At 40.4% G+C, this 72,089-nt stretch overlaps 2 protein-coding genes across 4 annotated transcripts in view; one reads left to right on the plus strand and one right to left on the minus strand.

Moving 5' to 3' along the window:
• Window positions 1-21,906: 21,906 nt before the first annotated feature.
• Window positions 21,907-46,429, plus strand: PLAC8 (placenta associated 8). Its single transcript, XM_032239738.1, has 5 exons — window positions 21,907-22,066; window positions 29,384-29,524; window positions 31,931-32,055; window positions 42,337-42,458; window positions 46,149-46,429. Exons 2-4 carry the CDS (start codon window positions 29,413-29,415, stop codon window positions 42,439-42,441), a joined length of 342 nt encoding a protein of 113 aa, XP_032095629.1. The 5' UTR covers window positions 21,907-22,066; window positions 29,384-29,412; the 3' UTR covers window positions 42,442-42,458; window positions 46,149-46,429.
• Window positions 46,430-60,198: 13,769 nt separating this feature from the next.
• The window catches only part of COPS4 (COP9 signalosome subunit 4), a 43,101-nt gene continuing 31,210 nt past the window's right edge, over window positions 60,199-72,089 (minus strand). For 2 of the 3 annotated variants that reach the window (XM_032239739.1, XM_032239740.1), the window contains exons 8-10: window positions 68,304-68,419; window positions 66,332-66,416; window positions 60,199-60,725 (exon numbers count right to left, since the gene is read on the minus strand). In XM_032239739.1, coding sequence (XP_032095630.1) covers window positions 60,592-60,725; window positions 66,332-66,416; window positions 68,304-68,419 — 335 coding nt within the window. In that variant the 3' untranslated portion in view covers window positions 60,199-60,591. The remainder of the gene's footprint in view (window positions 60,726-66,331; window positions 66,417-68,303; window positions 68,420-72,089) is intronic. The other variant, XM_032239741.1, reaches the window with a different exon arrangement.

The raw sequence follows: 72,089 nt of genomic DNA on the forward strand, positions 1-72,089 counted from the left end.
GTTCCTACACCAGTATAGTGTCTCTTTTAACTTTAAAATCTAAGAAATAGTAGGAAGGTCTTATTTCCACTTCTTTTTTTTTTTTTTTTTTTTTTTTTTTTTTTTTTTTTTTGGGGGGGGGGGGGGGGGGGGGGGGGGGTTTTTTTTTTTTTTTTTTTTTTAAGAGACAGAGTCTTGCTCGTCACCCAGGCTGGGGGTGCATAGTTTACTGCAGCCTCAGACTCCTGGGCTCAAGCGATTCTCCTGCCTCAGCCTCCCAAGTAGCTGGGACTAAAGGTGCATGTCACTATGCCTGGCTAATTAAATAAAAATTATTTTTTGTGCAGGGGGAGTCTTGCCATGTTGCCTAGGCTGGTCTCAAATTCCTGGTCTTCAATAATCCTTGGCCTCCAAAAGTGTTGAGATTACAGCTGTGAGCCATTGCACCAGCCTTTATCTCCACTTTAGTGGTGAGGAATCTGCAGCTGAGAAAGGCCAAGCAATCTGCTTGCCTTCACACACTGGCAAGGGGATTGGTGAGGCGTGAATTCCTCTGCAGGCTCTTCTGCCTCTGCCAGTCCCTGCCTATGGTGCCACCCTGGGCTCTGACCATGGCCCACACTCTCACAAGTGCTCTGACTTAAGCAATTTCAGCCTCTTACAGTTTTAACTGTCAGCTGGATGCTGACGATTTCTAAATGTATATCTCCATTCCAGACCATTCTGAGCTCAGGTGTTCAAATTTCAGCTACATGTCTCTACTTGGGTATCTCATGGGCATCTCAAACTCAACATATCCCCAACCAAACTCTGAGCTGTGTATTGTACCCAAGCCTTCTCCTCTGCCTATAGCATTTCCTGTCCTCCTTCCTCTCTCTCACTCTCTCACTTCCTTTTTCTTTATGATAATTCTTTTTTTTTTTCTGCGTGATTCCTCTTCTTAGCTTCAATTTCAGGACTTTAATAGATGAGAACATATGCAATTTTCATTTAAGAATGGTAGAAAGTAAAAACATCCATTCGGGAAAAAAACAAAGCAATCAGAACTTCAGAGACTATAGCTACTGCAGCTCTGAAACACTTAACAAAAAGTAAACTGACCATGAAAGTACTAATTTGGCATTTGAATACAAAATGTTTATCACTATAAACTAAGGGGAAATGACTAAGTTTATATGTCTGTGTGTCCCCTGTAGGCATGTCCTGTTCTCTGACATCTGTGGGAAGAAATTGTCCTTTATTTAGCAGGAATTCTGATTTGCCTCATTTTTTCATTTCTCTTTTACCAAAAAAAAACTTTTTTACTCTTGCTGTTTTCTCCTGATGTTTACTATTTAGGGTCTACCTTTATCCAGATCTCAAAATCCAGACAATCCAGCATCTTCTGTCTGTATCAGGACACAGAGGCCTGGGTCTAGAGACAGGGTCTTGGCGGGGGAAGGACTCAACACCATGGGCCACAGCATGGCTGGGCAGCACCATAGCCATGGAAGGTGAGGATGTTCAGCAGCAGATGAGTCAAGGCATATGGGTCCCCATAAAGAAGAAAGTATCCTGCCCTTGGGTAGGAGAGCTGGGTTGGGCATCAGTGGGTAGCTTTGTCTTTATTAATCTCATCTTTTTAAAACCATTTCATGATGGTTATAGATTCTGGGAACCCAGAGTGTGGAGGGCCTGGAGAAGTGGTGATATGGTTTGGCTGTGTCCCAACCCAAATCTCATCTTGAATTGTAACTCCCACAATTCCCATAGGAGGAACCCAGTGGGAGGTGATTGAATTTTGGGAGCACGTCTTTCCTGCACCGTTCTTGTGATAGTGAATGGGTCCCCTAAGAGCTGATGGTTCTAAAAATGGGAGTTTCTCCTGCACAAGCCCTCTATTTGCCTGCCGCCATCCACATAAGATGTGACTTGCTTCTCCTTGCCTTCTACCATGATTGTGAGGCTTCCCCAGTCACGTGGAACTGATGTTCTCCCTTAAACCTCTTTCCTTTGTAAATTGACCAGTCTCGGGTATGTCTTTATCAGCAGCGTGAAAACAAACTAATACAGTAAATTGGTACCAGTAGAGTGGGGCGTTGCTGAAAATATACCTGAAAATGTGGATGTGACTTTGGAACTGGGTAACAGGCAGAGGTTGGAACAGCTTGGAGGGCTCAGAAGAAGACAAGAAAATGTGGGGGGCTGGGTGCGGTGGCTCATGCCTATAATCCCAGCACTTTGGGAGGCTGAGGTGGGTGGATCACCTGAGGTCAGGAGTTCAAGACCAGCCTAGTCAACATGGTGAAACTCCGCCTCTACTAAAAATAGAAAAAATTAGCCAGATGTGGTGGCGGGTACCTGTAATCCCAGCTACTCAGGAGGCTGAGGCAGGAGAATTACTTGAACCCTATAGGCAGAGGTTGCAGTGAGCTGAGATCATGCCACTACACTCCAGCCTGGGCAACAAGAGCAAAACTTCATCTCAAAAAAATAAAAATAAAGTAAAAAAAGAAAATGTGGGAAAGTTTGGAACTCCCAGAGACTTGTTGAATGGCTTTGACAAAAATGCCAATAGTGACATAAACAATAAGGTCCAGGCTGAGGTGGTTTCAGATGGAGATGAGGAACTTGTTGGGAACTAGAGTAAAGGTGACTCTTGTTATGTTTTAGCAAAGACACTGGCGGCATTTTGCCCCTGCCCTAGAGATTTATGGAACTTTGAACTTGAGAGAGATGATTTAGGGTATCTGGCAGAAGAAATTTCTAAGCAGCAAAGCATTCAAGAGGTGCCTTGGGTGCTGTTAAAGGCATTCAGTTCTATAAGGGAAGCAGAGCACAAAAGTTTAGAAAATGTGCAGCCTGACAATGCAATAGAAAAGAAAAATCCTTTTTCTGAGGAGAAATCCAGCTGCAGAAATTTGCATAAGTAATGAGGAGCCAAATGTTAATACTCAAGAAAATGGGGACAATGTCTTCAGGGCATGTCAGAGGTCTTCATGGCAGGCCCTCCTGTCATAGACCCAGAGGCCTAGGAGGAAAAAGTGGTTTCATGGGCTGGGTCCAGTGTCCCCATGCTGTGTCCAGCCTAGGGACTTGGTATCCTGAGGTTCAGCTGCTCTGGCTGTATCTGAAAGTGGCCAACATAGAGCTTGGACCACGGCTTCAGAGGGTGCAAGCCTCAAGCTTTGGCAGCTTTCATGTGGTGTTGAGTCTGTGAGTGCACAGATGTCAGAAATTGAGGTTTGGGAACCACTGCCTGGATTTCAGAGAATGTATGGAAATACCTGGATGCCCAGGCAGAGGTCTGCTGCATGAGCAGGGCTCTCGTGGAGAACCTCTGCTAGGGCAATCTGGAAGGGAAATGTGGGATTGGAGCCCCCACACAGAGTCCCTACTGGGACACTGCCTAGTGAAACCGTGAGAAGAGGGCCACCATCCTCCAGAGCCCAGAATCGTAGATCCACTGACAGCTTGCACCACGCACTTGGAAAAGCCACAGACACTCAACACCAGCCTGTGAAAACATCTAGGAGGGAGTCTGTACCCAGCAAAGGCACAGGGGCTGAGCTGCCAGAGACCATGGAAACCCACCTCTTGCATCAGCGTGACCTGGATGTGAGACATGGAGTCAAAGAAGATCATTTTGGAGCTTTAAGAATTGACCGCCCTGCTGGATTTTGGACTTGCATGGAGCCTATAGCCCCTTGGTTTTGGCCAGGTTCTCCCATTTGCAATGGCTATATTTACCAAATGCCTGTTACCCCCATTGTGTCTAGGAACTAACTGACTTGCTTTTGATTTTACAGGCTCATATGAAGAAGGGATTTGTCTTGTTTCAGATGAGACATTAGACTGTGGACTTTTGAGTTGATGGTGAAATGAGTTAAGACTTTGGGGGACTGTTCGGAAGGCATGATTGGTTTCAAAATGTGAGGACATGAGATTTGGGGGGGCCCAGGGGTGGAATGATATGGTTTGGCTGTGTCCCTACCCAAATTTCATCTTGAATTGTATCTCCCAGAATTCCCACATGTTGTGGGAGGAACCCAGTGGGAGGTGATTGAATTATGGGGACAGGTCTTTCCTGTGCTGTTCTCATGATAGTGAGTCTCACAAGATCCGATGATTTCAAAAACCGGAGTTTCCTTGAACAAGCTCTCTTCTCTTGTCTGCCTCCATGTGAGACATGCCTTTCACCTTCTGCCATGATTGTGAGGCCTCCCCAGTCATGTGGAACTGTAAGTCCAATAACCTTTTTTTTTTTTTTTTTTTTGTAAATTGCCCAGGCTAGGGTATGTCTTTATCAGCAGCATGAAAATGGACTAATACAAGTGGGTAGAATTTAATAAACAGGGAAAGAGGAGTGGGGTTTCTCTACCACACAGGGACTGTATCATCTTCTGAGTCAAGGTGAAGGTAAACTGCAACAGGTCATGGTCCTTAGACCCCAGGACTAAGAAGGAAATAAAAAAGGCTATGTTTACAACACTCTAGTTCTAGGTACCAGGGTTTTTGGTGCTGGGAAATGCCAGTGAAAAGATATGAAAACTTTCAAAACTAAGCCCAATCAGTGGTTCAGGAGCAAGATGGTTGATATAAGAACATTTTGTCATCTGTTTTCCAGGAGTTAGAACAACCAACAAAGTGGGAAAAAAAAAAACCCTGGTTGTGTCATATTAAGAATATCTTGGCCAGGCAGCTCACGCCTGTAATCCCAGCACTTTGGGAGGCTGAGGTGGTGGATCACCTGAGGTCAGGAGTTCGAGGCCAGCCTGGCCAACATGGTGAAACCCTGCCTCTACTAAAAATACAAAAAATTAGCCAGGCATGGAGGTGGGTGCCTGTAACGCAGCTGCTTGGGAGTTTAGGCAGGAGAACTGCGAGAACCTGGGAGGTTGCTGTGAGCTGAGATCGTGCCACTGCACTTCAGCCTGGTGACAGAGCAAGACTCTGTCTCAAAAAAAAAAAAAAAAATCTGCTGCACTCCACCACTTTTCCCTTTTCGGATGCCTCTCTCTCACAAGACAGAGAGCTGCTCTCCTCTCTCCTTTCTCCTGCCTATGAAACTTTCCGTTCCTTAGCCCACTCCATGCGTGTGTCTGTGTCGTTAATCTTCTCTGTGCCAGATGACGAACCCAGGTTATTTACCCCAGACAATGGTGCTGCTTCATGATGACAGGAAATGTCCTCTCTATAGGGTGTAGACCAAATAAATGACTTTGTAACTTTACTTCATCTTCTTCATTTACATAGGGCGTATACCAAGTAACCAATGGAATCCTCTGGAGGATATTTAAACTCCCAAAAATTCTATAATGGGGACCTTGAGCCTCTATGCTCCAGCCCACTCCCAAACTGTGGAGTGTACTTCCATTTTCAATAAATTTCTTCATTCTTTCCTTGCTTCATTTGTGCATTTTGTCTAATTCTTTGTTCAGGGCACAAAGAACCTCGACACCCTCCACCAGTAACACCGGTACCGATGACACCCTGGAGCGCCCTGCCCTGATCTCATCCCCTTTCAGAGACAATCTGAATTTTGCACTACAATTTCCTTGATTTTCCTTACAGTTTCACCACATATGCATGTCTTGCTGATCAACATACTTTTGATTAAAAAATAAATGTTATCATATAACATGTACTCATTATACGGAATTTCTATAAACATCATCAAATACTATATGTATTCCTCTGACTTGCGTTTTTCCACTCATTGTTACATTTTTGAGCTCATCCATATCGGTGCAGACTGCTGAGGTTCACTCACTTTCACTACAATATAATATTATTTGTCTGATAATATAGCCACAGCAGCTTACTTTCAGCTAGTTGCCTGGTACACCATTATCCATCTTTTGACCTACTAAGGTTCTACGTAGTATGCTGGGGCAAATCTTGACAAGAACATATAGCTAGATGTATTTGTTCACTTTTAAAATCTGATCTGGCAATTTTTGTGTTTTGATGGAGGTATTTAATGTGATTGCTGATGCATTTGGGGAGAAAAGTCTGCCATCTTACTTTGTGCTTTCTATTTATTTCTTTTTCTATTTCTCTGTCTTTCTCCTCTTCTTTCTTGACTTCTTTAGACTTGATTAAGTCCCCGCTTCTAGTTCACCCCCCCGATAGGAAATTTTTAAAACATGGAATTTTAAATGTAATTAAACTATAAAATGAAAGGGAAGAACAGAAATATGTTCAGACACAGAAGGACTCAGAAAATGTACGTCTCACTCCCGTCCCGTCTTAGGAAGTCACATTCATATGTCACCCAGCCAAATGAGAGAATAAACCAATGAAAAAGGATGTCTAGGAATCTATAAAACCCCGGGAAACAATAGAAAAGTTTCAGATGGAGAGAAGCACAGCAAGTCTAGAGAAGAATCCATTCAAATTGGAGCAAGACGGTAGAGGTTTCAGGAAGAAGCTATGCAGGGAAAACAGAATTCCAAAGATTTGCAACCAGCATTGAGGAAATGATTAAGATAGGTAGAAGACCAAAAAAAAAAAAAAAAAAATGATTTGAAACTTCAGAAGAAAAAAAATATCCCGACCTTATTAGCTAACTTTATTGTTATTTATTATTAATCTTATGATCTGTGAAGCAACTTGCCCAAGGTTAATGCTTCCTCATAAGGCCATTATGAAGATTGAGTAAGTTGATAGAATAATTAGAGTGTCCAGCAATTAATAAGGGTTACATAAGTATTGATCACATAGAGGATGGAAAATGAAACTTGGCTCTGCCCTTAGCAATAGTCACATAGTCACGATAATGTTACCACTGCTTTTTAAACTAGATTCAGCCATGGGGCAAAGTACAAATGACTTAATTACGATTACAGAATGAGATGTAAAGTTTTATCAACTTTGAAAACATATAAAAGCTTTGAATGTAGGAGAATGTTTAGTGGGAAAATAAAAACTTTGAATATATAATATAAAATATCAAAAACACGGAAGACAGAAGTTGGGCAGTAGAAATGAGGGCAAGAGAAGAAAGGAAAGGTAAGGACACTGCTCACCTCCTAAAATGGGAAGTCAAGGGATACTAAAGTTGAGGAAACCAGAAATAAAGGTCCAGTCAAGTATCTAAAGTTATAAGGGAATTGGGTGGGGCACAGTGGCTCACATCTGTAATCCCAGCATTTTTGGAGGCCGAGGTAGGAAGATCACTTGAGGTCAGGAGTTCAAGACCAGCCTGGCCTAGATGGTGAAACCCTGTCTCTACTAAAAATACAAAAACTAGCCGGATATGGTGGCGCATGCCTGTAATCCCAGCTACTTAGGAGGCTGAGGCAGGAGAATTGCTTGAATCCAGGAGGCAGAGGTTGCAGTGAGCAGAGATTGCACCACTGCACTCCAGCCTGGGTGACAGAGCGAGACTCCATCTCAAAAAAAAAATAATAGTAATCATAAATAAATAAATAATAAAATAAAATAAAGCTATAAGGGAATTGAAGTAGGAATTAAAAATAGTGTTGTGGCTTTATTGAGGTGGGGGAAAGCGTGACTCTGTAAATGAGCTAAATCTTCCCCTATCATGCAGAAAGTCAGTTAATATCTAAAATTATTACCCAAGAGATAAGAGTATAATATGTTATTTGGAGACATGAAGATAAATCCCAAAAAAGTAAAAAAAAAAAAAAAACCAGAAACAATTAAAAAATTAAAATTAGTTCCTCTATTTAGCAGGATTGAGACCATGGAAAAGTAGGGCAGGAGACTGCCACTTTTCATTATAAATCCTTCTTTATTCTACTTTTTCTCCCACCCCGCCCCAATCCTTCTTTATTATTTGAAAATGTTTAATGATTTATATGTACCACTTTAAAGAAAAATACAAACATTTTTTTTTTTTGAGATAGGGTCTTGCTCTGTCTCCCAGACTGGAGTGCAGTAGTATGACGTTGGCTCACTGCAACCTCCGCCTCTTGGCTCAGGTGATCCTCCCACCTCAGCCTTCCAAGCAGTCAGGACCACAGGCGTGCACCACTATGCCTGGATCATTTGTTATTATTATTATGTGTAGATATGAACTCTCCCTATGTTGCCCAGGCTGGTCTTAAACTCCTGAGCTCAAGCAATCCTCCTACCTAGGCCTCCCAAAATGTTGGGATTACAGGCTTTAGCCACCACACCTGGCCTAAATCTTGCAATTTTGAAGTTCTTAAGTACTTACTATTATTTATTATCATTCATATCCTAAATTGTTCTCAACTTTAAATGAAGATTAAATTTCTTCATGATGTAGGAAGAGGTTGGAATGTTGAACAAATATATATATATATATATGTATATATATAATATGTGTGTGTATATATATATATATATTTTTTTTTTTTTTTTTTTATTAATAAAATATTTTTTTTTTTTTTTTTTGCCAATTAAACATCTCAGGATGGACAAATGTTTTTAGTTTTAAGGTGTACCAAATTACCAGCTTTCCTAGGGAGGCTTTAAGCTTTCGTCTCTCATGGTTTTAATTATACTGTTCTTTTCTTTCCCTTGGTCAAGTATTAGCAAATTTGCACAGTAATTAAAGTTTTTGAAAGCCTCTGGAAGCTTCCATCATAGCTACAGTTTCTCATACACCTTGGTCTTCTTTCCTGGTTAGGGTGAGCAGGAAGATAAGAAGAATCAGGAGGCTTCCTTGACATTGAGGAGGAGGTTCAAGATCTCTGGGGGGTCCAGGGTCCAATAACAGGACCAAATCCAACAGCATCAGCAGTATGATGTCAGTCAAGTCATCAACACTAGCTAAGATCCCAGATTCCTAATACATCAATGGACAAGGACCAAGGGACACCCTGGGGCCACTGCAGCTGCATCACACTTCTCCCAAGTACCAGGCAAGCCCATGCTATCACAGGCTGAATCCTGGCAGTTTCTGCTCCAGTTTATAGATAGGAATCCCCTCATTTGAGGTGACTGGTGATTACTCAGAGCCTTAACACTACTGCCTATTTCAGAAAAGCCAGTCAGCAAATAAAAAGAACAAACACAGATAGTCCCAACCCTGTTCCAGTTCCCAGTTAACGCCAATCTCAAAGGGCTATTTATATCTCTGCCCTTAGACTTTTGTTTCTTTTCATCTAGTTTTGCTTCCGTTGGGAGGCGGGGCAGGGAGTATCTAAGTGTGTTTCTATTTCATAGCCTCTCCCTAGCAAGAGTTCCCAGATTTCATGAAGACAGCACAGCCTTGCTACAACTCCACAGCTATTGAGTACGGAGACAGTGTCCCCCACTACCAAAATGAAGTCTTCCATCTGGCTACAGAAGGTGGTCAGGAATGTAATCTGGAGTTAAGGGCTCCACAATGAAGATATACCTGTAATTTATCCAAGGAAACAAATGTCATAACTTCTTCCATAACACATACTCATGATTAAAAACCATATTCTCAGCTGTAACCTTCTGGGAATGTATTTCCATCAGACATAAAGTGACTAACCACAGAAATAGGTTTCCACAGATGTTAATATCGCAATCCATATCTTCTCCTTTACCAAGTGAGTTGTAAATGATAGAGTCTTAGACCAGGCACAGTGACTCATGCCTGTAATCCTGGCACTTTGTGAGGCCGAGGTGGAAGGACTGCTTGAGACCTAGAGGTCAGGGCTGCAGTGAGCCATGATGGCACCACTGCACTCCAGCCTGGGTAACAGAGTGAGACCTTGTCTCAAAAAAGCAAAGGGAAAGGGAAAAAGGAAGAGGAGTGGAAAGGAAAGAAGAGGGAAAAGGGGAAGGGGACGGGAAAGGGAAAAGGGGAAGGAAGACAAAAAGGGAAAGGGGAAGGGGAAAGGAAGGGAAAGAAGAGGGAAAGGGGGAAGGGAAAGGAAAGGGGAAGGGGAAAAAGGAAGGGAAGGGAAAGGAAAGGGGAAGGGAAGGGAAAGGAGAAAAAGAAGAGGACAGGGAAAGGGGAAGGGGAAGGGAAAGGGAAGGGAAGGCGAAGGGAAGGGGAAGGGGGAAAAGAAGAGGAAGGGGAAGGAAAGGGGAAGGGGTAGAGAAGGGAAAGGGAAAGGGAAGGGAGGAAGTACAAAAGAGCATATAAACATAGCAGCCACTTGCCATATTTGGCATCAACCCTAGAGTAAGAAAAGGCAGATTTTGTGACAGTATAAAAGTGCTTTATGTATAGACCACAGATTAGCAAAGACAAAAAGAGAGTCTATCACAGTTTCTTTAGATTTAGACTTCTTTAGATTTAGATTTGGAATTTGGATTTAGAATGGATAATAGTATGGAGGGAATTTATTCCCTTTTCAATTTTAACGTCATTTTGTATTTGTTTTGAGACGGAGTCACACCGTCACCCAGGCTGAAGTGCAGCGGCACAATATCGGCTCACTGCAGCCTCCACCTCCCGGGTTCAAGCGATTCTCCTGCCTCAGTCTCCCAAGTAGCTGGGATTACAGGTGCTCACCAATTATGCCTGGCTAATTTTTGTATTTTTAGTAAAGACAGGGTTTCACCGTATTGGCCAGGCTGGTCTCCCACTCCTGACTTCACGTGAACTGCCCGCTTCGGTCTTCCAAAGTGCTGGAATTACGGGCGTGAGCCACTGCGCCCAGGCTTTATATTGTTTTTTAAGGCATTCATGAGGAACTGGAGTCAGCAGGAAGAAATTTGTTCAAGTGCCAAATTCCTGTTTCATAATGAAATTTTTTGAGAAATCTATGTTATATTCTTTGCCCTTAGTTCTATCAGTTATCTATTTCTGGAAACAAACCACCCCAACCATTTTTTTTGCTCACAAATCTGCAATCTGTGCAGCGCTTTGACAGGCCAGTATATCTGCTCCAAATGGCATCAGCTGGGGTAGTCATACAAGGAGGATCTGTTATCAGGATGGCTGGCAAGCTGGTGCAGACCTTAGCTGGGAGCTCAGTTGGGGAGGTGGTCTGAGTTTCAGTTTCTCTCCACATGGGCCACTCATGGGCTGCGGGGTTCCAAGAGCAAGCATTCCAAGAAACAGAAAGTAGAGGTGTTAGTTTCATAAGGCTGGCCCAGAAAGGGACAACGGATTCAGTTCTGTTTTCTATGGCCAAAAAGCCACAAAGTTCAGCTTCAAGGGGAGAGGCCATAGATCTCTCCTTTAGATGAAAGAAGCATTAGGCTGGGGGCGGTGGCTCACACCTGTAATTCGGGTACTTTGGGAGGCTGACACAGGCAGATCACTTGACGTCAGGAGTTTGAGACCAGCCTGGGCAACAAAACAAGACCCCCATCTCTAAATAAAAAAACAAAACCAGTCAGGTTCTGTGGCTTAGGCCTGTAACCCCAGCACTTTGGGAGGCAGAGGCAGGTGGATCACCTGAAGCCAAGAGTTTGAGACCAGACTGGCAACATGGTGAAACCCCGTCTCTACTAAAAAATACAAAATTAGTCGGATGTGGTGGCGCACTCCTGTAATCCCAGCTGCTCGGAAGGCTGAGGCACGAGAATTGCCTGAACACAGGAGGCGGGGTTGCAGTGAGTAGAGATTACGCTGTAGTACTCCAGCCTGAGCGACACAGGGAGACTACATCTAAAAAAAAAAAAAATCAAAAGTGGCAAAGAATTTGGGGAAATGTTTCGAAACTGAAATACCAGCTATCTTTGCTTTTTTTCTTTTTTTTTTTTTTTTTTTTTTTTTTTTGGCATGGTTTTCTAAATCTACATGGCCTTTTCAGAAAATCTAGTGCAAAGAGGAAAAAAGTATATATAGACATATGTCATATATCCAAATTCAGAGCTGTAAAGTGGCTTCACAGTCAAAGTGAGGGGTCTGGGGGAAGCGAAATAAAGGGGTGCAAGAAAAGAGAAGGCAAGTCATAGACTGTGTCAGAGTTTAAATACTGGGATCAAAACCAAAAGATTATGGAGTAAAAATAATCACCTGGACCTATTTATTTTAGTTATTTTTCTCTCTTTCAGATTTGTGCTTATCAAATTTAGGCACTTGGTACATGTAGAAATGTATATGATACAGATAGCATCTTAAATCCCTGAATGGAGCAAAGTGGACTTTTAGTAAATAGTGTTGGAATGACGGGTTTGTTGCTGGAAAAAAGAGAAAATTAGATCTAGAGCTCACACTATACACAAAAATAAACTCTAGATGGATAGGGAGCTAATGTAAAACATGAAACCATGAAAGTACTAGAAGAAAACATGAGGCCGGGCACGGTGGCTCACACCTGTAATCCCAGCAATTTGGGGGGCCAAGATGGGTGGATTACTTGACGTCAGGAGTTCCAGACCAGCCTGACCAACATGGTGAAACCCTGTCTCTATTAAAAATACAAAATTAACCAGGCATGGTGGTGCACACCTGTAATCCCAGCTACTTGGGAGGCTAAGAATTGCTTGAAGCCAAGAAGCAGAAGTTGAGGTGAGCCAACATCACGCCACTGCACTCCAGTGTAGGCAACAAGAATGAAACTCCATCTCAAAGAAAAAAAGAAAACATGGTTGAATTTCTCTTAATCTCAGTGCAGGGGAAGGCTTTTAAACTATAACTCAAAAATCTAGAAGCAATAAAAGAAAATATTTGACTACTTAATTTTTTTTTTAATTTGACTACATAAAAATTTTTTTAATTACATGCCAAAAAAAATACTGTGAACAAAGTCAAAAGACAACAAACTGGGAGAAAATATCTGCAACATATTCCACATTCAAAGGGTTAATATCTCTAACGTATAAAGAACCCTTTAAAACTGAGGCCAGGCTGGGCGCGGTGGCTCACACCTGTAATCCTAGCACTTTGGGAGGCCAAGGTGGGTGGATCACCTGAGGTCAGTAGTTCAAGACCAGCCTGGCCATCATGGTGAAACCCCCTTTTTTTAATGTTAATATTTTGTTTAAAAATACAAAATAATAAAAATAAAATAAAACTGAGGCCAGGTTTGATGGCTCAGGCCTGTAATTCCAGCACTTTGAACGGCTCAGGCTGGAGGATCACTTGGGCTCAGAATTTTGAGACCAGCCTGGCCAACACTGCAAGACCCATCTCAAAAAAATAAATTTAAAAAAATAAGCCAGGTGTAGTTGCAAGTGTAGTCTCAGCTACTCAGAAGACTGAGGCAGGAGGATCACTTGAGCCCAGGAGTTTAAGACTGCAGTCATTGAGCTACGATCATGCCATTGCATCCCAGCATGAGCAACAGAGCAAGATTCTGTCTCTAAAACAAACAAAAATTGAGGAATAAGGGCCAAACACTCCATAGAAAAATATAACAAAAATATGAACTGACAATTCTCACACACACACAAAGTAAGATTTTAAAACAGCCCCCTTTGGGAGGCTGAGGTGGGTAGATCACCTGAGATTAGGAGGTCAAGACCAGCCTGACCCGGAGAAACCCCATCTCTACTAAAAATACAAAATTGGCCGAGCGTGGCGGCACAATAGTCCCAGCTACTTGGGAGGCTGAGGCAGGAGAATCACTTGAACCTGGGAGGCAGAGGTTGCGGTGAGCCAAGATCACACCATTGCACTCCAGTCTGGGCAACAAGAGGGAAACTCTGTCTCAAAAAAAATAAAAATTAAAAATTAAAATAAAATAAATAAAACAGCCCAAAACATGAAAAAATATTCAAACTCAAAATTAAAGAAATACAGGTGAAAAAACTAAAATACAATTTTACACTTATCAAATTGGCAAAAATTAAAAAGCATGAAACACATGCAAGAGAATGTTGCTGGTGAGATGGGGAAGCAGATACTCTCATACATTTCAAGTGGGACTACAAGTAGTATGACCTTTCTAGAAAAAAGCTTGTCATTACCTAACAGAACTATATATGCACTTGCCTTTTGACCACAGTCCCACTTCTAGAAACTATTCTGAAGATAAACCTCCAACAATAGGAACACACATGTGCATTCAGGTATTCCCTGCAGCACTGTTTATCATTGCAAACTATTAAAAACAAACTAACTGTCCACACACAGGAGATGGTTGAATAAACTGTGGTATTCCCACACAATGGAGTACTCTAGAGCTATTAACAAGTAATGACGATGGCTGGGTACAGTGGCTCATGTCTGTAATCCCAGCACTTTGGGAGGCCGAGGCGGGCAGATCACAAGGTCAGTAGTTCAAGACTAGCCTGACCAAACTGGTGAAACCCTCACTCAAAAAAAAAAAAAAAAAAAAAAAGAGGAAGATCTCTATTAGCTAATATGGAATTTTTTCTGGGATTTAATTTTATAAAAGCAAAGTGCAAAAAAAATAACCATAGTGTGCTATCTTTCACATAAGAAAATATGCATGCATCTGTTCATTTGTACAAAAGAAATAGGAGAATAAACCAAAAACTAAAGAAATTGATGACCTATAGGGGATGAGTAGGAAAGGAGTGGAAAGAAGGGGGGAATAGGAGTAGAGCAGCAGAGATGAGGAGGGTATAGCTTACTTAACCACACTAAAAGAGGTAGGAAAGAAAAGAACTACTCTATGGAACTTTGGAAAACAGTATTTATTTTATTTTTTAATTATTTTTTTTTTTTTTTTTTTGAGACAGAGTCTCATTCTGTAGCCCAGGCTAGAGTGCAGTGGTGCAATCTCGGCTCACTGCAACCTCCATCTCCCGGGTTCAAGTAATTCTCCTGCCTCAGCCTCTGAGTAAAGTAGCTGGGACTACAGGCACTTGCCACCATGCCTGGCTAATTTTTGTATTTTTAGTATAGACGAGGTTTCACCATGTTGGCCAGGCTAGTCTCAAACTCCGGACCTCCAGTGATCTGCCCACCTCAGCCTCCCAAAGTGCTGGGATTATAGTTGTGAGCCACCAAGCCAGGCCTGGAAAACAGTATTTTCACTGGATATTGTGAAGCTAAAGATAAAAGGAACTGTACACAAACACTGTAATCTAATTAGTAAATTTGTTTCTCATAGAGGTATGTGAAACATACCTCTATGAGAAATCATTTTAAGATTAGATAAATGATGATGATAGATGGATAGATAGGATAGAGATGTATGTATGTATATGCATCCATGTATACATATTCACATATATATGTAACTATGCATACATACAGTACTAGCTGTACCGAAGTGGCCTAAGAGCAATGATAACCCAACAGCGATGAGCCCAGCTAGCAACCAGATCTTGGTTTCTAAATACCATTCTCCAATGAAAGGAACCAAGGCTCCTTGAGGAAGAGGTTAATTCCAGGGCTAGGGGAGGGAAAATACAAGATGAACCTGGAATATCTTGTGACAATAAATGCAACGTGGAATCCTGCATTGGATACTCAAGCCAATAGAGAACATTAATGGAAAAGCTCTTGAGATTCAAATAACGTCATTAGTCATTAGTATATTACTGTACCAATGTTAATTTCCTGTTTTTCATCATTGTATTATGGTTATAGGAGATGTTAATTTTAGGAGAAGCTAGGTGAAAGATATATGGGAGCATTAGCCTATTCTTGCAACTTTTCTGTCCAAAAGTATTTCAAACTTTTAAAAATATGTAGGCATTGGCCGAAGCGGGAGTGGCCAAAATGAAGTTCAATCCCTTTGTGACTTCCGACCAAAGCAAGAATCACAAAAGACAGTTCAACGCACCTTCCCACATTCACAGGAAGATCATGTCTTCCCCTCTTTCCAAAGAGCTGAGACAGAGGTATAATGTGCGATCCATGCCCATTTGAAAGGATGTTGTTCAAGTTGTACGAGGACACCATAAATGTCAGCAGATTGGCAAAGTAGTCCAGGTTTACAGGAAGAAATATGCAATCTACATTGAACGGGTGCAGCGGGAAAAGGCTAATGGCACAACTGTCCGTGTAAGCATTCACCCAGCAAGGTGGTTATCACTAGGCTAAAACTGGACAAAGACGGCAAAAACATCCTTGAAAGCCAAATCTCGCCAGGTAGGAAAGGAAAGGGGCAAATAGAAGGACGAAACAATTTAGAAGATGCAGGAACAAAGTAATCTTATATACAAGCTTTTATTAAAACTTGAAATGAGGAAAAAAATATGTAGGCATTTGGAAGAAAAAAATTATCTCATGTTTCTGACATATATCTAACATACATATTCTTCAGTCAATAGCCAATTATCACAAAGATCTTGTGAGTAGAATGCTAAAAAACTATCTTCTCTCAGTGAGGTTTTTTCTTTTCTTTCTTTCTTTCTTTCTCTTTCTTTATTTCCTTCTTTCTTTCTTTCCTTCTTTCTCTTTCTTTATTTCCTTCTTTCTTTCTTTCCTTCTCTTTCATTCTTCTTCCTTCCTTCCTTCCTTCCCTTTTCTTTCCTTTCCTTTCCTTTCTTTCCCTTCCTTCCTTCCTTCCTTCTTTCTTTCTTTCAAAACAGGGTCTTGCTCTGTCGCCCAAGCTGGCGTGCAGTGGTACAATCTCAGCTCACTGCAACTTCTGCCTCCGGGTTCAAGCAATTCTCTTCCCTCAGCCTCCCGAATAGCTGGGACTACAGGCGGGTGCCATCACTCCTGGCTAATCTTTGTATTTTTAGTAGATACAGGGTTTCGCCATGTTGGTCATGCTGTTGTCAAACTCCTGACCTCCAGTGATCCGCCTGCCTCTGCTTCCCAAAGTGCGGGAATTACAGGCGTGAGCTACCGCGCCCAGCTCCTCAATGACGTTTTTATTGGTTACTCACAAGCTCAACTCAGATAAGAAACAATGTTTGATGATCTCTTAGAGAACAACTTTCCACTGCTAGGGCAGTATAATCTTTTTTCTTTCCTTTTTTTTTTTTTAATTGTATCTCAACTCTCTGGCTGTGTGTCATAGACAGTATAATTTTAAGTATATTATTGCTCAAGAGTTTTTCAGCTGTAAAGTGACAGGAATGAAATTCAACTTGAACTTCTTTAAGCAAAGTATAAAAAGCTACCACAGGGGAGGTGAAGGTTGGTTATTGTTGGTTCATGCAGCTGTGAGGATTTGGGAGGCAGGTCATAGAATGTAAGGGAGATCTACCAGAAGCCAGGGCCTTGGAGTGAGGAGTGGAATCTCAATGCTCCTCTCCTCTGCCTGCACGTTGAAATCATTCTCCCCTGCTACAGTCAGACTTCCTCCATGTAGCCAGGGAAGATGGCCATGAGCAAGGCCATGCTGTCACTGCAAGTAAACAATTCCAACAGAAAAGAGAAAGCAGTTTCCTTCCAGCCTCCTTACAGCAATTTTCAGAAAGAATTTTAATTGGCCTTGCTAAGGTCACATGTTCAATCTTTTGCTCCAATCAGCTTCCAAGGATGTAGAGCTCTATGATGGGCTAAGTAATACCATTGCTGGCATTGAAATGCACCTACCAGATTCTCCTCAAGAAAAGACTGGTTGCCCAGCTGCAAGGAGTGTGGTTAGATAGTAGTTTTGTCTGATGGTGTTCTGGTGGCTCCCATGCTCAATTCTTCTTCCTCTTTTCTTTTCACAGATGTTACCCTCCAATAATCTTTCACAAACCTAACCAACCTGGGATGGGACCCATGCCCTCCGTGGGGCCTGCACCACACCACCAGAGCCATATATAATGTGGGTGAACAGGCTTTTCAAAGAAATGAATAATTTGTGTTTAATAATTATTTATAAACAATTGTAAGACAGGTTGTTTTGAGCAATGGTGTGCTAACAATCATGGTAATGATAACTCAAACCAGAATAAACTTTTGATATTTAGATTTTTATTTTATTTTATTTTTATTTTTTAGAGATGGGGTCTCATTCTGTCACCCAGACTCAAGTGCAGTGGCATGATCATAAAAAGAGCTTAATTTATATGATATGCCTGCTTTTGCTGCAGAGAGCTATGACAGAGTGATGAAATAAAAGACTTTCAGAAATAAAAATACCTACATTAGGATAATATTCTGTGGGAAAATCATAAGTGAAATGCAAGTTGGTGAGGAACAGGAACAATGTAAAATTTCTGACTACTAAAGAACTTGTTTGAGCATTTTTTAAATAGGTGTGTATGGGTAGTAAATTGCCATGGAGAAATCTGGAGCTGAAAAGCTAGCACAGGGGGCCAGCCACCACCAAAAAAAGGGGTATGGACTCCTCTGGGATTCTCAGAAATACTTTCAGAATGAATGGGAGCCTAATCAATGCCTCAACATCTTGAAGTTGGGACCTCAAATTATTGTTATTGGTATTGAGAGGAACAGAGACCCCTATGAACACTTAAGAATAAGGAGACATGGAGGTTCCATTATCTACGTATACGTATTACTACTTTTCAGTTGAAAATAAGTGCCATATTAATTAATTAAGAATACATTGCCTTGGCTGGGCATGGTGGCTCTCGCCTGTAATCCCAGCACTTTGGGAGGCTGAGATGGGCGGACCATGAGGTCAGGGGTTTGAGACCAGCCTGGCCAACACTGTGAAACCACATCTCTACTAAAAATACAAAAATTAGCTGGGTGTGGTGGCATGCGCCTGTAGTCCCTGCTACTCAGGAGGCAGAGGCAGGAGAATTGCTTGAACCTGGAGGCAGAGGTTGCAGTGAGCCTAGACTATGCAATTGCACTCCAGCCTTGGCAACAGAGCAAGACTGTGTCTCAAAAAAAAAAATTGCCTTAATCCATTCAAGAATCCCTACAATCACCTCCTGCCTAGCGTAAGTTAGCACTGCTGAAGGTCTGATAAATACATGTGTTGGCCAGGTGCCGTGGCACACGCCTGTAATTCCAGTACTTTGAGAGGTGCTGGAAATTCCTTATGGCAATCAAAGGTACTTGAAAAACCATTCCAATTTAGTATATAATAAAAGTGACAAGTCAGTCAGGAAAAGATAAACTTTGTGATAAGCAGCATTGTTATAACTGTATAATGTTAAAGCTAAAATTGGATCTGTTTCTCATATAGTATATGAGAATAAATTCAAATTAGATGAGAGATTTAAATGTAAATAAGCCATACAAGACCTAGAAGAAAATATGAGTAAATTCCTTTATAATCTAAAAGTGAGGTAAATTTTCCTAAGACATTTCAAAAGAAATGAGGATAATTTCTAATCTTGTGGCTAGTAAATAAAAATAAAAGAAAGAAGAGGAAAGATTAACCATTTTTACTATATAAAACCTTAATTTTAAAAATGCATAGCAAAAAACGAGCAAAGTATGAATTTTAAATCACTTTGTATTTTATCCTTAAAATATGTGTTATTTCTTTGCTCTAACTCCTGAAAAAGCCCAGTGACAATGAGCACCTCTCGTATCTAAATTATGGTCTCTAAATAACATTTCCCACTGAAAGGAGGCAAGACTCCTTGGGAAAATTGTCAATTTCAGGTCCGAGTCAGAAAATATATAAATTGATCTGGAAACATCGTGTCATACAAGAAAGCAAGCAATGTTTTAAAAGAACAATTTTAGCGTTAATGGGCCAGGTGCAGTGGCTCACTGTTATCCCAGCAGTTTGGGAGGCCTCAGTGAACAGATCACTTGAGGTCAGAAGTTTGAGACCAGCCTGGCCAACATGGTGAAACCCTATCACAACTGAAAAAACAAAAATTAGTCAGGTATGGTGGCACATGCCTGTAATCCTAGCTACTCAGGAGGCTGAGCCATAAGAATCGCTTGAACCTGGGAGGCAGAGGTTGCAGTGAGCCAAGATCACGTCACTACACTCCAGCCTGGGTGACAATGCAAGACTCCCTTTATAAAAATAAAATAACTACAATGGATCAAAATGCACTAAATATGTTTAAATTCATGAGTTCATAATGAAACTAAAAAAAATTTAAGTCATTGGATACTTTTGAAAAATGCTAGGAAACAACTCATTATTTTGAAAACTGGTAAATAGGCTGGGCATGGTGGCTCATGCCTGTAATCCCAGCACTTTAGGAGGCCAAGGCGAGCACATCACAAGATCAGGAGTTCGAGACCAGCCTGACCAACACGTCTCTACTAAAGACACACAAACATTTAGCCAAGTGTGGTGGTGTATGCCTGTAATCCCAGCTACTCAGGAGGCTGAGACAGAAGAATCGCTTGAACCTGGGAGGTGGAGGTGGCAGTGTCCTGGGATCACCCCACTGCACTCCAGCCTGGGTGACAGAGGAAGACTCTGTCTCAAAAAAAAAAAAAAAAAAAAAAAATTTAGAAGATGTAACTGGCTTTTATTTGCAATTCTAGATTCAAGCAACAATCATTCTATGAAATTGAGTGTTCTGGTGAGCTAAGCAGAGAGGTTTGACTTTATAAACAGAAAAGGGCTAAAGAAAGCAGAAACAGAGAAAAGGTAGATTGGTCGTTTCAAAGTTACTTTCCTCATAGGACTAAAACAGAGAGGACTTCCTTATTACACTGACTCAGGTTGAATGAAATCTCCTGGTTTTTGGAAAACTGGCCCATTTCAATGTTCAGTTTGATTATATGTCACTTAGCACAAGTGGCTTGATTCTGGTTCGGTCTCATCTGCTGGGGCTTAGAGAAGGAAGCTAGTCCAAAACACTGGCCTCATAAATTTTGTTTAACAAAACTTGTCAGAAATGAAAGTGAGGCCGGGCGCGGTGGCTCACGCCTGTAATTCCAGCGCTTTGGGAGGCCGAGGCGGGTGGATCACGAGGTCAAGAGATCGAGACCAACCTGGTCAACATGGTGAAACTCCGTCTCTACTAAAAATACAAAAAATTAGCTGGGCATGGTGGTGCATGCCTGTAATCCCAGCTACTCAGGAGGCTGAGGCAGGAGAATTGCCTGAACCCAGGAGGCGGAGGTTGCGGTGAGCCGAGATCGCGCCATTGCACTCCAGCCTGGGAAACATGAGTAAAACCCCGTCTAAAAAAAAAAAAAAAAAAAGAAATGAAAGTGAGCTGGCACAGCGGGAGGCCCAGGCAGAAGGACTGCTTGAGGTCAGAGTAAGAGAAGCCTGGGCAACACAGTGAGACCCTGTCTCTAAAAAAAAAAAAAAAAGAAGAAGAAGAAAGAAAGAAAGAAAAGAAAAATTTTTTAAATTAGCCAGGTATGGTGGTAATTGCTGGCAGGCCTGCAGTCGGAAGGCTTCCTGCTACTCAGAAGGCTGAGGCAAGAAGATTGCCTGAGTCCAAGAATTTGAGGTTACAGTGAGCGATGTTGCGTCATCGCACTCCAGCCTGGACAGAGCAAGATCCTGTCTCTAAAAAAAAAAAATTAAGAAATGAGAGTGGCCAACTCTCCTATCATTCACTCTGAAGTCAGTTCTGGGGGATGGGAAGTGTTTCCCACTAGAACAAGGCTGTTGTGTAAGGTTGCAGAGTAAGAACTTGTGGCATTATGGCAGACTCTAAGTGCTTAGAGTCGCTTTTCAGTCCCAATTCCTAGCTGCCATCTACTAGCCACTTAATATTTCTATGCCTCAGGTTCCTTGTCAAATGAGGGTAATAATTGCACCCACCCCACAGAATCGTAGGGAAAATTAAAAAAAAAATACATACAAACATTTAAAACAGCGCCTAACACATAATCAATGTTACGGAAAACAAAGAAACAAACAAATCCAAAGAAGGAGAGAGAAAAAGAGAGATGTCTGATCAGGTATGGAATTCCAGGTAGCCTATTTTTCTTCCAAATACTAAACTCCACAATAAAAAGATGGCAACATGGCCAGTTGTGGTGATTCACACCTATAAACGCAGCACTTTGAGAAGCTGAGGTGGGAGGATCGCTTGAGCCCAGGAGTTTGAGACCATCCTGTGCATCATACTGAGACCTCGTTTTTTAAAAACAAATAAATAAAATAAAAATTTAAAAATAAAAAAGACTGCAACAAATACATACTAAATATTTATTGTATTAAACGGGGAAAGTACATTTAAAAATCAGTAAGCTCTGCAGACATGTAAAACCAATCAAACTATGTAATGAATCAAACCCTTTCCCCACTAAAAAGCCGTATGAGTGTACCTAACACAATATAGATAAAGGAACGCGCCTTATTTGGCAAGAGATACATTCATTCTCAAGATAAGAGAAACATACCTTGAAAGCTACTTCTGCTGGATTACGCTGGCCAATAAGAGCGTCTGAAACTGTTCTTTGTACTGTGCACTGCAATAGAAACAGTTACCTCTCCCCTTTCAGGCAGCTTTCATTTGTAGTGAGATTCTCTCCCAGGCCACAAGACACTTCCTGCTTGGAACCTATTTACTAATTGTAAGTATTTTACAATTAAGAATTTCTTTTAAAAACTTAGCACTGAAAAACAAATGCTTTCTTTAAAAGTTATTTGATTTTGTTTTTTCTTAATATGTTATATTTTGAGTTTCAGCTAAAATACTGTTTTCTTATATCATTCCTTTAAATTTATGCATTTAGTCAAATTCAACAATTTCATGCTAAGCATTTTGCCTGATGCCAGACTTTTGTTAAGCAGTGTAAGATCCCAGCCGTGAATCCTCATCAACTACTGCTTTCTGCAGCAAACACATATTACACATTGTATTTAGTACCATGATCATTAATTTCACTCTTTATTTCAATATGTATGCATGTTGACTTACGCTAGTCTAATTCTTTCTACTTTACACATATTCTATTTTATCCATTCGAAATATTTAGAAACAAGACATGGAATTTTGTAGATTTAACTAAAGAATTATAAGAATCCTTGAATTCTTACTATGAAAATAGGAAATTGCTTCAAAATTAAATTCTGCTGCTTCATTTATATGTATAAAGAGAGATGGAGAGATTATGAAATGGAAATGCTTCAATCAAAGCAAAAAATGAAATTTAACATCAATAAACAGTAGAAAGAAGAGAAAAATCTCAATAATATATCTAGTGTCTCGATTAATTAATATTAGTAATATGTATTAGTATTACTGTAATTAATATCATATTGTATTAATATCAGTGTATTTTAATAAGCTAGTGGGCTGTCCTCAGGAGTGAGGTGCTCATGGGAAGAAGAGACAAATACAAGATTGATTCTTAACCAAGACTAAAAGATAAACTTAAGATGTTTAAAATATCAGCCAAATAAAGCAAGATTTCCTGACGTTGAGATCATTCCACAGAAAGAACTTCCTAAAGAAAGGTATTCTAGTCTCATTCTTCAAAGCTCACCCACCAAGATTCCCATTTCCTCCTCCGCCACTTTTCCTGCATTTTCCAAGGTGGCCCCTGAAAACTTTTTTATCTGCTCCGGTGGAGTTACAGATGGCATGAAACAAAACAGCTGTTTGGTCACACAGCAATGGGCAGAACTGCTGGCCATGGATAGGAAACCTCAGGCATCTCCTTAGCCCCTACTAAATCCAGCACAAAACTTTTACACAACCTGGCACACAGTAAAATATTTGCCGAGTAAAATTGGATCTGTAGTTATTAGCATCAGAAGAGAAATAAGGCCACTGGTCATGGGTTACAGTGTGCCCTGCAAGGTTACTGGCAAATTAGAATCTCTTGAAGTGCCCGAGATACTGCACCGGCCCCGCAGCTGGAGGGAGAGGAGCTAGTTTGGAATGTGCTCCTGGTGTGGCGGGAATCAGAGACTAATGGCTGGAACGGGAGGATTTTATTTAGGTGCAACGGCTCAGCGGATTCGCATGTAAAAGCCTGAGCCTTGAACAAAACCAGGGCTTGACTTTTATACTTGCATCTGTGGCGAAACGCAGTGGCGCGAGAATGGGTTATAGAAGCAGAAGAAAGGCAGTTTATTAAACAGTGACAGGCTTATAACTCAGGCTTTCTTGTGACTTGCTATGCGGCCTAGGTGGCTGTTAGCTAGGCTTCCTTAGGATGCCTTTATAATCCTATCTCCTTCGCTATGGCCCCTAAATGGCTGCGATGCAACCTTGCTCAAACATGTCTTTTGACCTCTGCGGTGCTTCTCAGATGAAAGACAGAAACTCACAGTCATTAGCTACAGGAAACAGGAAACTATAAACTCATATTGCAGAGCTCCCACGGAGGACGGTGGGAATTCAAAGGGAAGTTGCTCATATACCAAAGGAAAGGAAAAAAATTTTTCTTCCCCCATCTCCTGCTTCACTAGGAGTTCGGGAGGCCAAGGTACACTGCTTTTCAAATTCTCACCGAAGGAGCTACGTGCTCACCAAGCCGTGTCTATGAGAAGGGCCACCTTTTTCTAGTTTATAGGGCAAAACCATGGCATAAGGGCAGCAGCCCTGCAGCGCCTTACAGATTCTTAAGACTCTAGCTCATTCTATCTAAATCACCATCTCTGAATAGTGTCGAATTCTACATTGCACAGATTCCTCAACCCTAGATCATTCTATCTCACAATGTCTGAGCAGTGTCTAGCATTCTACATGGTACGCAAGCTGTCCAAGTGGTTTTTACTAAGTAGGCTTTAAGGACCACTGAACCAAGGACACAAGCTGGTACCTAAGGTCCTAGAAAATCTAAATTTTCAAGAAGTTTTCTCTCCACTTATTGTTGACCTTTTACTTTGAATGGCTAAGGCTAAAGACTTAATGGCTGAAGCAAAGAGAATTGCAGTTGTTTGGAACAAGCAGTTTTGCATTTGTTTCTGTTTTATATTTCACAACTTAAAAGATACCTCAAATTTTTAAATGATCACAGAGGCACATACAAATGAGTGTGTGTTTGCTTTCTCCTCTCAGTTTTATAACTATCAAGAAGATATTTCTTTGAATAAGGTATCTCACAGGAGAAGTTATTTAGACGCTTTTTAGAATAAGCTTGTGACAGTTGGAAGTTCTGGATAGCAGTTCCCTTTAGGACTATTCTCTGCAGTGATGAGCTGAGTAGCCTTCTCCACCTATACAGGTAATCTGCACTAGAGAGGAACTTATAATAGCATCAGAAAACTCCTGGGGCTCCCCATTGTGCTCCAGTTCCCAGTGCTAATATTCACAGAAGCACCTGGGTCCCTGCAATTTCTTCATTGAAAAGAAGAAGTCAAAAGTACAAAAGCAGTGAAGGAAACAGAAACATACAGTGTTGACTGTTGGGCTAAAGACTGTTTAGGCTACTACCTGGAGGAAGTAATTGTTCACACAAACTAACTGGCAGTTAGCATATGGATATTTGAGATACAGCTGCCTACTACAGAATATAAAGATGGTCACTGAGTGGACTTCAAAGGCACTCAAAAAATGTTCAGGACTCAAGCTGCTATGAAGTCTGACTTTAGCCAATTTGAATACACAAGCACATATGCAATACACTAAGTAAAGACATTCAGGTAAAGGAAAAGCAATTAGATAATTGCAGGGCAGTTTTTATTCTGAAATCTTCAGATTGCTGTTATTATATTAAAAATCACAATATGGCCTTCTTAAAAAAAATAAGTGGCTAAATGAACATGGTTTTCCTCCCAAAGAGTTGTCAGATCATCTCTATTTATTGAATACCAGTTTCGTGCCAAGCATTGGCTAGGGGCCAAGAGAGAGAGGAAAAAAATACAAACAGCTGTAGTATCATTTGTATGACATGCCCCTCCCTTTTTTTTCTGAGATAGAGTCTCCTTAAAAAAAATTTTTTTTCTAGTCACTGGATTTGCTTTTTGTTTCTGAAAAGGATATTTCTTGTTTTGATTATAAGGAAATAAATGATCATACAAAAAAAATTCTCAGCCATGTAATAGTGGCTTACACTTGTAATTCCAGTGCTTTGGGAGGCCAAGTTAGGAGGATGTTTTTCCTATGAAAAAGACGGAGCTCAAGGTCAGTTTGGGTAACATAGTGAGACCCCCATCTCTACAGCAAAGGAAAACAAATTAGCCAGGCATGGTGGTGTGCGTCTGTAATGCCAGCTACTCAGGAGGCTGAGGTGGGGGAGATCACCTGAGCCCAGGAGTTCCAGGCTGCAGTGAATTATGATCCTGCCTTTGCACTCCTGCCTGGGCAACAGAGAGAGAGACCTTAACACAAAACAACAACAACAAAAAGTCTATCAGCCAGTCAACCAGAAATAACCACCTGACATTAATGACAAATAGCCTTTAATATTTTTTCTCGTATTTGATTATTAAGATGAAATGCGGATAAAATTTAAATACATATTCTCTAGCATTTCTTGTAATGCTTCTTCCTCTAAGATCCCAAATGAGGGAAGCCATCACCCAAAAATATGGTTTCGATCATGTTAATACAGGAGTTGGGATTGAGGAAGATCTGGGCCCCACCCGTGGAGGTCTAAAGAGTCAGGTGAATTATTCACCTTGTTTGCGTTTCCAGGGCTGGGCTCTAGCCGGTGTTTGCTGTGCACCATCTGGAGCCTGCATCACCCAAGGACTCCGCTAGGCGGGAAGCGAGAGCTAGGTGGCTGGGGCGCTAGCGAGCACCCTGTGTACCAGGTCCCGAGCTAAGGTTTTGAGACACCTCAGCGAACATAGCCCACAAAATTCCCTGGGTGGGGATTTGGGACTTACTTTTCCCAAAGCCAAGCTAATCATTGTAAAAGGGGTCATCACGAAAACGGAATCATTGCAATGTCCTTACCTCCTGTTTCGTGAGGTTGGCGGCACGAGTGTGTCTAGAGAGCTGTGGTTGCTTCCTCTTACACTGAAAAGTGGGCATGTACAGCAGGACTAGAATCCAGGACCCATCTAAGAAGCATTCAAATCAGCGCGGGGAGGGGGGCTGAGTTTCTGGTATTGCTTTCCGATCTGAGAGTTGCTCAGCGCATACCAACTGATGAAAACTTTTTACAATTTAGAAACGGGGCCACAGAGCAGCAGCCGCCCCCACAGCGGCTCTTGGAGCCTGCGGCCGGGACTGAGCTCCGGGACCGCGCGCCCGCTCCCCGGTTCACGCCGAGTGCCCAGCGGCGCGCCGCCCAGGCGAGCGGTCCCCGGAGGGCAGCCGCCCGCAGGCGCCGCTCCCTGATTGCGCCAGCAACAGCAGGAGGTCTCTTTGGGATGGATTCTGTGCGGGCTGCCGTAGGATTTCACCGGCAGGCAGGTCTGGTCCCAGCAAAGGAGACCCAGGGGGTCCCAGAGCGGCGCTAGCGGGAGGCAGGATGAGGGATGCGGGGTGTGGGATGCGGGGTGTGGGATGCGGGGTGCAGGGCGTGGTCCAGGAGCCCTGAGCGCCGCTGCCGCTCAGAGTCCCCTTCCCGGGTGCAGAGAGAGCGGAGAAAGTAAGGAGCCCACCCATCCACTCCCCGCCTCCTGAAGCCCCTGCTTCAGACGTCCCTGAAACTTGGGAGAAGCCAGGCGGGCTTTCCGCCTCCTCGATCCTCCTCCCTGGAAAAGGCCCAAAAGCAAAGGCCGCCAAGTTCGCCTCGTTCCGTCACCCGACGACTCTGCCCCCTGCGGGGACTCCTCTGCTGCCACCTACACACCCGCGGCTTGTGCGCGCCCGGAATGATCCGCTCAGCCGGCCCCTCTGGTTTTTTGTTCACTTATTGAAACTTCTTTGGCAGAAAATCTTGTTTGCTGTGGGATCCACAAATGGTCCGCCTCCCTCTTTTATTGTAAAAGAGCAATAAACGGCTATTATGGTACATTTTTTAAAAAACCTAATCAAGCAGGAGCCAAAACCACTTTAATGTATATAGAAGGGCACATCTAATACATTTAAAGTAAACTCCAGCTATTCTGAATACAGTTTATAGTATTTTTATTTTTATTTATTTATTTTTACTTTGCTTCCTCTTGAAGGGTATTTTTTTTATTGCATTTTAGGTTTTGGGGTACATGTGAAGAACATGCAAGATTGTTGCATAGGTACACACATGGCAGTGTGATGTGCTGCCTTCCTCCCCATCACCTATATCTGGCATTTCTCCCCATGCTATCTCTCCCCAACTCCCCACCCCCCGCTGTACCTCCCTTATTTCCCCCTGACAGACCCTAGTGTGTGATGCTCCCCTCCCTGTGTCCATGGGGTATTTTTATTTAAGGAGAAATTACTTAGAATGAGCCTGTTAAGGTGGGTAGGTCAGAAACCCCATTTTACAGATTAAGTGGACTTTTAAATGACTAGTCTAACATCACAGTTTCAGAAACTAAGATTTGGGCAAAGACGTTCTCACTCCGAATCTAATTCATGTTATGTTCTCACTCCGAATCTAATTCATGTTCCATGACGTAGAGAAATGAGGAGTAATCTTACCAAGTGTACTTCGTAATAAATTGTCCCTACCAGGCAGCAAGGTCTATCAGGCCAGCACTGACACAAGATTGCAGGCTCCCAGGAAATACGAAGTGAAGGACCAGTCAGGAAGCGGGAAGGTTGGAAAGGATTGATATCGGAAATCCGTCCAAAGCAAAAAGGAGCAGAATAAATTAGGAGCAAGAAGGGTGTATATACACAAAAGTTTAGGATGATGCCTTTTAAAACGCGCGCTCTGAATGAAGAGACCCCGCAACAGGCTTTGTGTGAGCACCATGGCTGTTTATTCACCCGGGTACCGGCGGACTGAGTCAGAAAAGGGCGTCAGCGGAGGGCGGAGGGATAGGAGTTGGTTTTATAGGTTTGGGGTAAACAGTGAAAAGTTAGAGAAGCTGGAGTTGGCGTTTTTTTTTTTTTTTTTTTTTTTTTTTTGCAAGCTGGGAGGGGGTCGTAGGTTTGCAAGCTGGGAGGGGATCATAGGGTATGGAGTCACGAGATTGGTCAAAGTCGGTTACAAAGTCCAAAGGCCTGTCAATTGAGGCCGGAATAAGAAAACAGAAAATGTCTCAGAGTTAAGTAGGCGTCCAGGGGTTGATCATTTCTGCCTCTTTTCATAATCTTCAAGTAATTTCAGGTTTTCTAATTCCGGAAAGCCCTCCAGAGGTGTGCGTACGGTTCATGGGAGTCTCCATGCCGTCCACGGCAAGGTCAGACCTTACAATGCCATTTCAGAGAATGCTATTTTCCATAATTCACTCTTTTTGTCCACAATCACAGGTTGCTCATTTGTTTCCCTGCCTTGTGTGGATACCAGGTACTGTCTAAAAACAGTACATGAGCAACCCTGTTCCGCTCCCTTATCCCATGAGAAGCAACTGTTCACTTTCCCAGTTCGGCGAATTCTGTGGTTCTTGGTTTTTGGTTTGTTTGTTTGCTTTTGGTTTTTGTTTTGGTTTTGTTGAGATGGAGTCTTACTGTCGCCCAGGCTGGAGAGCAATGGCACGATTTCGGCTCACTACAACCTCTGCCTCCCCGGTTCAAGTGATTCTCCTGCCTCAGCCTCCCAAGTAGCTGGAATTACAGGCACGCGCCACCACGCCCGGCTAATTTTTTCCATTTTTAGTAGAGACGGGTTTCTCCATGTTGGCCAGACTGGTCTCGAATTCCTGACCTCAAATGATCCTTCCGCCCCCGCCTCCCAAAGTGCTGGGATTACAGACTTGAGCCACCACGGCCAACACGCCCAGTATGATGAATTCCTTCCACCCACCCCCAGCGCCTTTATCTTGTGAGGGATGGAGACAGAAATTCTGTTCTTCAAACAGAGCAACTTCCTCTACACTGCCTCAGCTTAGTGCCTCTAAAGAGGGTCTTTCAAGAGCAGCCTCGAGACTTCTAACCCTGCTCTTTCCCTTTTCAGCCCACAGCTTTTAAGGCCCTGCACTGAAAATGCAAGCTCAGGCACCGGTGGTCGTGGTTACCCAACCTGGACTCGGTCCTGCACCCCAGAACTCCAACTGGCAGACAGGCATGTGTGACTGCTTCAGCGACTGCGGAGTCTGTAAGTGTGGGGGAAAGGACCCCCTTAATTGATATCGAGGTGAACTACCAGTGACTAAATCCTTCCCCCATTCCCCCCTTATTGTGTAGAAAAAGTTTCTAACTTATTACAGGTACTCCACATGTCAGGCAATCGTATGTTTAGCAAAAACAGAGCCTTTGTACAGATCATAAGTTAATTTTTCTCCAGCCCTTCAAAGAACAGACCATTCCTAAAATAAGTTCTTGGTTAAGATAATAGCAAAAGAGCTGATTGATTCTAACAACGAACAGGCCTGGCCTGACTATACATAGACCTTACATTAATCTACAAATTCCAAGTTGAACTTGATTTTTTTTAGAAAGACTGTTCTTGTAACATATAAAGTAACCTCATTATTTTATAGTTACATTATGTCCAGTACCCAGGGAATAGTTTTCATCTATGGTTTCCATATGCATTCAGAGAAGAACAATTTTAATTTATATATTTAGGGGTCTTTTCTTCTGTTTATTTGTTTTTCTGAGACAGAGTCTCGCTTTGTCACCCAGGCTGGAGTGCAGTGGCGTGATCTCAGCTCATTGTAACCTCTGCCACCTGGGTTCAAGCGATTCTCCTGCCTCAGCCTCCTGAGTAGCTGGGACTACAGGCGCGTGCTACCACACCCGGCTAATTTTTTTGTGTGTTTTTAGTAGAGATGGGGTTCACCCTGTTAGCCAGTATGGTCTCGATCTCCTGACTTCATGATCCACCCACGTCAGCCTCCCAAAGTGCTGGGATTACAGGTGTGAGCTACCGTGCCCAGCTGTATTTAGTTTTATTTACATACCTGAGAATAAAGAATTCTGGAGGCAATTGACTTGTCACTGGGAAAAAAACATCTCTGCTTTGTTTTATTTTTATAAGCTCTTACTTAAAGATCTCTCTAAATGAACTTGGAGGAAAGGAAGTTTGGGGTGAGATGGGCGTTGCTGAGAGGAGCAACGTGCTTAGTTTTCAATAATGACAAATTCATCTACAGAAAACTTGCTCTGAAGTCTGTTTGCCTGTCTTGGTCCACATAGCACTCAAAGACAAGAAAAGAAAATACGTTATCTTTTAACTTGACAGTTGCAATTGACTTTGAATGAAAGTTGAATTGAACCTTGTCTTTGTTTTTTGTTCACTGAGACAGAGTCTCACTTTGTCACCCAGGCTGGAGTGTAGCAGTGCGATCTCTGCTCACTGCAACCTCTGCCTCCCAGGTTCAAGCGATTTTCCTACCTTGGCCTCTGAGGAGCTGGGATTACAGTCACGCACCACCACACCTGGCTAATTTTTGTGTTTAGTAGAGACGGGACTTCACCCTGTTGGCCAGGCTGGTCTCAAACTCCTGACGTCAAGTGATTTGCCGGCCTCGGCCTCCTAAAGTGCTAGAATTACAGTAAAGCCACCATGCCTGGCCTGAAATTGAACTTTGAATATGTTAAAAATTATACTGAGTAGCATAGCAAGGGAAAATTACCTTGGGAATGAAACAATTGAGTTTGTTTATTCACTGTCATTGTCTGGGGTGATGACTTAAGCTTCTCAGGACACTAGTTCATTATGTGGCAAATCAGAGTGAGAATTAGACCACATTGGTGAAACTCTCTAAAGATAAACATTTTAACCCTCTCACCCCTAGTATTATTACCCAATTAAATGAAGACACAAGTTCTAATCAAAGCTTAATTGCTTAAGAGCAGATTTTCTTAAATGTAGATCTGATCAAATTATTCTCCCCTCTTAAAATGTTTCGGTGGTTCCTCATAACTCATGACACACTCTTAACACTCACAGTTTTTCATCATCTGGTCCCCAACCTGCCTCAACCCACAGCTAAATCCTCACCCCATCCCAGGGCCCCAGCCATACTGAGTAAACACTGGCCTTTGCTAGGTTGTGCCAGATTGTCTCAGAGGCTCCTTTCCTTTTTGTCCACCTTTAAAACATCTAATCATTCTTCAATAGTCGGCTCAAGCAGCATTTGCCACTCAGGGCCTTTGTAGACCCCATTTTTCTGGGTGACCTGTTGGCACCTTAAACAGATTTCTGTTGGAGAACTTTCCCTATGATCTACCTTCACTACTAGACTTGAGCCAGGGGCACTGTCAGAACTGAGGATAATGTCTGGAAAATGACTAAGCTTTACTGCATCAATGAACAAATGAATGACGGCCGAATTATGAAAAGAATCATATACTTTACGAAGGGGTGGTCATTCCTGAAATGATTTGGAGGTGAAGGGAGACACTGATGCAAAGCTGAACACTGAAGATGGATTTTGCAGCAGGCTGTGTGGCCAAGGCCCCGTGACCTGAACTGCCATTTGCAAAAGCAAACTAAACTTTCAGCTGTGGCAAGGGCAGAGCGGAGTAATGTGTACCCTTGGTTTCATGTGTCTAGGTCTCTGTGGCACATTTTGTTTCGTGTGCCTTGGGTGTCAAGTTGCAGCTGACATGAATGAATGCTGTCTGTGTGGAACAAGCGTCGCAATGAGGACTCTCTACAGGACCCGATATGGCATCCCTGTGAGTCTCTTACGACACCGTCTCACTCAAATATGCAACCACATTCACAAAAATTACAAACATGGAGATCATTTGATGTATACATCTTCTGAAATTGATTGAGAAGAGTTCTCTAGCATGTGCAAACTTGCATTCAGTTGTAGCAACAGATCTGATTATGTGACCTCCTTCTAGGTTCCTGCTGAAAACTTGAAATAATAAATAACTTATATTTTCAATGGATGTCATACAATGGAAGAGGACTGTTTAGCGTCTACTGTGCCCCACATGCATTACACGTATTACCTCACTTAATCCTCACATCACCTCTGTAAAGTGGGTAGGTCCACACCGTTTTGCTGAAGAGAACTTTGAAGTTTTAAGAGGTGGAGTAATTCCCCCAAAGATACTCCCTAATGGTAGAAAAAGAGTCGATACTTAATTCTAACTGTCCATTCATGTACTTTCCATTACACCGAGTCCACTTCATGTAGGTAAGAGATTATATTACTTAGGGTTCTCCTAAGTGCATTAGAAACAGAACCAATAAGATGGGAGTGAATGTGTGTGTGCTTGTGTGCATGTGTGTGTGTACACATATATATACAGGCATGCCTCAGATATACAGGCTTAGTTCTAGACCACTACAATAATACAAATATTGCAATAAAGCAAGTCACATGAATTTTTTGGTTTCCCAGTGCACATACAAGGTATGCTGATAATACACCGTAGTCTATCAAGTATGCAATAACATTATGTCTCAAAAAACAACATATGTACCTTAATTTTAAAATAGTTTATGGCTAAAAAATACTAATAATAATCTATCTGAACCTTCAGCAAGTCATAATGTTTTTGCATGTAGAGGGCCTTGCCTCAATGTTGGTGGCTGCTGACTGCTCAGGGTGCAGGATACTGAGGTTGGGGTGGCTGTGGCAATTTCTTCAAATAAGGCAACAATGGGCTGGGTGCGGTGGCTCACACCTGTAATCCCAGCACTCTGGGAGGCCAAGGAGGGATGATCACCTAAAGTCAGGAGTTTGAGACCATCCTGGCCAACATGGTGAAACCCCATCTCTTCTAAAAATACAGAAGTTAGCCAGGCATGGTGGCAGGTGTCTGTAATCCCAGCTATTCAGGAGACTGAGGCAGGAGAATCGCTTGAACCCGGGAGGCAGTGAACAAGGCTGCATTCCAGCCTGGGCGACAGAGCAAGACTCCGAGTCAAACAAAACAAAACAAAAGCAAAGAACAAATAAGGCAACAATGAGGTCTGCCTCATTGATTGACTGTTCCCTTCACGAAAGGAAAGATTTCTATGCTGTTCGATAGCATTTTACCAGCAATAGAACTTTTTTCCAATTTGGATTCTGTCTTCTCAAATATGTTACTGCTTTATCAACTAAGCTTATGGAATATTCTAAATCCTTTGTTGTTATTTCAACCATGTTCACAGCATTTTCACCAGTAGATTCTATCTCAAGAAACCGCTTCCTTTCTTTTTTCTTTTTCTTTTTTTTTTTTTTTTTTTTTTTTTGAGACGGAGTCTTGCTCTGTCACCAGGCTGGAGAGCAGTGGTGTGATCTCAGCTCACTGCAACCTCCGCCTTCCAGGTTCAAGCAATTCTTTTGCCTCATCCTCCCGAGTAGCTGGGACTACAGGTGCATGCCATCATGCCCAGCTAATTCTTGAATATTTAGTAGAAACAGAGTTTCATCATGTTGGCCAGGATGGTCTTGATCTCTTGACCTCATGATCTGCCCACCTGGGCCTCCCAAAGTGCTGGAATTACAGGTGTGAGCCACTGGGCTCGACCTCAAGAAACCACTTTCTTTGCTCATCCATAAGAGGCAGCTCCCATCTATTCAAGGTTTGTCATGAGATTGCAGTAATTCAGTGACACCTTTAGGCTCCATTTATTTTTATTTTTTCTTCTTTTTTCTTTTAGGCTCCATTTCTAATTCTAGTTCTCTTGCTATTTCTACCACACCTATAGTTACTTTCTCTACTGAAGTCTTGAACACCTCAAAGTCATCCATGAGGGACAGAATCAACTTCCGGCCAGGTGCAGTGGCTCAAGCCTGTAATCCCAACACTTTGGGAGGCAGAGGTGGGTGGATCATAAGGTTAGGATTTCAAGAGCAGCCTGACCGACATGGTGAAACCCTGTCTCTATTAAAAATACAAAAGAAAAAAAATTAGCTGGGCATGGTGATGGGCACCTGTAATCCCAGCTACTCAGGAGACTGAGGCAGGAGAATCGCTTGAACCAGGGAAGCAGAGGTTATAGTTAGCCGAGATCACACCATTATACTCCAACCTGGGCAACAGAGCGAGACTTCATCTCAAAAGGAAAAAAAAAAGAATCAACTTCTTCCAATTTCCTGTTAATATTATTTTTTTGACCTCCTCCCAAGAATCATGAATGTTTTTTTGTTTGTTTTGTTTTTTGAGACAGGGTCTCACTCAGTCACCCAGGCTAGAGTGCCATCTCTGCTCACTGCAGCCTCTCCTCCCACACTCAGGCAATTCTCCCACCTCATCCTGTGGAGTAGCTGAGCTATAGATGTGCTCCACCACACCCAGCTAATTTTTTTGTTTTTATTGTTTGGTAGAGATGAGATTTTACGATGTTGGCCAAGCTGGTCTTGAACTCCCGACCTCAAGTGATCCGCCTGTCTTGGCTTCCCTAAGTGCTGGGATTACAGCTGTGAGCCACCATTTCTGGCCAGGAATGATGAATGTTCTTAATGATATCTAAAATTATTAATCATTTCCATAAGATTTTCAATTTACTTTGCCTAGATCCATCAGAGGTATCGCTGTCTATGGCAGCTACAGCCTTCAAAAATGCTTTTTTTTCTTAAATATTAAGACTTGAAAATCAAAATTACTCCTTGATTGGCTGCAGAATAGATGTTCTTCTAGAAGGCATGGAAACAACATTAATCTCTTTGTGTATCTTCATCAGAGTTCTTGGATGTCCGGGTACATTGTTAGTGCACAGTACTATTTTGAAAATAATCTTTCTTTCTGAGCACAGGCCTCAATAGTGGGCTTAGTATTTGGTAAACAATGCTGTCAACACATGTGCTGTCATCAGGCTTTGTGGTTCCATTTCTAGAGCACTGGCAGATTTAGCATAATTCTTTTTTTTTTTTTTTTTTCTCATAGAGTAGGGGAAAGAGAAGTGATTAATTAGCATAATTCTTAGGGGTGTTAAAATTTTGCAAATAGTAAATGAACATTGGCTTCAACTTAAAGTTACCAGTTGCATTATCCCCTAACAAGTGAGTCAGCCTGTCTTTGGCAGCTTTGAAGACAGGCATTGACTTCTCCTCTCTTGGCATCTTCTTCCAATAAGGCTGTTTCATTTTCACTGAATATCTTTTTTTGTCTGTGTAGCCACCTTCATCAATTATCTTAGCTAGACCTTCTAGATAACTTACTACACCTTCTCCATCAGTATTTGCTGCTTCACCTTGTGCTTTGAGATGACATCTTTCCTCTTTTAACTTCAAACTTTTCTTCTGCGGCTTTCTTTTTTTTTGTTTGTTTTGTTTTTTTGAGACAGAGTCTTACCCTGTTGCCAGGTTGGAATGTAGCGGCGCAATCTCAGCTCACCGCAACCTCTGCCTCCTGGGTTCAAGCAATTCTCCTGCCTCAGCCTCCCAAGTAGCTGGAATTACAGGCACGAGCCTTTACACCCAAGTAATTTTTTTGTATTTTTAGTAGAGACGGGGTTGCACCATGTTGGCCAGGCTGGTCTCTATCTCCTGACCTTGTGATCCGCCTGCCCCAGCCTCCCAAAGTGCTGGGATTACAGGCGTGAGCCACAGCACCCAGCCTCTTCTGGAGCTTTCTTATCTCTCTATCCTTCATAGAACTGAAGAGCATTGGGGCCTTGCTGTGTGTTAGGCTTTGACTTTTGGGAATGTTGTGGCTGGTTTAATCTCCCATCCAGACCACTCAAACTTTCTCCAAATCAGCAATAAAGTTGTTTTGCTTTTCTATCATTTGTATGTTCACTGGAGTAGCATGTTTAATTTCCTTCAAGAGCTTTTGCACTGCATTTGCAACTTGGCTAACAGTTTGGCCCAAGAGGCCTAGCTTTTATCCTCTCTCTGGTTTCACATCTGTATCATTTTAATGTTTTAACCTATGGAAATCTAAGTAATGTGATCTGCCCGGCTTGGCCTCCCAAAATGCTCGGATAACAGACATAAGCCACCATGCCCCACCTGTGTTACACACTTTTAAACAATCAGATCTCACAAGAACTCACTCACTATTGCAACACAATACCAAGGGGAAAATCTGCCGCTATGATCAGTCACATCCCACCAGGCCCTCCTCCAACATTGGGGATTACATTTGACATGCAATTTGGATGGGGACAACATCCGAACTGTATCATCATCTTATATGGATGGGTGCAGTTCATGGTGCCCCAAAACAATTAAATAGTAACATCAAAGTCTACTGATCACAGACCCACAGACCGCCATAACAGATACAATAAGAATGAAAAAAATTGAAATATTGCAAGAATTACCAAACTGTGGCACAGAGACATGAAATGAGCACACGCTATTGGAAAAATGGCACCCACAGACTTGCTTGATGCAGGGTTGCCACAAACCTTTAATTTGTAAATTGCAGTGAGCCGAGATTGAGCCATTGCACTCCTGCCTGGGCAACAAGAGCAAACTCTAAAAGAAAAACATTTATAGCTGATTATAAAATCATCTTTTAAAGAGGACCACAGTGAGACAATTGTCTGTGGATGACAAAAACATTTTAGGGCAGCCACAGTTAAAGCCACAATTGACAAGGAAATTTACTTCTGTGGCACATAGTAATTTAACATAATTATAAGTATTACTGATAACATATACTAAGTCATATTAGAATTATAGCAGTTTTACATGATTTTGGAACACATACCAATAACACATTTACACAAATATAGACCAAGGAAAGCCATTTCATATTTGACAATGCTTCCTCTATGATTTTGTACCAAATAAGCTATTTTGGGACTTCAGAGGACCTAATATCTAAAATATTAGGTTAGAAAGACATTAATTTGATTTTGGAAAGTTTGTCAAATATCAAAGGTTTAAAACACTGGATGTCATAAAATAGAATCCCAACTCACCATAAGTCATTCATTTGGGAAAAATAATTCCAAAAAATTTTTAAAAGAAAACCTTTACTCTGTAGAAATTTAGATTTCTAAAAAAGAAAAAAGAAAGAAAGAAAGAAAACCTTTACTCTGATAGGGGAGACTTCACTTTCCAAACAAGACTCAATGAAGATAGCATAAAGCCAACTGGATCTGTCTCTTCTCTCTCTCCTCCTTTCTCCCTACCGTTTACCCAAAGGAGAAAACAAAACTCTTTCATTATCTTTTGACATCACATAAAAACCATCTTCAAAGAGAAAACCAAATTTCATGTTTACATATCTATCGAGTTTTAATTAGTTTGACCATAAGGTAAGATTTTCATAAACTTTTTAGAATGCTTTACAATTTTCCAACAAACAGTAGATCCATTTTCTAAGAAAACTCTGTTATTCGGACACATGGGCCCAGATTCTGGCCCCACATCTGTATGATTTTAATGTTTTAACCTATGGAAATCTAAATAATTTCTTTTAGACCTTGGCCAACTTGTTTATACCCACAATTTTTTACAAGATCGACCCTTTACAAATCCTTTTCACTTTGCTTAAACCTTCAGTTTTGTCCCGGTACTCTTTTAGGTTAAGACAATCTTTAGCCGGGCACGATGGCTCCCACCTGTAATTAGCATTTTGGGAGGCCAAGGCAGGTGGATCATGAGGTCAGGAGTTCAAGACTAGCCTGGCCAGATGGTAAAACCCCATCTCTACTAAAACTACAAAAATTAGCTGGGCATGGTGGTGGGCACCTGTAATGCCAGCTACTCTGGAGGCTGAGGCAGAATCACTGGAACCCAGGTGGCAGAGGTTACAATGAGCCGAGATCGTGCCACTGCACTCCAGCCTGGGCAACAGCGTGAGACTCCATCTCAAAAAAAAAAAAAAAAAAAAAAAAAAAAAGGCAATCTTTAAAACCCGCTGAACTAGACAAAATTACATTCCCATTAACTAAAGCCATATCCCTAGCCTTCTTGTAGTCTTTTACCAAAATCATTCCCTGCATACCTTGTATGTAAAACCATTTCTCCAGTGGTCTCAATGACATGTTACAACGTTAACTCTTAGCAACTTTTATTTTTAGTGAAAAACCTGATAAGTAAGAAATTTTAATTATGCACTAGGGGTAGAGCGTAGGATATTAGACAGAAATGAAGATAAAGTCTGACCCTTTTTAGCATAGCTCCTAGGCATAGCTCTCCATATGCCCCAGGCCTTAGCATATAATCTAATGCTCCAAAGTAAGTAAATCAAATTTCAAAAGTCAAATAAACAATTTAACCTAAAAGCATTTAGCAAATCTGATATCTGACCTTAATTTAGACCAAATGTTTACATTTTCAAGATAATTTATTTTACCAAGAATCTTTAAAACTATCTTTATTTCCAAAAGATTACTAACGCCACATGAAAAAAAAGACATTAAAGTTTCTATTTTTCTAACAAAATATTTGATTTAAGCATTTATTTTTCTAAGCCAATTAATGAGAGCTCTTTTATATATAAACATCACACACACACACACACACACAACACGTGTAAATACAGACTGACAGAAGACTCAGCACTTCTAAGGTTTTTGATTTGCCAGTTTCTTGATTGGATGACTGGCTTCGGGGTGGAGCCCTTGGAGGAAGAGGGCCAAGAAAGCATGCCTTTCTAGGGCCAAATAAGTAGCAAATAAGCAGCTGAAGGCAAAGACGGATCACCAAAATTGAAGGTGCTATTTTATACTGGTTCCTGGATCCCCAAAAGGAGGGAAATACTATGGGAGAAGACAGTGCAGTGCTTTTAACTGACTGTACATTTCATTGCAAGGCAACCCAAAGCCAATCAGCCCAACCTCATGGGAGTCTCATCTCCCATTGGGGGTTGGGGATGTTTTCTTATCTTCCAGGTGGCCAGGAGCTTGCTTCTCTGATCCAAGTGTGCAAAGAGTCAAGGACTCCTCCATAACTAGTGTTAGCCATCCCTTAAAGTACATTTCCTGCCTAGTTATTACACACCAAAGCTCTCTCATAATGCAAAGTAATTGCTGATACCTTCAAAACAAAAACTGTCAGATAACACAATGCAAAACAGAACAGAGACTTTGATTTTGAGAAATCAAATTCCTTTTAATTCCTGGGATTTCAGGAGGAAAACAGTGGGATGGTTTTTTTCCCCAAAACATGGTCTCTGGCGCCTCCTCTGTTTTTCCCAGTGAGTCCCAGGCTATCAGAAGTTACCTTACTTAGGGCCTCTATGTGCATTAAGGATGACAAGACAAAAAAAGAAAAAGGAGAAAAATAATTCAGTCAACTGACAAGAAAAAAACTTTTCTCAGAAAAACAAGTCCCAAGAAGAGAAAAACATAAAGGCCTTTTAAATATACCTATAGCTTGTTTATCCACTTTTAATTAAGCTGACGTTTAACCATAGTACTCTTTAAAAAATAAATCCTTGCTTCAGCCATGCCAAGCAGCCATTATTTTTAGTTTCTGAATTTTACCAAAAGTAACCTCCTAGGTGCTTCAAGGACGTGATAAGCAGTTTCTTTTTTACAAGATTTACAGCCTCCACAAAGGTAGTTCAGAGAAAGGAAAATTCAAGAGGGGAAATCAGAAGCTATCCATTGTGGCGGGGTGGGGATGGGGGTGTGGGGGTGGGGGACCTCAATAAATGGCAAAGTTACCCAAATAACAAACTAGAAAGGAATTATTCCAGAAGCCAGCAATTGAACCCAGGCTACCACCATCAAAAGATGAAGCCTTCGCTACTGAGCTATACAGCACTGAGCAGTTTCTACTGCTTTTTCCGGAAGGAGCCTAGAGAAGCCAATTTCAAGCTTATGAGGCTTTTAACTGCTCAAGAAAAAATTTTAGGAAAAACTGACATGAACTCCTAAATTCCTGTCCTCTGGATGGTAGAAACCAAAAGCAAGTGTCCCCACATGGTCGCAAGGTTAAGGTCCTAAGGACACAAAACAAGATACAGAAATTTCATACAGTATTGACTACCATATACCAAGTAGGAAAAATAAGTTACAGGATAGTAGATCTCATTCTTAAAAAATAAAAGAGCTCCTGAAATGCCAAACTCTACATGTCTATGTCCATAGCTGTATCTTCCTCTAATTTATATTTTTATGAGTCATAGGCATAGAAAAAATCTAAGGAAAGCGGATACACAGCAAATTACTAATAGTTCATCTCTGGTAGTGACATTGGGTAGAAAGGAGTTAGATTGTTACTTTTCACTTAATATTGTTCTGTGTTTCAATTTGTCATAAAAATTTTCCATAGCATGCATTTAAGTTTTTTTTAATTTTTTATTTTTTCTTTCTTTGCAGGTGCTTTGAGACTAATATATTAGAGAAATTTTTGTTATTATTTTTAAATTTTATTCACAAGTGCTAACTGCCAATAAGCATTTTTTGTTTTTGTAATTCACAAATTGATAAATATTTTTAAATGAAAATATAAAATAGTTTCAGCTAGGTGCAGTTGAGCATGCCTGTAGTCCTAGCCACTCAGGAGAGATGTGACTTAACTGACTCCATGTTGCTCCTAATCTCCAAGCTGTCCTTGTTCATTCCTGGGTGTAGGCTGAACTAACTTTGGGGGAAACTTAAACAAGATGTTAACAGCCCTTTCCCAAAGCAGACTTCCCTCCTGCCTGAGAACTAGATTGCCTTTGTAGGAATAACGTTAGCCACAAGATAGCTTAGGAGTCATGCAGCTGGAGGTTCTGACCCTCCCCCAGCTGCTCCGAGATGAGTACTTGATATAGTTTCCAGACCCTGCACTTGATGGAGATCAGGGTTCATCTGGTGCCCTGCCCATAACTGTGTTCAGTTTCAGGTCTATTAAGTGCCAGGAGTTTAAATGCTGCTTTTTTCTGATACAGCTTTAATTTTTTTATTTATCAAAACCCTGAAACAAAGTGTTTTTAAAATCATCTAATTTTACAAAGTAGTCCCCAAAAGTTTCTTCGCTGCTTCTTCTTCCCTAGACCTGATGCCTTGGGAATTTTCCTTTGTATCTCCAAAGCACACACTTGTATTGCTGCTTCTTGACTTTTACTTAGGGGCATTATCTGTTAACTTCCCACTATGGAAGATGAGAATTTAGTTCTGTTTTCTCCTCCTCCTGCACCACACACATGCACCCTCTACCCCTACCCTATTCTTTCCAATATAGTTTTATGGTTAATTCCATATTCAGTGTTTACATGATGATACGTATATTTGTTTTATTCAGCTTCAGAGCTGAGTCATGTAGTAAATATGATTGCTTTTCCTGCTCAGTTGTGTTTTTCCTGGTATTAGTCATTATTGGTTTTTTGTTAGTATTTTTCCTCCATTTACTTATGAGTCCTTTAACCCCAAATTATTTGCCAGTTTTTTTTGTTTGTTTGTTTGTTTGTTTTTATTTTTAAAGATGGGGTTTCACCATATTGGTCAGGCTGGTCTGGAACTTCTGACCTTAGGTGATCCGCCCGCCTCAGCCTCCCAAAGTGCTGGGATTACAGGTGTGAGCCACTGCGCCCGGCTATTTGCCAGTTTTCTAAATCTCTTCCCAACACCTTCAACACATAGATGTTTTATCATTTTCATCTTTGTAATGAAATCGCTTCCTGTCCTGTTACCCTTTGGCTAGCTGCCTTTATGCCTAGTGCTTAGCTCTCATCCTGGGATCTCCCTTCACCACGACCCTGGAGATTCCATTAGCTTCTCTGCTGTGTTAGACTTCTGCTGCTTACATCCCGTGTCTTCCTCCTTTTTGGTTTACACCGCATTTGGTGGAGCACATGCTCTGGTAACTTACTGTGACAGAGGAGGTCCAGGAGAAAACAGTTTTGAAATTCTACTTCCTAAAGCTGTTTTACTCTTATACTTGATAGTTTGGTTGGACATCTCCTTACATTTTCAGAAATGTAAAGTATAGAAAAATATTTTCTGTCATAAAAAGAGACAACAGTTGTATGAAAAAGTGAGGTAACATTTTCCTAAATGTATCCATCCAGACTCTGAATCTGAAATATCAGTGCCTTCAGCTTCTCTTCAAGATGTGGCAAGTCTTAACTCTAAATAGGTGAATTTTATGTTTTTATTTCTTTTTGGTTTTCAAACAGGGATCTATTTGTGATGACTATTTGGCAACCCTTTGCTGTCCTCATTGTTCTCTTTGCCAAATCAAGAGAGATATCAACAGGAGGAGAGCCATGCATGCTTTCTAGCTTTCTAAACACTGATGGTGAGTCAATGCAATCATTCCTCTCGGAATATGTGGATTTTTAGAAATATAACTAAAGACTTTGTAAATTATTCATTGTTTTGAATAATTCAGCAGGAACAATTTCTTAAGTTCCTGAAGTGCTATCTATCATAATGTAAAGATTGGCTTTGATTTCTTCTTATGAAGAAGATAGCTCTATACTTTGAAACCGTATTTTAGTAAATAAAGGAATGGTGAATTTTCTAAACTTCTCAGAATTCTGGTGATCTATTAAGTAAGGAAGAACTTATACTTCTAAAATACTAGAGTATGGTGAGATACAAAAGACATGTTTCCTGCTAAGACAAACAAGTTAACAAAAGGAACTGGTAAATATAAAACAGGAGAGCAATGAATATAACATATTATATGATATTTGGATTGATTGTGGCATAAAGCATCTGTCGTAGCAAGGTGAGGTTAAATAGAAAACTTCTATTGGAAAAGGTGAACTATGAAAGAGGTGAACATAGAATTTAGGATATTTGGAAATGTTATATAGAATTCACCATCTGAAATTCAGTAAAGTCATTCTCAACTAATTTTTCTCAGGACTGTCTATTGACGATGTAAAGTAGAAATCAACATAATTTAGTCAGTCCCCTGTAGAATATATCTTGAGTATGGGAAGAAAACAGTTTTTCTATTCTTTGCAATACCAATTTCCTTCCTGAAGTGATGAGGACTCTGTATAGGTTAGTAAAAATAATTCTTGGAAGATATGTTAAAAAATGTTCATTTACTTAGTAATGTGTCAAGGATCTAGGATCAAGTATACATTATCTTAGCGAGTAATATTTCACTGTATCAATATCTAGGACTATGTAAGATACTGATATGGTATTGTGTTGAGGGGTGGGCAAGATAAATAAGCTAGTCCCTCTGTCATTACAGACTTTATGCTAAAAAAAAATGGGGATTAGACAAACCCCTAACTAAAATGCAGAATTGAATTAATGCCTATAGACAAAGTGTTATTTTACATTCAGAGAAGGAAAAGATCATATCTTGTAAGATGTGTGAGTGACAGTTTCTTGAAAGAAGTAATTTTTAATTTAAAGAGGAAGTGTGTATTAGTTCACAACCAGAAACAGGTGGCACTCAAACTGTGCTAGTTCAAGGATTTAATGAAGACTAATTACAAAGGTGTGGGTGGGGCATTATAGGTAATTGACAAGGGATGGTGTAATAACCTGCCTGACAATGGCCCCAGGGAGGAGAAGAGGGATCAGTTACCTTAAGGAGAATCCTTAAGGAGAGGGCTGTGTGAAGAAGCCTGCCCTGAAAGAAACAGTATCCTCTCCAGAGAGGGCTGTGAGCAGCCCGAGGCAATCCACATAACTGAAAAAGTACCCTGACCTCACTTTCAGATGTCCTTCTGGCCTTCCCACTGGCGGAACCCAGCAGAAAGGCAGAGGGCAGCAAAGTGTCACTGTAGTCCACAGGTTACCTCCCAGGGCACACAGCAGGATGGTCAAGGGAATAAGTGAATCAGGTGGGGCAAACAGAGGATCACTGACACGAGATGTTGTTTTAATTAATAGAAATGGAGGCTGGGTTCGGTGGCTCACACCTGTGATCTCAGCACTTTGGGAGGCCAAAGCAAGAGGATTGCTTGAACCCAGGAGTTCAAGACCAGCCTGAGGAACATTTGAAACCCATCTCCTCAAAAAAATACAAAAATTAGCGAGACGCGGTGGTGCACACCTGTAGTCCCAGCTCCCTGGGAGGCTGAGGTGGGAGGATCGCTGGAGCCTGGGAGGTAGAGGCTGCAACGAGCTATGATCACACCACTGCACTCCCGCCTGGGCAACAGCAAGACCCTGTCTCAAAAAAAAAAAAGAAAAGGAATGTTGTGGAATGCTGCTTCTAATCAGCAATATTAATGAAACTAGAAAGGCAAAAAAAAAAAAAGATAAAATATCTCTATGATCTTAGGTCCAAGGTGGCTAGAACACATGGCATAAGTAGAAAAATAACAAACAATAAAAGATTTTAAAAAGTGAGCTGGGGACTTAGCACGCAATGTCATGAATACTAAGCTAATGACTTGGTAGGAATTAGGAAGTTATTGCAGGCTTGAAGTAAATGAATAGAACCACACTTTAGAAATATGAATCTAAAGCTGGGCCTGGTGGCTCATGCCTGTAATCTCTGGGAAGCCAAGGTAGGAAGATCACTTGAGTTCAGGAGTTCACCACCAGCGACCAGCTTGGGCAACACGAGACCTCATCTCTACTAAAAAGTAAAAATAAAAATAAGTACAATTTTTAAAAAATAAATATTAATCTAATAATAGTATATAGTACCAACTGTACAGGATGAGGCCAGAGCAAAGATGTGGAGTTAGACCATTCCAACACTGTTTACTTAAATAAATACATGAAACAATTTGGATCAAATATTTACCTACACATTCATAATAATGAGTCCTGGTAGCCCAAATGTTTTCTTTGACCTCAGGGAAAATATCTCACTGAATCTTTAGATGAGTTTGAAGTAAAATACCTTGGCAATCCTGCCTCCTCCTCGTCAGCTTGGACCCTACATCACTCACTGGCAATAAAACCTTAGATATGCAGATATCGAAATGGGGAGAAACAAGAGAGAAGGAGCAAAGAATAACATGATTTATGTGAAAATAGATTGAGACGAAGGACATAGGAACCAACTGGAAAATCTCCCCATAGTCCAAACTGGGGCACTTCAAGGAGCAAAATACGGTTGTGTTAGATTATAACCCGAAATATAAAATATCTAGGAGTTTATACTGACATCAATGATTGAATAAAATTTGAAATTTGAGAAAAAGGGTATGTGTTGAAAGCAGGGAGAATTGGGAATTTTGAGAGCGAAGAAGTAGCAGGAGCGTTTCTGTATGGGGTAAGAGACAAAACTCACATTCAGAACTCCAAATATTTATGTAGATATTCCTCACTCAAGACGATCAGAATGATTCCCCACCCTAAAGTGGGGGTTTGCATAGTGACTTCCTTCCAAAAAGTACAATATGAAAAGTAAACTCTCTAGACTGTATGGAGCAACTCCATGGTGGAGAAAACCTGACACAACAACCTGAGCCAGGTAATCAGTGTCACCATCATTGGTAATAAGTCATATTGATAGTTTGCACCCCTGATTTGATATGATGAGAGTGGCACTTTACCTTTGTGGTCTTCCTCCCAAAACCTCATAACTCCAGTCTAACCACGAGAAAAACGTCAGACAAATCTAAACTGAGGCACATTCCGCAAAATACATGACTGCTCCTCCTGAAAACTGTCAAGGCCATCAAAAACAAGGAAAGTCTGAGAAACTGTCACCGTTTAGAGGAGCCTAAGAGAATGTGACAATTAACTGTAATGTGGCATGCTGGATGAGATACTGGAACAGAAAAAAATAATTGGGTAAAAACTGAGTAATCTGAAGATAGTATGGGCTTTGATTAATAAGAATGCATCAGTATAAGTTCATTAGTTGTGACAGACCTACCATGGTAACGTAAGATGTTGACCAACAGGAAAATTGGGTGCCGTGTACATGAGAGCTCTCCGTGTTATCTTTGCAACTTTTCCATAAATCAAAAATTATTCTGCAATTAAAAGTTTATTAAAAAATACAAAAGTACATTGAGAAAATTCAAAACTATTCTTTGTATGTCCTTTATAGGTGAAAAGTTCTGATTGAAGCAACGAAAATCAGCAGACACCTCTTCAGCTTGAGTTCTTCACCATCTTTTGCAGCTGAAATATGATGGATATATTTAAGCACAATTAATGGCAAGAAAAAAGTCAAATTTTTGATTTTTAAAAAAATGAATCTTGTCCCTGAGCTTAGCTAAATGATCTAGCTTAGTTTCTCCTTGCTTTCATATTATCAAATTTCCTGGCTTGTAAACTTTTTAAATTACACTTGAAATATAAACCAAATAAAAGATTTTACTGACAAGATTCTTCATGCTCCTTTGCTCTCCTTAAAATGTCTTTTTCACTAGTTAATTCCAAGGGTCAGTCTCATAATTTTGTTCTTATATTTTGGATTCTCTTTTCTTTTCTTTTTAATAGGCTTGGGAGTCTTTCTGTGTTGCCCAGGCTGGTCTTGAACTCCAGGTGTCTAGCAGACCTCCCATCTCAGCCTCCCAAGGTGCTGGAATTACAGGTGTGAGTCACTGCACCGGGCCTCATACTTTGGTTTCTTAGCAGGAGATTTTGGTTCACAGTAACCCAGCTTGCTTTCGTCTAAGAACTTTAGATGAGAGGGAAAAAAATAGACTACAGATAACCATTCCAAGGCAGTTATGGTACATTTAGCTAACACTTTGCTTCTTCTCATGTTATTTGTTAGTATTATTAATGCTGACAAAGCAAGATTTTATGCCCCCCCCCCAAAAAAATACGAAGCCTTACTTTTCAATTGCATACCTGAGGGGGTTATTTATTGTGTTGGTTGATTTTCTTTCTCTTTTGAATGTGAGAAAACGTCAATGATTAAATTCAGTGACTCAGTTTTGGTTAAATATTGATGGGTAAAGGTGTGAAATGATTTGTTTTTCACATTTCTTATCCTATTTGATCCATCAGCATCATTTGGCCTGATGAAAATGTCACTTCCTAATTTCCCCTAGTTCTCCTCCTACACTTCTGCACTTTTGAGGGCAGGGGAAGTAAGAGGCAAAACTATTTGTCTTACAGATTTATTGTGAAATCTCGGTGAGACAAAATGTCAAAGCACCTGGAACTTAGTAGGCACTCCACAAATTCAAGTACTCTGGCCCTCCCTCTGCTTACCCTATAGATGCAGGTGTTTTGCGGGGTTCTAGCTTGGGTTCACTCCTTTCACATCTCACATTCTTCTTAGATAGCATCATCTACTCCCGTGGTTCCAACTGCCTCTTGGGACCCCAAAGTCTGTAGTTGTTTCTCTGTACGTCTAGTTTCTCCCTTACTATTGAGCTTCAGAATGTCTCTTTTGCTGTCTGTGAAAACAAGTCCATCTGGATGTCCCCTAGACTTTGTCTACCCAACAGGTCCAATGATGTCAGTTAGTTCAAGGTGAGAAATCCAGGTACCAATGACCCCTGAATTGCCTCATCTCCCCTTCCTCCCTTTCCGTGACATCCAATCAGGCACCCACTCTGTCACCGATACTCCACTTGAAAGCCCCAAGGGGTGATCTATTTTGTTGGCTGCTGTATTCCCAGTGCCTAGAATAATGCCTGATACCTAGTAGGTCCCTACTCAATTGTTTATTGAATGAATTAATCTGTCCACTCCTCTTTCCTGCCATAAATGTAGTCCAAACCTTATTATCTCTTTGGTAAATCATGTTCATACCCTCTAAACTAACCATCCTGCCTCTAGAAACTCCAGTTCCCCTTGCCTTCTCTCCAGTCCATCCTATACACTGTGTACCATGAGGTAAATTGTGAATTTTATAAAAAAAAAAAAAAAAAAAGACCCCAATATTTTCCTTAGTTCTTCACAGTACAGCCTCATTTTACCTCTTTAACTCACTCTCCTGCCAATTCTTCACTCATAAAATTCCCAATCTTCCCTGCCTTCAACATACATACTTTTTTAATATTTCAAATTCCAGTTGTTCATATAGGAAAGCAGTTGACTTTTGTACATTAGCCTTGTATCCTGCACTCTTGCCATAATTGCTTATTAGTTTCAGGAGACTTTCTGCATGTGTTTCTATATGGACAATCATGTTGACTGTGGACAAAGACAGTTTTATTCCTCCTTCCCAATCTGTATAAAGCTGTATTTCCTTATCTAGTCTTATTAGCTAGGATACTGATATGATGTTAAACAGGAACCTGAGAGTAAACATCTTTGCCTTGTTCCTGACCTAGGGGGTAAGCATCTCATCATTAAGCATGATGTAGGTTTTTTGTGGATGTTCTATATTGGATTGATGAAGTTTCCCGCTATTCCTAGTACACTGAGCATTTTTGTTTGTTTTGATTTTTAATTAGAGACAGGGTCTTGTTTTGTTGCTCAGGCTGGTCTCAAACTCCCGAGCTCAAGGGATCCTCCTGCCTTGTCCTCCAAAAGTGCTAGATTACAGGCATACCTGGCCTACTGAGCATTTTTGCTTAAATGAGAGTTGGATTTTGTCAGATGCTTTTTCTGTACCTATTAATATGATCATGGTTTTTCCTCTTTAGTATGTTGATGTTATGGGTTACATTAATTGATTTTCAAATGTTGAATCAGTCTTGCATACCTAGAATAAATCCCACTTGGTCATAGTATATCATTCTTTTTACATATTATTACATTTGATTTGCTAACATTTTGCTAAGGATTTTTGCATCTATGTTTATGAGAGACTGTAGTTTTCCCTTTCTTGTAATATCTTTATCTGATTTTGGTATTAGAGTAATGCTGATCTCCTAGAGTCAGTTAGGATGTGTTCCCTTAGCTTCTATTTTTTTTTTTTTTTGGAAGCTATTGTAGAGAATTGATATGATTTCTTTCTTAAAAAAATTTTTTTTTAAGGAAATGTTTCTGGGTCAAAGGTTTATTTCTTAAATGTTTGGTAAAATCAGTGAAGCCATCTAAGCCTGGTGCTTTCTATTATAGGAGGTTATTAGTTATTGATTTAGTTTAATAGGTATAGACCTATTCAAATTTTCTATTTCTTCTTGTGTGAGTTAGCACAATTATTTGATATTTATTTTATATTACCCAGGTTAGTCCCTAACTCCTGGGTTCAAGTGATCCTCTCACCAGGTATAAGTCACACCACACTGGCCAATAATACCATATATTTGCAAGCATAAACACTCACGTATCCTAACAACAGCTTCATAGGTATAAGAGTTATAAGCAGATGAACGGTATTCATAAAGAAATAGGCCAAAAAGCTAAATGTATAAACATACGTCATATGATTGGTAATTGTGTGCACTCAACTTTATAACTGTGATCATCTGAAATACCAAGATGGGCAACATAAGTCTTTTGATGAAATCAGTAAGAATACACAATAAGTTATCATCACATATGCATTTACTCAAAGAGCCAAGATCTCAAAACGTTTTATCTTTCACAAATACAGATGTACAAAAAGAAGATCTTTTACTGAGGAAGTTGCAGTGTTTTTACATACATACACAATGCTTACAGAAATTCAGCTTTGTGATAATGCACTTTCATGGAGTCAAATCTGCAAAAATGCATAAAATGAAATAGAACTTTCTAAACATGTTTACACAATTTATCCCTTTGTTATTCAAAACGGAGGACTTGAAATCATAGGGAGCTAAAAAAGAAAGAAAAAAATTAATAAAAAATATAAATAAATAAATAATGGAGAACTAAGGAGGCTGGGCACAGCAGCTCACGCCTGTAATCCCATCACTTTGGGAGGCTGAAGTGGGCAGATCACTTGAGGTTAGGAGTTCGAGACCAGCCTGGCCAACATGGTGAAACCCTGATGCTACTAAAACTACAAAAATTCGCCAGACATGGTGATAGGCGCCTGTAGTCCCAGCTACTCAGGAGTCTGAGGCAGGAGAATCACTTGAACCTGGGAGGTGGAGGTTGCAGTGAGCCAAGACTATGCCACTGCACTCCAGCCTGGGTGACAGAGCAAGACTCCATCTCAAAAAAAAAAAAAGGACTGAGGAGACAGAGCAAAATGGAGGAATAGAAGAAGGCTCCAGCTATCATCCCCCTCCACAAGGACACCAATTAACACCTTCATAAGGTATTAAAAATCAGGTGAGCACTCATAGTACCTGGTCTTAACTTCGTAATGCTGAAAGAGGCACTGAAGAAATAGAAAAAGCAGTCCTGAATCACTGACGCCTCCCCTCCCCCTGCAGCTGTGTTGTGGTACTGAAGGTATCTCTGGGTGCAGGGGAGGGAGAGCCCAGCAATTGTGATGCATTGAATTCAGTGCTGTCCTGTTAGGGCAGAAAGGAAAGCCAGACCAAACTCAGCTGATGCCTGCCCACAGAGGGGGCATTTAAACCAGCCCCAGCCAGAGGGGAATCACTGATCCCAATGGTCTGAAATTGAGTTCCTGCACACCTCGCCACCAGTGCTCTGGGTCTCTAAGTAAACTTGAAAGGCAGCCCAGGCCATGAAGACTGCAGATCTCAGGCGAGTCCTAGTGCTGAACTAGGCCCAGAGACAATTTATTGGGAGGGCAGGTGACATACTGAGACACCAGCTAGGGCAGCCAAGGTGGTGCTTGCATCACCCCTCCCCTAACTCCAGGTTGCACATTCCATGGTTCCAAAGGAGGCCCTTCCTTCTGCTTGAGGAGAGAAGGAAGAATAGGGAGGACTTTGTCTTGCATCTTGGATACCAGCTCAACCGCAGCAGATTAGGGCACTGGGAAGAGTTGTGAGGCCCCCATTCCAGGCCCTACTTTTCAGATAACATTTCTAGACATACCCTGGGTCAGAAGGAAACCCATTACCTTGAAGAAAAAGGCTCAGTTCTGGCAACATTCACCACCTGCTAACTGAAGGTTGGCAGGACCCTGAATAACCAGTACAGTAGTGACATTTAGGTACTATGTCAAGGACCTTAGTTGAGCTTCCGAGACTTGTTGGCTTCAGGTGAGACTCAGCACATTACTAGCCTTGGTGGCAACAAGGCAAAACTCCCACTGTTTGAGAAAAGCAGAGGGAAAAGTAAAGAGGGCTTTGTCTTGCACCCTAGGTACCAGCACAGCTACAGTGGATAGAGCACCAAGTGGGCTCTTGGGGTCCCTGATTCTAGGACTTGACTGTTGGACAGCATTTCTGCACCTGCCGCAGGCCAGAGGGGAGCCCACTGCCCTGAAGGGTGAGTCCTACACCAGGAAGCATTTACCAAAAGCTGACTTAAGATACCTCCGTCCCGCAGGGTGCAGTGGCTCATCCCTATAATCCCAGCACTTTGGGAGGCTGAGGTGGATGGATCGTGAGGTCAGAAATTCGAGACCAGCCTGGCCAACATGGTGAAACCCTGTCTCTACTAAAAATTAAAAAAAAAAAATTAGCCAGACATGGTGGCAGGCACCTGTAATCCTAGCTACTCAGGAGGCTGAGGCAGGAGAATCACTTGAACCTGGGAGGCAGACATTGCAGTAAACTGAGATCGCGCCATTGCCCTCCAGCCGTGGCAACAGTGCATGACTCTATCTCAAAAAAAAAAAAAAAAAAAAAAAAAAGGATACCTCAGTCCTTAAGGGAATATTGGAGGATTGGAGGTAGACTGGCAGTACATCTCATGGCCTGGGGTGGCAGTGGCTATGGGGTGAGCCTTCTCTGCATTTGGAAAGGGAAAGGAAGAATGGGAAGGACTGCATCTTGTGGTTTTAATATCAGCTCAGCCACAGCACAATAGAACACCAGGTAGACTTCTCTAAGTTTTTTGACTCTAGTTCCTGACTCCCAGACAGCACCTCTGGACCCACCTGGGGCGTGGGGGACCTCACAACTCTGAAAGGAAGGGCACACCTGGCTGGCTTTGCCACCAGCTAATTGTAGAGCCCCAGGGCCTTGAGCAAACATAGGCAGTAGCCAGGAAGTGGTTACAGCAGGTGTTGGTGAGCCCCACTGCTGTGCTGGCTTCAGGTCTGACCCAGTGCAGTCATAGTGCCCACAGGGATGCTTGTGTCACTCCGCCCCCAGCTTTATGTGTCTCAGAGCAAGGAGAGCGAGACTCCTTTTGTTTGGAAGAAAGTAAGGGAATAGAACAGAAGTCTCTGCCTGATAATCCAGATAATTCTTCCAGATTTTGTCCAAGACCATCAAGGCAGTACCTCTATAAGTCTGCAAGAACACAGTGTGTTACTGGGATTGGGGTGCCCTCCAAAGCAGATACAGCTTACATCACAATATCCAAGTACTTTGAAATATCTGGAAAGCCCTTCCAAGACAAATGTGTACAAATAAGCCCAGACAGTGAAGACTACAATAAATACTTCACTCTTCAATGCCCAGACACTGAAGAACATTTACTAATATCAGCACCATCCAGGAAAACATGACCTCCCAAATGAACTAAATAAGCCACGAGGAACCAATCCTGGAGAGAAAGAGATATGTGACCTTTCAGACAGAGAATTCAAAATAGCTGTGTTGAGGAAACTCAAAGAAATTCAAGATAACACAGAGAAGGAGTTCAAAATTCTATCAGATCAATTTAACAAAAAGGTTAAAATAAAAATAATCAAACAGAGATTCTGGAACTAAAAATGCAATTGGCATACGGAAGAATGCATTAGAGGTTTTCAGTAGCAGAATTGATCAAGCAGATGAAAGAATTAGTGAGCTTGAAGACAGGCTATTTGAAAATACACAGTCAAGGCTGGGTATGGTGGCTCATGCCTGTAATCCCAGCACTTCAGGAGGCTGAAGCAGAAGGATCAGTTGAGCCCAGGAGTCTGAGACTAGCCTGAGCAATGTAGTGAGACCTCCCTCTCTTAAAAAAAATATTAAAAAACACAGCCAGATGAGACAAAAGAAAAAAGGATAAAAAACAGTGAAGCATGCCTAAAGGATATAGAAAATAGCCTCAAAAGGGAAAATCCAAGAGCCACTGGCCTTAAAGAGGAGGTAGAGAAAGAGATAGGGGTAAGAAGTTTATTCGAAGGAATAACAGAGGACTTCCCAAATCTAGAGAAACATATGAATACCCAAATACAATAAGATATATACAAGAAGACACAAATACAAAGGCAGATTTAACCCAAAGAAGACTACCTCAAGACATGTAATAATCAAACTCCCAAAGGTCAATGATAAATAAAAGATCCTAAAAGGAGCAAGAGAAAAAAAAAAACTAACATACAATGGAGCTCCAAGGAGTCTGGCAGTAGACTTTTCAGTGGAAACCTTACAAGCCAGGAGAAAATGGCATGACATATTTAAAGAGTTAAAGGCAAAAAAACCTTTTACCCTAGAATAGTATATCCAGTGAAAATATCCCTCAAACATCAAGGAGAAATAAAGACTTTCCTAGGCAAACAAAAGCTAAGGGATCTTATCAACATCAGACCCAGCCTACAAGAAATGTTAAAGGGAGTACTTCAATCAGAAAGTAAAAGAAATTGATGAATAATAAATAATCATCCAAAAGTACAAAACTCAATAGTAAGTACACAGAAAGACATAGAATATTATAACATTGGAACTGTGGTCTGTAAACTACTCTTATCCTAAGTAGAAAGACTAAATGATGAACCAATCAAAAACAATAGCTACAACAACTTTTCAAGACATAGTATAATAAGATATAAATAAAAACAATAAAAAGTTAAAAAGCAGGGGGATGAAGTTAGGGCAAGCTTTTATTAGTTTTATTTTTGCTTTTTTGTTGTTTATGCAAATGGTGTTATCACATTAAAATAATGGGTTATCAGATAGTATTTGCAAGCCTCATGGTAACCTAAAACCCAAAAACATAAAATGGATACACAAAAAATAAAAAGCACGAAACTAAGTCATATCACCAGAGAAAATCACCTTGAGTAAAGGAAGACAGGAAGGTAAGAAAGAAGGAAGACCACAAAACAATCAGAAAACAAATAACAAAATGGCAAGAGTAATTACTTATCAATAATAACATTGAATGTAAATAGACTAAACTCTCAATCAAAAGACATCAATTGGCTGAATCAATGAAAAAAACAACACCCATAGATCTGTTGTCTACAAGAAACACATTTCACATATAAAGACACTCATAGACTGAAAGTAAAGGGATGGAAAACCTATTCTGTGCTTTATGGAATTAATATTTTCATTAATGTTTCCATTAGCCAAAAAAGAGCTAGAGTCACTACACTTATATCAGGCAAATAGATTTTTTTTTTAAGCAACTATGCTGGCATTGTGGGGTAGTTAACACAGAGTTGGCATGAACCAAAGCCAGAATGCCAACCAAAAACAGATTTCAAGACAAAAAGAAGAGACCAAAAAAAAGTCACTATATCATGATAAAAGGGTCAGTTCAGCAAAAGGATATAATAATTTTAAATATATATGCCCAACACTGGAGTACCCAGATATGTAAAGGAAATATTAAGAGCTAATGAGGTTTGGGTGCGGTGGCTCATGCCTGTAATCCCAGCACTTTAGGAGGCTGAGGCAGGTGGATAACCTGAGGTCAGGAGTTTCAGATCAACCTGGCCAACGTGGCAAAACCCCACCTCTACTAAAAATACCAAAAAAATTAGCTGGACATGGTGGTGCACGCCTGTAGTCCCAGTTCCTTGGGATGCTGAGACAGGAGAATTGCTTGAACTCAGGAGGTGGAGGTTGCAGTGAGCCAAGATCATGTCACTGCACTTCAGCCTGGGTGACAGACCCAGATTCCATTTCAAAAAAAAAAAAAAAAGAGCTAAAGAGAGAGTTAGGCCCCAATACAATAATAGCTGAAGACTTCAACGCTCCTCTTTCAGCACTGGACAGATCTCCCAGACAGAAAAATCAACAAAGAAACATCAGACTTAATCTGCACAATAGATCAAATAGATCTAGTAGATAATTACAGAACATTTCATCCAATGGCTGTGGAATACACATGCTTTTCCTCAGCATATGGATCATTTTCAAGGATAGACCAATTTAATAAGAAATTTAAAAATTTCTGGAACAAACCCTAATGGAAGCACAACATACGAAAACCTATGGGATACAGCAAAAGCATTACTAAGAGGGAAGCTTACAGTTATAGTGCCTACATCAAAAAAGAGGAAAAACTTCCAATAAACAATCTAATGATGCATTTTAAAGAATTAGAGAAACAAGAGCAAACCAAATCCAAAATTAGTAGAAGAAATAATAAAGATCAGAGCAGCAATAAATGAAATTGGGCCAGACATGGTGGCTCACACCTGTAATCCCAGCACTTTGGAAGGCTGAGGTGGGTGTTTCATGAGGTCAGGAGATCCAGACCATCCTGACAAACACAGTGAAATCCCGTCTCTACTAAAAATACAAAAAATTAGCCAGGCATGGTAATCCCAGCTACTCGGGAAGCTGAGGGAGAAGAATCGCTTGAACCCAGGAGACAGAGGTTGCAGTGAGCTGAGATCACACCACTGCACTACAGCCTGGGTGGCAGAGCAGGACTCTGTTTCAAAAAAAAAAAAAAAAGACAAGAAAGAAAGAAATGAAATGAAATGAGAATGAAGTAAACAATACAAAAGTCAATGAAACAAAAAGTTGGTTTTTTGAAAAGTCAAGCAAAATTGACCTCCTTTAGCCAGACTAAGAAAAAAAGAGATCTAAATTTACCTTCAGTATTGAAAACAATGCAAAGATGAAATACACAGCATAGCGAGTTGGCATTATGTGTAAAGCGGGAGAAGCCATACATGATTTGGCAAATCATTTGGCAGAAGAAATTTCTTGTATTTTGGTCTGCATTTTCACTTCTATGATCTTCAAAACACTCACTTCACTTGTATTTGGGGAATGGTTGTGGTCTACAAATTTTGTAAGTACATGTTGCCCATCTGAAAGTCTGGTTATTTCTCAGCCATTGCAATTAGGTGACTTTCTACTTTCACAGCACTAATAACAATTAGCTTTTAAACTGTTTCACCATTAAGTAGCCTCATACACTTCTCGCAGCCTTTTTGCAAGGGAACAATTTCACAGATCTCTTCCATTGTATGGTAAGCAATACAGCAAGAAGAAATGATATTCAGCTTCCCCAATACCAAAATCTGTGTTAGTCAGGGTTCTCTAGAGAGACAGAACCAATTGGATATGAGAGTAAATTTATTAGGGAACTTGGCTCATGCGATTATGGTGGCTGAAAAGACCCATGGTGAGGCCATCCAAAAGCTGGAGACCTTGAGATACAGGTCGCATGGCTCAGTGCAACTCCAAAGGCCTCAGAACCAGGAAAGCCGATGGTATAACTCTTGGTCTGAGGCCAAAAGCCTCAGGATTTGGGGGCTACTGGTGTAAGTCCTGGAGTCCAAAGGTTGGCACAACTGGAGTTCTGATGTCCAAGACAGGAGAAGAAAAGTCTGTCCCAGCTCCCAGAAAGACCAATTTGCCTTCTGTATTTCTTCTCTTTGGGACCCTGGTCGAGTAGCTGACACCCATTAACAATGAGCAGAAAAAAATAATAATAAAATAAAATTTAAAAAAAGCCAGGCATGGTGGCTCACACCTGTAATCCCAGCACTTTGGGAAGTCGAGGTGGGCCAATCACCTGAGGTCAGTAGTTCGAGACCAGCCTGGCCAACATAGTGAAACCTCATCTCTAAAAAATAAATTAATTAATTAAATAAAATAAAAACAGTGAGAACAGATCTTCCCCACTTAATCCACTCAGACTCACACTCTAATCTCTGGAAACACCCTCCCAGCCACATCCAAAATAATGCTTTACCAGGTTTCTAGGTATTCCTTAATCCATTCAAGTTGACACCTAAAATTTTTTATGTCCACAGTCCACCCCTTGTCAATTTGGCACTCATTTGCATCCCCTTAAACCATACTTAATCTCCAAGTAAAGACAAGAAGGTTATAGTTCTGCCTGACATGACATAACTAACGTGATGCAACCATCCTGTGTGCAACCAAAAAACACTAATCCCCTTCCCCAGAATTTGGCTTTCAGGGTTTCAACACTGAGTATTTTAATCTTTTGGGATTGTAATTTTCAGGATTTTAGACATTAGAGATTTAGACTTTAGAGATTTTGAACTTTAAAGATTTTGATTTTGCCGGGCGCGGTGGCTCAAGCCTGTAATCCCAGCACTTTGGGAGGCCGAGGCGGGTGGATCACGAGGTCAAGAGATTGAGACCATCCTGGTCAACACGGTGAAACCCCGTCTCTACTAAAAATACAAAAAAATTAGCTGGGCATGGTGGTGTGTGCCTGTAATCCCAGCTACTCAGGAGGCTGAGGCAGGAGAATTGCCTGAACCCAGGAGGTGGAGGTTGCGGTGAGCTGAGATCGCGCCATTGCACTCCAGCCTGGGTAACAAGAGCGAAACTCCATCCCAAAAAAAAAAAAAAAAAAAAAAAAGATTTTGATTTTGAGGGACATCAACATTTGGGGTTTGGAAATTGGGATTGTGTCTTTCAGGATTATGATTGGTACCAGTATTTCATCTACATTATCAAATTTGTGGGCATAGAGCTGCTTATTATATTTCTATATTATCCTAGTACTATTCATCAGCTCTATAGCAATGGGCACTATTTCACTTCTGAAGTGAAAGTGCTAGGATTACAGGTGTGAGCCATCCCACAAACACTCTGGTTTTAAACAAGCATTTTATCATTCAATTTCTCTCCTCTTTTAGCATAACAATCATAATCCTTTAAAAATGTTTTTGTTTTTTTTTTAGTGGTTGCTTTTGAGTTCGCAATATACATTTATAACTAATCTAAGTCAACTTTTTTTTTTTTTTTTGAGACGGAGCTTCGCTCTTGTTACCCAGGCTGGAGTGCAGTGGCATGATCTCGGCTCACCACAACCTGGGTTCAGGCAATTCTCCTGCCTCAGCCTCCTGAGTAGCTGGGATTACAGGCACGTGTCACCATGCCCAGCTAATTTTTTGTATTTTTAGTAGAGACGGGGTTTCACCATGTTGACCAGGATGGTCTCGATCTCTTGACCTCGTGATCCACCCGCCTCAGCCTCCCAAAGTGCTGGGATTAAAGGCGTGAGCCACCGTGTCCGGCCTAAGTCAACTTTCAAATAACACTATACTGTTTCATGATAGTGCAGGTACTTCATAACAGGGTATTCCCATAACAGGGTATTCCCAATTCCTTCGTCCCATGGTTTATACTCGTCATTCATTTCACTTATCCCTTGGCTATAACTATCCACTCGTTGCTATAATTCCTTTAAATAAAGTTACCTACTAAATCAATTTTAAAATTTTTTTGGTTTTTTTCTTCTATTTTATTTTCTCTTTGCTTTTCTCCTTCACATTTGAAGGATAATTTTGTTGGATCAAATCCTGTTTGTGATGTTTTTCTTTTAACATCTTGTTTCCATTCTGCTCTTGCTTGCATTTCTGACAAGAAATCCAATGCTATTCATGTTTCTCTATATGCATTTTTCTTTGTTTCTCTATATACATTTTTTCTTCTGGCTTCTTTCAAGGTTTTATGTTTTTGGTTTTCTACATTTTAGATATATGTCTAGGTGTCAATTTTTTTTGGTATTCTGCTTGGCTTTTCCTTAGCTTCCTGCACCTGTGGTTTAGCGTCTATTATTTTCAGAAAATTCTTAAACATTGTTTCAGATATTTCTTTTCTTCCTCTTTCTTTTCCTTCTGGTATCCTCATTACACATGTGACACTTTCTATATTGTTCTCCAGTTCTTGGATATTCTGTTCCACTTTATTTCATTCCTTTTTCTCTTTGCATTTCAGTTTGGGAAGTTTCTATTGACATATTTTCAGGCTGTTTCTTTCCTTGGCCAAGTAGTCTAATGATAAGCCCATCAAAGGCATTTATTTCTGTGATAGTGTTTTTTACTTCTAGCATTTCAAATCTTCAGTTCCCATCTCTGTTTGTATTACCTGTCTGTTCTTGAATGTCGTCTACTTTTTTCCATTAGCGCCCTCAGCATGTTTTTAATCACAGTTTTAAATTGCCGGCTCTGATCATTCCAGCACTCCTGCAAGATCTCAGTCTGGTTCAGATGCTTGATATATCTCTTCAGATTGTGTTTTTTCTAACCTTTTAGAATGCTTTATAATTTTTTAGTTGAAAGACAGACGTGATGTATCAGGTAATAGGAAATTTGGCTTTTTAGAGTCTTTCTCTGTGTCCCTGGCTGGAGTGCAATGGCACAATCTCGGCTCACTGCAACCTCTGCCTCCCAGGTTCAAATGATTGTCCTGCCTCAGCCCACCAAATAGCTGGGATTGCAGGTGTGTGCCACTACACCCGGCTAACTTTTCTGTTTTTAGTAGAGATGGGGTTTCACCATGTTACCCAGGCTAGTCTCAAACTCCTGGCATCAGTGATCCACCTGCTTCAGCCTCCCAAAGTGCTGGTATTACAGGCATGAGCCACCACGCCCAGCCAGTAATTAGGCTTTTAATATGAGGCTTTATATTAATTTGGGTAGGAGGTGGGCTGTATTTGAGGTTTACTGTAGCTGTCATCATTACCATTTAAATTTTTTATACATATTTATTTTTACCATTTAAGAAAATATCCAAATAGTTACCATTTTAGTGTTCCTACCAGTAACTGACCAGCAGCCTCTTCTCCCAGTAAGCTGATCCCAATTATGATTCTCTGTATTTGCCTGTCTCTCCAAGGTTTTGAGTGGTGGTTTGCCCTATGACTTTAATTCTTCCGTGGATCTAAGAAAAGCCGTTGATATTCCAATCTGTTCAGTTTTATTTTTATTTATTTATTTTTTTGCTGTAAAGAAAGATGTGATGTCTTCCAAGCTCTTTCCATGTTGGAGCTGACACTGGAAATTACCTACCTACTTTCTTAAGCCCTTTTCCCATTTTTTTTTCTATAAAGCCCAGCTAAAACAACCCTCTGTGGAGTCTTCCCTGACTTCTCTCTGCTAATGAAGAGCTACTCTCAGTGTGCTCTAGTACTTGGAGCAAATGAAAGTAGTAAACTTACTGTCTCTTGGCTGTTTGACTCTTTGGATGACTGGAGAACAGGCATTATGACTCATCTTTGTATTTTTAGCATGTGGCATAAATCAATGTCTGCTGAATCGAAGAAAAAGGGAACAAAATACTCTTCGCTAACTAAAAACAAAAGTACTACTTTTATTTGGCTCATTTCTCCATTTATTAGAATGACCACATTTGGAGAGGCACAAAGCACTTAAGTTTTACATGACTACAAAGTTATCACAAATCCCAAACTTTTTAGCCACAGATATTTCACCTACTCTGTTTAAAGAAAAAGCTTTCAAAACATCTGAGTTAGCTTAATACACAGAAACCCTGAAATAGACGGGAACTACATATTTTTAAATGCTTGTACTTCCTGCTCTAATAATGTCTTCTTTAAACGGAATCCAGCATAAAAGGGATTGAAATGTGTAAGGTCATGATGCAAATGCTTTGGAGACAGTGAAACTGATCTGCACAACATGGAAAAAGACGTCATGTGCACAGAAGTTCTGCAAGGATTCACTGAGCCATCTGGGCTTCCATGGCTTGTGCTGTCCATTCTGGTGCTGTTTGACTAATTTTCTCCAAAAGGTTATTCACTTGGAAACAAAGTGATTGGATCTGCTTGTCCCATGTTGGCAGGGCTTCTCGTGCTAAGGGAAAAAAATATATACAAAATTAAAATTATTCTTTGTATTCATAGCAAAGGTGAGTTAAAAGATACATACTTATTACATGCCTATTCTTGGAACAGGCATGTTTCTTTTTAATATCTAAAAAAAAAGAAAAAATCTATTCAAAGAAAAAAATAAAAACAATAAATACTTTTATTAGCTTTTAAAAGTCTAAAAATCTTGGCTAATAAAACTGGCTTATTTAAACAACTGTTAAGAAAAATATTTCTTCCTTTTTGTAATTTCTAGCATTTCAAAAGGACCCAAATTACTGGCACAAAGTATAAAACAAAACAAATACATACAGATGCATGTCATTACTATTACTAGTGAAACCAAAATAAAACCAACTAACTCAACAACCTCAACCACAACAAAAAAAATACTGAAGCTGTCTTTTCATCACTAAGGCTTGCAGATTCTTAACACACTGCCACCTACTGGGGAAAGCAAGTCTATTCACACATTCAAATCTCTCTCTACTTGACTCTGAAGGATAAATATCATAACATTTAAACGCCTAAAAAAAAGTATTCTTGAATCCACAAGGGATTTCTCTATCCCAGCACTATATAGTTAGAGATAAAAAACTGAAAGGAATGCCCGATTCAAAATAGCACCAAACTTTACAAAAAAAGGGCACAGATTTAGTGAAAAAGCAACCTGTAAAATATTAATACAGGGCAAAAGATAACTGAGTAGACACAAATCACAATCCCAGGTGGAAATATACAATAATATAAAAATATCAGTCCTTCTCCTTTAATAAATAAATTTAAAGAAATTCCAAAGACAATCCCCATTTTCTATTTTGCTTTCTAACCAGGGCAAAATTATTAAAGTTAACATAAAAAATCGGTGTTTGAGAATGGCCAAGATAATTCTGAAAATGAAAATCAGTGGTGGAAGTGAGGTATATCCATCCAATGGAATGCTATTCAGCTATAAAAAGGAATGAAGCACTGATTACCTGCCATGACATGGACGAACCCTAAAGATACTATGCTGAGTGAAATCAGTCAAAAGGTCACATATTGTCTGATTCCTTTTATATGACTATCCAGACTAGGTAAATCCAGAGACAGAAGATGGACTGGTGGTTTCCAGAAGCTGGGGGAAGGAAGGAATGGAGAGTAACAGCTTAAAGGGCAAGGGCTTCCTTTGGGAAGATAAAAATGTTCTGGAACTAGACAGAGCTAGAGGTTGTACAACACTGTAAATGTACTACAGGCCATTGAAATGTTTACTTTAAAATGGCTACTGTTCTGTTTTGTGAATTTCCTTCTTTTTTTCTTCTTTGCTGTAGAAATGGGGTCTCGCTATGTTGCCTAGACTGGTCTTGAATTCTTGAGCTCCAGTAATTCTTCCACTTCAGCCTTCCAAAGCATTAGGGTCACAACTGTAAGTCACTGTGCCCAGCCCATGTGAATTTCAATTTAACAACAACAAAAAAAAGTAGTGGGAAGCAGTAGTTGCTTTACCAGTACTAAAATTTACTATAAATTTATTATATTGTTGCAGATCAGTGGAACCAAACAGGGTACAGAAATAGATCCAAACATATATGAGGAACCAAATCAGATATGTCAAAGATCACAATTTAATCAGAAAGAATGTTTTATTTAGTAAATGATACGTGGATAATTCACTATTCACCTAGAAAAAAAAAAAAACAACTAGACAATAACCTAAAATTATCCACAGAAATCAACTATAGATGGATTAAATTTCTAAATGTAAAACAATAGTATTAGAAAAAGTTAGGAAAACACAAGCTTTATTCCAAGGTAGGAGACTTTCTTAACACAGGAAATTCAAAAGCCATAAAATAAAACATTGACCTATTTGGGTGCAAAAAGTTTAAAAATGTGTTTATGTTATGGATTATCTTCGAGAAGAAAAGCTGCCAGAATGGAAAAAAATATTCGTTAACACATATTACAAATAATGTTAAAATTATCAGCCAGGTGGCCAGGCACAATGGCTCACGCCTGTAATTCCAGCACTTTGAGAGGCCGAGGTGGGCGAATCACAAGGTCAGGAGATCAAGACCATCCTGGCCGATGTGGTAAAACCCCGTCTCTACTAAATTACAAAAAATTGGCCGGGTGTGGTGGTACATGTCTATAGTAGTCCCAGCTACTCAGAAGGCTGAGGCAGAGGAATCGCTTGAATCTGGGAGGTGGAGGTTGCAGTGAGCTGAGATCGCACCACTGCACTCCAGCCTGGCAATAGAGCAAGACTCTGTCTAAAAAAAAAAAAAAAAAAACTATCAGCCAGGCACAGTACTTTATACCAATAATTGTAGCACTTTGGAAGGCTGAGGCAGAATGATCATTTGAGGCCAGGGGCTCAAGACCAGCCTGAAGAACAACATAATTGAAACAGAAACAGACATTTAGACAAACAGTTACACAACTGACAATAACTAGGATAATGCTAGGAAGAAATTCAGGCTGACATGAGAACATATAATTTAAAGCCATATCTAATCTGGAGAGTCAGGAAAATCATTTCTTTTTTATGTTTGCATTTTTTTAAAGAACATAATCTCATACTCCGTGTTATGTTAAAAGTGAAGAAAAATGAAAAATTAAAAAAAATAAAAAATAAATTTAAAAAAAGAACATAATCATTCCAGTTGTACTAGTGAACTGGACTAGAAAGGAACAATTGTAGATATGAGAGAGAGAAGAGAAAAGAAGGGAAGAGGAAGAGAGGAGGAGGAGAGAGCAGAGAAGAGAAAAGAGAAGGTTACTTCTCAACACCTGCAGAGGTTATGACAGCAGGGTTCAGAATAGGTTGGTGATAGTATGAAATGAAGAAAAGGACCTGGTACAGTGGCTCACACCTGTAACCCCACCACTTCAGGGATTCAGGAGGTTGAGGTGGGAGGATGGTTTGGGCCCAAGGTAAGGAATATTGGAGAAAGCTGACAATGTGGTTTGGGGCTGGCTGGCTGGTTGGTTGGCTGTGGGGGACACACAGGAAGGGAAGATAATACATTCAGTTTTTGGTAAGTTCATGCTAAGATGCCCGTGAAGCAATCAGGTAGAAACACCTCAGTAGTGAACTACAGCCATGGGGCTGGGACTTAGAAGATTCACCCTAGAAAGGTTAATATAGGCATTGTCTATCAGAGATGGTAGCTGAGTCAAAGGAAATAGATGAGATTACCCATAGAAACTCAGTAGCACAAGTGGGACAAGGCCTACGATTAAGCCCTAAGTAACTAGCATTTAAATTTAAAGGTACTACAGATTCTACAAAGATGACTATGAAGGATAGCTGGAGATACAGGAGGAAAAGTAGAATCAGATGGAAGAGATGACAAAAGTCAAGGCTGTGGTGGTGAGGAGAAGGTTCAAAAAGTAGTGAGATCAACATTATTCGACATGTTGAAAAGTCAAGATAAGATTTGGAACATATAAGAATTTTCATTAAGGCTGGGCGCGGTGGCTCACGCCTATAATCCCAGCACTTTGGGAGGCCGAGGCGGGTGGATCACGAGGTCAAGAGATCAAGACCATCCTGGTCAACATGGTGAAACCCCGTCTCTACTAAAAATACAAAAAATTAGCTGGGCATGGTGGCGCGTGCCTGTAATCCCAGCTACTCAGGAGGCTGAGGCAGGAGAATTGCCTGAACCCAGGAGGCGGAGGCTGCAGTGAGCCAAGATCGCACTATTGCACTCCAGCCTGGGTAACAAGAGCGAAACTCTGTCTCAAAAAAAAAAAAAAGAATTTTCATTAAAATGGGGGATCCATGAGGATGTGTAAATATTGATGGGGAAAAAAAAAAAAGGATGAAAACAGACAAAAATAACTGCTAATCTCAGGCTCCTAAACCAGTTTTTTAGTGGGAGGGGAGAGGGACAGGGGTCAGAGAAAAGGTCCAAAGCATGAGTGGAAGAACCATACAGGGAGATGGAAGCCACCTGCAGTAAAACATGAAGGAAGAAAAAGATTCACATCTACATCTAAAATTAAAGTGTTTATACATCTGATAAAGAAGTTAAAATAGGGACAGGCACGGTGGCTCACGTCTATAATCCCAGCACTTTGGGAGGCCAAGGAGGGCGGATCACAAGGTCAGGAGATCGAGACCATCCTGGCCAACATGGTGAAATCCTGTCTCTACTAAAAAATAGAAAAATTAGCTGGGCATGGTGGCACACCTGTAGTCCCAGCTACTCGGGAGGCTGAGGCAGGAGAATCGCTCGAACCCAGGAGGCAGAGGTTGCAGTGAGCCAAGATTGCGCCACTGCACTCCAGCCTGGTGAGAGAGCAAGACTGTCACAAAAACAAAAACAAAACAAAACAAAAAAGTTAAAATAACAAAGTGAGTCAGAGAAAAAAAATAATAAAAAAACTAACAAAGAAGTTAAAATATTTCACACTGATAGCTTTTTTTCCCCTTTGAAATAGGAAACAAGGTTTTCTACTGAGAGTAAATGGGGAGAAAAGTCAGAGATTTATGAAAAAACAAAACTGAAATAGTCATTGCAAAATAGGAAAAGGAGTGGACTAGAGAAATGTACCATGAATCCCATGTAGTGCTGAGGACCTTGAATTTATAGAGGAATCAGCCTGTCTGATGCCTGACTCTTCTCCAGCACAAAAAAGATTGTGCTAACTGGATAAAAACAGAAGAGTCAATGGACCAGAAACTCCAATAAGGTCAAGGAAGAATTCAACTGCAAGTAATGGAGACAGACCACAGACCACTAGACAAACAGGAAAAAGGTTATGGCCAGAGTGAGATATTTCAAATAAAAATTTTACAAGTGGAACAGTTCTGAGTACAGCAAGGTCCAGGGTGCAAATGAGGTGGGAAGAAGCAGCTGAGAAGGTATTAGACAATGAAAAAGTCAAGGGATCCACTTACCTGTCTGCCTCCATTAGTTTAATGAGTTGCTGAATAGGAAATGCAACTGTCATTCCATATGCTTGATACATGGTATGTGGTCAATAAATATTTGATGCATAAATGAACATAAATGATATAACATAATAAATGATATAACATGCATGATGATATAACAATTTGAGTTTCAAATTTTTCCTTAACATAGAAAATCCTGCAGTAAGATTTGTGAATATATATATATATATATATATATTTTTTTTTTTTTTTAGACAGAGTCTCTCTCTGTTGCCCAGGCTGGAGTGCAGTGGTGCAATCTCGGTTCACTGCAACCTCTGCCTCCTGGGTCCAAGCGATTCTCCTGCCTCAGTCTCCTGAATAGCTGGTACTACAGCTGCATGCCACCACACCAGGCTAATTTTTGTATTTTTAGTAGAGACAGGGTTTCACTATGTTGGCCAGACTGATCTCAAACTCCTGAACTCAAGTGATCTGCCTGCCTCAGCCTCTGAAAGTGCTGGGACTACAGGTATGAGCCACCATCACCAGGCTCATGAATATAACTTCTTAAAAATTATTTTAAATTATTTCTTTGGGAAATAAGTTCATTCCAGTAGTAAGATTCTGAATCAAAGGAAACTGTCCAACATGTTTTAATCATAAATATAACAACAGTTCACTGCTATTTCATTATGACAGAAATATACAAAACCTCTTACTTTCAAAATGAACTATGCCATCAATCTGGTCAATAAATCCATTCATACGTCCTTCTGTTATCATTTGAGATGCTATCTTTTCTGCCTATTGGAGAGGAAAAAAAAACTCTGAGAAACTTGATCATATCTTTTAGTTATTTACATATGATAAGAGAACTGAAAGCTTCTGGTTTAACTAACATCACTAAACTTTACATATATGTTCACCTGCCACTAGAAGAGTAAATCTTGTAAATTTGGCTATTTCTCAATTCTTGCTGCGCATAAGCCATTATTTTAAGTTAATTGGGATCTGTTTTCCTTGTGAGATTTTGGACAAGAATATAACTTTTTTACCATTTTCTCCTCTGCTCAAAAGCAAATGATCAATTTTTCTTCTTACTGGGATCCACACCTCTAAAAAAACCCAAACAAACTAGTTTTTATTTTTCAATTTCCACAGTATTTGCTACCCCAGAAACTTTAAAAATTGAAAGGAAGAATAGATGTTGAAATTCAAAAACAAATTCAAAGAATTTAAAAGACAATTAAAAGGAAGTAAAAGTTCGGCTACCTAACTCTTAAAGATATATTTAGTGTTTACTATGCATAAGCAAACTGGATTGTCATTTATTAACCTGGTCATTTATTAATTCTGACCATCTTCACAATCAATCCTATCACTCCTGAACAGACTGTGACTAGCATTTATTGTTAAAAATATATTCACCTCCAATAGTCTTAGCAAGAGATCATACCTTAAAGTCTCAAGAAGAAAGTATATTTTAACAGTAACTTAAACCTTGACTCCCAAATTGTTCCTCCTTTACTGTGTATTGAATGTGTACAAGTGACAGAATTGTTAGAAAATTCTAATTAAAATTTCATTGCCGTTACAGTGGCTCATGCCTGTAATCCCAGCACTTTAGGAGACTGAGGCAGGAGGATCACTTGAGACCAGGAGTTCAAGAGCAGCCTGGGCAACATGTTTCTTTAAAAAAAAAAAAAAAAAAAATTAGCCAGGTGTGGTGGTATGTACTTGTAGTACCAGCTATTTGGGAGGCTGAGGCAGGAAGATTGCTTGAACCCACGAATCTGAGGTAGCAGTAGGCTATGATCGCACCACTGCACTCCAACCTGGGTTACAGAGCAAGACCCTGTCTCTAAAAACAAAACAAACAGACAGACAAAAAAATTTCACTGCCAGAGAAAAGGGAATGTGACTGTATGAATGTAACTGTATAACTTTTAAGGTTTACAAATTAGCTAAAAGTAAGGTTGACTGCTTAATTTTATTTAAAATTAAGAGAATATTTTGTAAGTGATACCTGCAACACATTCTAAATGCTTTCCAAGCTCATTCTTATTGGATAAAAAAATTAAAAATTAAAAATTAAAAATAAATGCCACTGGTACTTTGTTGAAATGTATACACAGCCAACCAAACCCTATGACTAACAATAAAATTAAGTTCCCTAGTAAATCAGTCAACTTCTTAAGTTAAATCCAAGCACAGAAGATTGGAAATAGCCTGGAGTATTACCATATCATTCTCTCAAAAAGATGAAGCATTTAAACTATAAGTCAATCTAGGGCACAAAAAAGTAAGGCATTTATCAAAATCTTAGTCAGAAATCAAAAACTACTATACAGTAGATTTAAACAGACACCAAACAAAGATATTCTCAGAAAATGGGTGTCATAACCTGAAACTCCTGGAAGATTTCTATTCTAGGTCACCTTGTCACAAAACACAAAAAACACCAAAAACAATTACACTAATTAAAACACCAAAAACAGTTACATTAAGACAATTACACTAATAAACACTAGGCCTATTTTAACAGTTAAATAGTTTATTTACATTTACTTGTGGCTTTTTATGTGTCATTCTGTTGTTTCCAACATTTATCAATTATATATTTTATTTTCTCATTATCTTAATAGTTATATCTCTTAACTTCCTTTTTATGTATTGGAATCAAGAAAATACCTTAGCCGCAGGAATCTCTAAAAGAGCTCCAAGTTCTTCGAAGGTAATATTATTATATAATTTACTTGCAGACAACAAATTGTGTTCAATAACAGCTCTGTCCAAGATGCTGGAACCTTAAATAAACATAAATAAGATGGTTACAAGTTTGAAACTAGTTTTACACTCTAAAAAGATGCATCATTTTTTCAGAAAATTTCTAGGCATGTAATAACTCATCCTCTTTACTCCTCTGATCAAAATTTTAAAAGTAACCAATGTATGATATAGTTTCATTAATGTACAATTAAATAAAAGTAACATTTAGTAAATGAGTGATGGGCAAATAATTATTAACTAAGTAAATAAATCTAACCTTTTGGGTTTGGAATTTTGCTTCTTTATGCTATCAAATTCATTAATTTTTTGTTTTTTTGAAACAGAGTTTCACTCTGTTGCCCAGACTGGAGTACAGTGGCACGATCTCTGCTCACTGCAACTCTGCCTCCCAGGTTCAAGTGATTCTTGTGCCTCAGTCTCCCAAGTAGCTGGGACCACAGGTGCACACCACCACACCCAGCTAATTTTTTGTATTTTTAGTAGGGACAGGGTTTCACCATGTTGGCCAGGCTGCTCTCACCTGGCCTCAAGTGATCTACCCACATGGACCTCCAAATGTGCTGCCATTACAGGCATGAGCTGTGGCATCTGGCCCATTAACTTTTCTTTCTACAAACAAACTTTTACTAGCAAGCAGCAGCACAACAATCATGCAACCTGTTCTGCAAGCCTGATAAACTGTCTGATGTCTATTCTTTTGAGCACTCCACAAGCATCAAACCAAGGCAAATGTGAGAAATATCCAGAAGGCACGATCAGGCTAACCTTCCAGAGAGATCAGGCATAGAATCCTCTTTTAAGTGAGATCATACGGTACCTGATAACGTACTGGACCCAAGATCCCACTTTGAATGTATTAGATCACTGGGCTCACCAAGTGCTTACATATTTCTTCTGAATACTTACCACCATAATGGATTCAGGGGACAAAATATACTCAGAAACTTCAAGAGAAGTATTCTGAGAACGCCTTTTTCTTATAATGCCTCATTTCTCCTTTTCCAGAATTCTGCCCATGATCTGCTAGTTTTTCACTCAACTGCTATCTCCTACTCTCCCTTGCTGGTTCCTCCTTCTTTTCCTTATCGCGAATATTAGAGGGCTTAATTTTGCACCTGGATCTCTTTTAACCCAACATTGTCTCAATACCATCAAAATGCTGATAATGGTGAGATACATACTTCTAATCTAAATCTCCCTTTTGAACTCAGACATACATAGCCAACTACCTAAATTAAATCTCCAATTCAGTAATTTACAAATATCTCAAATTTAATATGTTCAAAAAAGCAGCCAGGCACAGTAATTACCATGTAATTATTGCACAGTAATTACCCATGTAATCCCAGCACTTTGGGAAGCCAAGACGAGAGGACTGCTTGAGCACAGGAGTTCAAGACCAGTCTGGGCAACATGGAAAGACCCTGTCTCTACAAAAGAATTCAAAGATTAGCAGGGTGTGGTGGCACACGCCTATAGTCCAAGCTACTGGGGCGGTGGAGGGATCATTTAAGCCCAAGAGGTCAAGGCTGCAGTGAGATGTGGCATCATGCCAGCCCCAGCCTGGGCAAAAGAGTGAGACCCTGTCTCAAAAAAAAAAAAAAAAAAAAAAAAAAAGGACTGCTTAGCCAGGCACAGTGGCTCATATCTGTAATCCCAGTGCTTTGGAAGGCTGAGGTGGGAGGATTGCTTGAGGCCAGGAGTTCAAGAGTAGCCTGGGCAACATAGTGAGACCCCAACTCTACAAAAAACTAAAAAAGTAACCGGGCACGGTGATTAAAAAATTAAAAAATTAACCAGGCATGGTGATTAAAAAATTAAAAAATTAACCAGGCATGGTGTACTTCCAGCCACTTTGTTCCAGCCTGCAGCAGGCCATGATTGCACCACTGTACTCTAACCTGGGCAACAGAGCACAACTGTGACTAACAAAAAAAAGGAAAAAGAATAAAAACTCTCCTCAGTTGGTTCCTCTCCCAATCTATCCATACAGCAGGCAGAGGGGAGGCAAGAATAAGGAGTTTAATAGGTACAGAGTTTCAGTTGGGAAAATGTAAAAGGTCTGGAAATGGATGTTGGTGATGGTTGCACAACAATGTGAAAGTACTTAATGCCACAGAACTGTACACCTAAAAATGATTAAAATGGGAATTTTTATGTTATATATATTTTATCACAATTTTTTTGTGCCTGGGGCAATCACGTCTCACTGCAGCCTTGACTTCCTGGGCTCAAGCAATCCTCCCACCTCAGCCTCCCCAATTGCTAGAACCACAGGCATACACCACCATGCCTGGCTGTTTTCCTTTATATTTTGTAGAGCTGAGGCCTCACTATGTTGCACAGGCTCGTCTGAAACTCCCAGGCTCAAGCAACGCTCCCACCTTAGCCTCCCAAAGTGCTGGGATTACAGGCGTGAGCCACTGTGCCCAGCCATATATATATATATGGTACAGCAGTATATCCAGTTTAAAAGATTGTATGGTGGGCACGGTGGCTCACGCCTATAATTCCAACATTTTGGGAGGCTGAGGCAGGTGGATCACCTGAGGTCAGGAGTTCTATACCAACCTGACTAACGAGGAGAAACCCATCTCTACTAAAAATACAAAATTAGCCGGGCATGGTGGGGCATGCCTGTAATCCCAGCTACTCAGGAGGCTGAGGCAGGAAAATTGCTTGAATCCGGGAGGCAGAGATTGGGGTGAACAGAGATCGTGCCATTGCACTGCAGCCTGGGCAACAAGAGCAAAACTCTGTCTCAAAAGGAAAAAAAAAAAAAGACTGCTTCTTTAGGTGGGAAGGGAGAAAATAAAAATGTTGTAGTTAACTTTTTAGAAATCTTATTTCTCAAAATTATCTATGGGATAAGTGGAAAATTATTACTACACTCATTTAGTAGTTCAAAAATATAAACAGTACTTAGTAGTGGCAGAAGTAAAATTCCCCAAAGGTAGAAGTTATAAAAATCTATGTATCCACAAAAATCAAGTATATTTCTATATACCCTCAATGAACAGGCAGAAAATGAAATTAAGAAAATAATTTTATCTAAAACAGCATCAAAAAGGGCAAAGTTCTTAGGAATAAAAATGCAAACATTATAGTCTACAAAGTAGAAAACGTTGAAAGAAATTAAAGAAGATTTAAATAAACAGAAAAACATAGAAGTCTAAAATAGTCAAGATGGCAAGGGTCCTCAATTTGATCTACAGATTTAATGCAGTCCCACTACGAAAATCCTAGCTGGTTTCTTTGCAGAAATTGACAAGCTGACACCAAAACTCATAAGGAGATTCAAGGGACCAAAAAAAGCTAAAACAATCTTAAAAAAGAACAAAGTTGGATTCACACATCCCAATTTCAAAATTTCCTACGCAGATACAGCAACCAAAACAGTATAGTGCTTGCATAAAGATAGACATATGTATTAGTGGAATAGAATTGAGGGTCCATAAATAAACGCTCACATTTATGATTGACTGATGATAAGCAAGGGTGCCATGACAATTCAAAGGGGCAAAAGTAACAGTCTTTTCAACAAATAGCGCTGGGTCAACTGGATATCCACATGCTAAAGAATAAAGTTGGACCCCTACCTCACACAACATGCAAAAATTAACTCAAAATGAATCAAAGACCTAAATGTAAATGCTAGAACTATAAAACTTTTAGAAATAAAACAAA

Source organism: Sapajus apella, unplaced genomic scaffold (genome assembly GCF_009761245.1).
Source record: "Sapajus apella isolate SASKATOON/1434 unplaced genomic scaffold, GSC_monkey_1.0 scaffold45, whole genome shotgun sequence".
NCBI lineage: Eukaryota > Metazoa > Chordata > Mammalia > Primates > Cebidae > Sapajus > Sapajus apella.

Coding starts and splice junctions, on each gene's coding strand:
- PLAC8 (XM_032239738.1), top strand. CDS start 29,413: ATGCAAGCTCAGGCACCGGTGGTCGTGGTTACCCAACCTGGACTCGGT. Junction 29,525..31,930: donor CTTCAGCGACTGCGGAGTCT/GTAAGTGTGGGG, acceptor TCATGTGTCTAG/GTCTCTGTGGCACATTTTGT. Junction 32,056..42,336: donor GGACCCGATATGGCATCCCT/GTGAGTCTCTTA, acceptor GTTTTCAAACAG/GGATCTATTTGTGATGACTA.